General features: G+C 36.9%; 3 protein-coding genes and 3 long non-coding RNA genes across 6 annotated transcripts; 5 read left to right on the top strand and 1 right to left on the bottom strand.

The window, feature by feature from the left end:
* Window positions 1–1,413: 1,413 nt before the first annotated feature.
* Window positions 1,414–9,655, top strand: LOC126594354 (uncharacterized). The gene is made up of 2 exons (XR_007613221.1): window positions 1,414–2,216; window positions 9,317–9,655. It is a non-coding gene; the product is annotated as an uncharacterized LOC126594354 (long non-coding RNA).
* A 2,275-nt stretch (window positions 9,656–11,930) lies between these two features.
* On the top strand, window positions 11,931–12,992 carry LOC126594352 (NDR1/HIN1-like protein 26). The gene has a single exon (XM_050260645.1). It carries the CDS (start codon window positions 12,076–12,078, stop codon window positions 12,853–12,855), a length of 780 nt encoding a protein of 259 aa, XP_050116602.1. The 5' UTR covers window positions 11,931–12,075; the 3' UTR covers window positions 12,856–12,992.
* A 24,844-nt stretch (window positions 12,993–37,836) lies between these two features.
* LOC126593856 (NDR1/HIN1-like protein 1) lies at window positions 37,837–38,813 on the top strand. Its single transcript, XM_050260016.1, has one exon. It carries the CDS (start codon window positions 37,955–37,957, stop codon window positions 38,585–38,587), a length of 633 nt encoding a protein of 210 aa, XP_050115973.1. The 5' UTR covers window positions 37,837–37,954; the 3' UTR covers window positions 38,588–38,813.
* A 2,578-nt stretch (window positions 38,814–41,391) lies between these two features.
* LOC126592755 (uncharacterized) lies at window positions 41,392–45,007 on the top strand. The gene is made up of 3 exons (XR_007612770.1): window positions 41,392–42,370; window positions 43,528–43,593; window positions 43,687–45,007. It is a non-coding gene; the product is annotated as an uncharacterized LOC126592755 (long non-coding RNA).
* A 7,659-nt stretch (window positions 45,008–52,666) lies between these two features.
* Window positions 52,667–53,752, top strand: LOC126592751 (NDR1/HIN1-like protein 3). Its single transcript, XM_050258526.1, has one exon. It carries the CDS (start codon window positions 52,831–52,833, stop codon window positions 53,515–53,517), a length of 687 nt encoding a protein of 228 aa, XP_050114483.1. The 5' UTR covers window positions 52,667–52,830; the 3' UTR covers window positions 53,518–53,752.
* A 12,208-nt stretch (window positions 53,753–65,960) lies between these two features.
* Window positions 65,961–66,714, bottom strand: LOC126592756 (uncharacterized). Its single transcript, XR_007612771.1, has 3 exons — window positions 66,608–66,714; window positions 66,167–66,284; window positions 65,961–66,034 (listed from the first exon to the last, which is right to left on the bottom strand). It is a non-coding gene; the product is annotated as an uncharacterized LOC126592756 (long non-coding RNA).
* Between the last annotated feature and the right edge of the window lie 5,375 nt (window positions 66,715–72,089).

Here is a 72,089-nt window from a genome sequence, read left to right as displayed (position 1 = left end):
CAAATAAAGAAAAAAAAACTTCAAAAACTCTAACTTTAAAGTTTCACTTGAATATATAGCATTATTATATAATAAAATTCAAAAGAAAATTGTTTTTTATGGTGTTGTTATTGGCACTCCTACTATCTCATTGTACACTCCAAATTTTTATATTTAGAAAGAAAAAAATTTACACTTACAAAAAGTACACTATAAGATTTTAAAGTGCTAATAAAAGTATATTTTTAATATATAACATTATTACATATAAATATAAGATACCAAAATTTTTTTGAGGTCCTGTGCGATTGCACCTTTCGCTCCCCCTCAACGCCGCCTCTGCTTGCAGGTGAACTCAGTACGCCCTCTCTTCATCAAAGAATGGTTATTCCAAATGGCAAATGATCTACCTAAGGTCAGTTAACTCTAGTCGTGGTGGAAATCTAGGAACAATCTGTTTGGCAAGGGGAGATGGATCCGGTAGAAGGAGTTACCCGAGAATCAACATGGCTAGAGTAATATATATCTTCAAATAGCAAAGCAAGCAACAAGTGCGGCAGCGAAAATGGTGCACTTCCAGTCCATGTTGGCTTGAAGTTAATTTTGATGGTGCATTTTGTGAGTCTAGCGGGAAGGGTTGCATCGACATCGGCGTCCAAGATTGAGAAGGAATTTTCTTTTTTGTTGCGGCTGCATCGCCGGTTGTTTTGTCCACCTCATTTGGAAGCTATGGTGGCTCGTAGGGTCTGACAGGTGTAGTTTGAAGGTGATTCATTGCATGTGATGGCAACCATTTACTTCAAGAATCACAATCAGTCGTTGGCAGGCACCGTATTTCAAGTCCTAATATGTGTAGTATGGCTCACCCAATCACTTAGGGCATGAACTAAGTTTTCCTTGTTTCGTTGTGATCCTTTTTAATCAATATGTATTATTGTTTTCCCTCAAAATTTGGCGCATAAACAAAGTACTGATTGTAGTACGTAGCTCGCTCTCTGAGACTATGAAATATATAGGATTATCGTCTAATGAGAAATTCTTCATTGAGACTGTCGTGTGTAGTAGCTCGTTTACAAATTAAAAGTGTGATCGAGTGGAGGTCACTTCCATGTGAGTCAGCTGCCGCACAGCGGCACAGGACAGCCTCACCCAAAATTCTCTCCGTCCACCTAGGTATTAATGAAAGCTTTACTACATATTTGGAAATTGGAATACTTATCAACTCAAATGTCAACACAATATTCATTTTCCAATTCTGCTGGCCATATCAATCCATTTACACTCATCAATTATTTACTCAACATAGAACTTCTAATTAATTACCTCGTCCCACGCTATTTCCGCGCTTTTCACACCCGATGGACCTATTTTTACACTCTTAATTTCTTCAATAATTATTCTCCTTCATTTCCACATTCCTCTATCTCACCCCCCCCCCCCAAAATGCCTCTCTTTCTCGCTTTTCTTTGTCTCCGGGGAGATTCTTGAGGGGAGAGAAATAGCAATAGAGATAAATACAATAGAAATACATATATGGCTTCTACGGCCTAAAGTAATGAACCCCGGGCAGCAGATCAACCTCCGACTCAATTCTCAGAGACAGACCAATCTCGCTCCTCAACGGCCGACCGCCCCCAGCCTGGGGGTACCTACCCACCGTCCAATATGAGCTACCCTCAGCCTCACAATGGGTATCCCCCACCCCCACCCTACCAGGGCTATCCTCCCAACGCTGGTTACAACCCTTATTACGCACACTAGAACGCGTATTACACCACCACGTACTCTCAACATGATGCAGCCGCGACCAGCTTCGCACGCTGCTTCTGCATCATAATGTTGTCATACTCATTGCGACCCTCATCACGAGCATCATTGTGTTTGCGGTCGTCCGTCCCGAAAATGTCAAGTTCAAAGTCGAGTCCTTCGGCGTTTCCAACTTCAACATGGTCTCTGCAACCAAAGTAGTATCGGGCAAATGGGAGGCCACAATGTCCGTGGAAAACCCTAGCTTCGGCCTGAGGATGTTCGTGGACAAATGGGAAACTGCCTTGTACCACAAGGATGATTATTTGTCTTCGAGAGGGTCGTACCTGCAAGAGATGCAGTTGGGCTCCAAGTCCAAAGGCACCATACAGTTGAAGATGATGGCCTACAACTCGACGGTGGGTAGCATGGTGCTGGAGGACATGGAGAAAGAACAGAAGGAAGGAGGGGGTGTGAGCTTCAACTTAAAGGTGTCGGTCACGTACATGATGAAACATACGTGGTGGTACCGTAGCTATAGGGCTGGCACCCTTAGAGTGAAATGTACGGATTTGAAGATAAATCTTCTGGTGGGTGCAAGTAGTGGAAGTGTGCCCGGTGGGAGCTCAAGGAAATGCGACATTACCAACGGTTGGTAACTCAACTGCTACTTGAAATATATATATCATGTCATGATAGATGAGAAAACGGGTTGGATTTTTGTTTATGGTTTCATGATCTCATTGATGATGATCTTATTCCCATGTCTTCATTTGTGGGAGATTGTCTATTAATTGGTCGTATATTAGATGAAGTGGTGATATCTGTTACTTTGGTGTAGATACTTTAATTTTGTTAAATATTGGAAGAAATTCCCTAGTTCCCTCCAAAAGCAACGAAAGAAAGATATTGGGGCATCCTGTGACTGAAACTAGTACGAACCAAATGGCTATCATGATGAGTAGTGTTTTTGGTCGAAAAGGAAATTCATTACTTTATGCACTCAATGACTTGTTTGCAGTCACACTCTAAGATCACCTCTTGGAGATTATGACCTTTGCTACCTTTAAAGTTTAAACCCTTCAAAATTGCCTCAGCTTCTACTTCTTCAGGCGAAGAGCGATTGAGGTTCTTACATATATTGTAAGAGCAAACATGCCCAATAACTAGATCAAGTTTAGGCTAATAAATCACAAATTAATCAATAGCCAAGAACGGCTCTGCAAGGGCACTACAAAGAGGACACTATAAATTCTTTGTAACAACCCTAAGCACCAAGAATCATACCTGCAGAACTTCAAGAAGATGAAGCGTTAGCAAAACTCCAATGATAGTGCTTGTCCTGGAGAAATTTTTCAGTGTGACTGGTACACGGGGTATACACCACGTGTCATTATACAAATGGTGGGATATATGTGTTAAAAAGTTGATAACTTAAAAAAAAAAATTCACTACTTATATAAAAACACATGGTGTACCCTCCGTATTCTGATTACAATGAAAAATTTCTCCTTGTCCTGTGATGAGTGAAATCTCAGGTTTATTAAACACATTGCAATCCTTATATATTGATTTGGAACTAAACCATACCCTTTTCCTACAAGACTTCCTGCACTTAATTTGAACTAAACAACCGGCTATAATAATTCCCAAGGTAAAGATAAAATTACTAGGTATATTTGGTTACTTTTTTACTAGTGAAGAATGAAAGTTAAATAATGGCAAGATAAGTAGAGCTTTATGTCTATTGAAAGAAAATTTTATTCTTTGTAACGCAAGCGTTAGAGATCAGATACCAAATAAGGTACGTGGCAACTCACTTCTCAGACAATTTGCTTCAAGTTCAAAATTTGGCGCTTAAACAATTTGTTGCGCGACTGTCCACATGCTACTTGCTTTTGGTTTGTTAATCCTTTGCGCTTGCAAGCAGGCTGTCTCTAAGATTTCGGAGATCCTTTGCAAAATTTATTAAAATGTCATACTTTAAGATAATTTTTATTTTTAAAAAAAAGTAGGACAATATATGGTACAAGAAAATAATAACTTAAATCAAAACAACATTTAGGACTCACTGATTGTAAGTTTACAAATGTTGTTGATGCACAAAATCAGTGAGGACTTTGGTACAACAGAAAGTGTTAAGTTTGTGACCTTCGCTAGAATGCTCCGGTCACTAGTGTGAATAAGTATGTAAATGGATAGAGACAGGGAAGCAAACACAAGATGTACGTGATTCACCCAGATTGGCTACATCTACGGAGTAGAGAAGTTCTCATTAATTGTGAAGGGTTTACACAAGTACATAGATTCAAGCTCTCATTTAGTGAGTACTAGTGAATAATTTAGTACAAATGACATTAGGAAATATTGTGAGAGAATGATCTCTATTTATAGAAGAGAGTTTCTAGTTTCATTCTGACATTAACACGTGTCGTGTTGTGATTGGCTTCTGATGTTGACACATGTCGCACTATGATTGGCATCTGATGTTAACACGTGTCGCGCTGTGATTGGCCTCCTGGTTTGAGGGAAACTTTTCTGGGTCCTTGACGGTATAACGTTGACCGATGCTCAATAGTTTCGGGATTTGTCAAGTATGGTACAAACAATGCTCCCCTAAGTTCCCGAGTGAGGGAAGCTCCTCGGTTGGGGACTTGCAAGATTCAAGCCATTGAGTAATCACGAAACTTCTAAGTATCGAAGTGTGGTATCATTTTCACTTGCCTTATATGTCTCATATGTAGATGTGGCATCTTCTCTGGAAGTACTTTTCCTCCATCTAGGGGTGGTATCTTTAACCGATGAAGATGCACAAGGTAATGTATCAATTTCACTTGAAGCTTACTTGTAGTTTCGGGCTTGGTCAAGTGCGATACAAGCCCCATAGTAGGAGTCCCCCAAGTCGCCGAGCTAGGAGATTTGCTGAATGAGGTAACAGACAAGGTAAGCAATCAGACTTCCAAGCAAGCAACCTAGATTGGAGGTTCGACTTTGGCTTCCGGTTGATTGTTTCCTTCTCCTTGTGTCGTAAACAGCAACAAGGATAAGGAAAAGCAAATGGAGAATAGATGATATGAGATACTTTTGTTTTTGAAGAAGTAACTTTCCACAAGCTTATTCTTGAACTGGGCTGGAGGGTTTTCTGGTTTCCTCCTGAGTATAAGGCCGACTCAAGAATTTGAGGGTCAAAACAAGTCCATCAAATCAAGAGTGCGTTCGACCTTGATGATATGGGATACTTTTGCTATAACTGGTTATGGTCTTACTGGATCTTCCATGGCTCTATTTGGCATAATTGGTGGAGGCATATATACCAAAGCTGCTGATGCTAGAGCAGATCACGAAGGCTGAGCACTTGATCAATGAAGTTCTTGTTAAGGCTGGATTAGGAGGTCCGGCCATAACATCTGGAAAGTAAACAGTACAAGCTAGCGGTGAACAATATGTTACAAAGATTCCTAACGACAAGGTTGGGCTTGTAATTGGTAAAAGAGAAGGAATCAATCATGACGCTAGGAAAAGAACAAAAGCAAAAGTGGAATAAAGGAAAAAGAGGAAAGAGGAAAGCGCTTGGATAAGTATATTGACCTTTCATCATGCATATTCCCATTTTGAAAAACCCATCCGGAGAGCATGCAAAAATATCAAAGTATGAGAGACCATGCATGCTAACCAAACCTGCTTTCACGTGAAGTTTTCCTCCAACAGCTGCACATGTTATCCCACTATCCAACCATATATGCAGCAACTTTCTTTGAATGATGTAATTTATTTTTCTTATCATTCGGAGACATCTGTATAAACCCCTATCAAAAGGTAATTAAAAAAAACGGCAAAGCCCAAAATAAATGGGCAGGAATGTTGTGTAGATGGCGAAGGCCCATAAGCCCAAAATAGCTTCAACCAGGTGATCAAAAATACGTCCAGTACTCCACAATTATTCGGCAACCTGTCGCTATTACCACCAATCAGGTGATCAAAAGTACGCCCAGTACTTCATAATTATTCGGCAACCTTCCGCTATTACCACCAACCAAGTGATCAAAAGTACGCCCTGTACTCTAAAAAATTTCGACAACCTGCCGCTATTACCACCAACCAGGTGATGAAATGTACAACCCGTACTCTAAAATCATTTGGCAACTAGCCATTCATGCCACTAACCAGGTGATGAAATGTACAACCCGTACTCTAATATCATTTGGCAACTAGCCATTCATGCCACCAACCAGGTGATGAAATGTACAACCTGTACTCTCCTTCATACCACCAACCAGGTGATTAAAAGTATGCCCAATACTCCAAATTATACATAAGCATTACTCATTTCATTCATACATAAACATTCATGAGCATCATTCATGACAATCATACATAAACATTCATGACCATCATTCATGTCAACATTCATGAGCATCACTCATGACAACATTCATGAGTATCACTCCTAGCCCATCACTTATGTATTGAGGAGCGAGCCCTTATTCTATAAAAGGGACTCCCTCACCTTCATTAGAGAGCAACGCCGCCAGCTGAGCAATCGCCTCGCCTCGCCACGAGCATCACTCCTAACCCATCACTTATGTATTGATGAGCGAGCCCTTATTCTATAAAAGGGACTCCCTCACCACCATTAGAGAGCATTGCCGCCTACTGAGCAACCGCCTCGCCGTGAGCATCAACTCTAGCCCATCATTTATGTATTGAGGAGCGAGCTCTTATTCTATAAAAAGGACCCCTTCACCTTCAAGCGCCACAAGCCGAGCCAACCAAGGTAACATAAGCCACAAGCCGAGCAGCCTCGCAACATATGCTACTTATAGTTGAGCATCATTTCACTTTGAGCACCGCCTCATATCAAGTACCAGTTCAAGACGACATTTAGTTACTTCGGCCCACACATGGATTGAATTTCAAGTCTCCAACCAAAAGACTCTCTTGACTGAAGACTTGGGGGACTACTGTTTATACCATACTTGGGGGACTACTGTTTATACCATACTTAAGGCCTCCGTATTTAGATCTTGTATAAATACTTGGGGGACTCAAATGTAATTATGTAATAAAGGAAGGGGCAAATATGCAATAAGTGATGAGCCCTTATTCTATAAAATGACTTATCACCCTCACAATTAGAGGAGGCCATCTCCTAGGCCATCAGAGGCTCTAAATCTCTCTCCCTCACTTCTCAAATAAATACATAATCAGTGTGGGCGTAGCCCAAACCTTGGGGTGAACCACGATACATCTTGTGTTATTTACGTTGTTCCAAGACCTCCGGTTTTGTGCATCAACAAATGTCATTAAATAAATAAAAAGAGTTACAAACATAACTTTCACTAAATAATAAAAAAGCAGTTCAATTTTAAGCAACCAAATAAAGAAAAAAAAAGCTTCAAAAACTCTAACTTTAAAGTTTCACTTGAATATATAGCATTATTATATAATAAAATTGAAAAGAAAATCGTTTTTTACGGTGTTGTTATTCGCACTCCTACTATCTTATTGTGCACTCCAAATTTTTATATTTAGAAAGAAAAAAAATTACACTTATAATAAGTACACTATACGATTTTAAAGTGCTAATAAAAGTATATTTTTAATATATAACATTATTACATATAAATATAAGATACCAAAATTCTTTTGGGGCCCTGTACGATTGCACATTTCGCTTCCCCTCAACGCTGCCTCTGCTTGCAGGTGAATTCAGTACGCCCTCTCTTCATCAAAGAATGGTTATTCCAAATGGCAAATGATCTACCTAAGGTCAGTTAACTCTAGTCGTGGTGGAAATCTAGGAACAATCTGTTTGGCAAGGGGAGATGGATCCGGTAGAAGGAGTTACCCGAGAATCAACATGGCTAGAGTAATATATATCTTCAAATAGCAAAGCAAGCAACAAGTGCGGCAGCGAAAATGGTGCACTTCCAGTCCATGTTGGCTTGAAGTTAATTTTGATGGTGCATTTTGTAAGTCTAGCGGGAAGGGTTGCATCGACATCGGCGTCCAAGATTGAGAAGGAATTTTCTTTTTTGTTGCGGCTGCATCGCCGGTTGTTTTGTCCACCTCATTTGGAAGATATGGTGGCTCGTAGGGTCTGACAGGTGTAGTTTGAAGGTGATTCATTGCATGTGATGCCAACCATTTACTTCAAGAATCACAATCAGTCGTTGGCATGCACCGTATTTCAAGTCCTAATGTGTGTAGTATGGCTCACCCATTCACTTATGGCATGAGCTAAGTTTTCTTTGTTTCGTTGTGATCCTTTTTAATCAATATGTATTATCGTTTTCTCTCAAAATTTGGCGCATAAACAAAGTACTGATTGTAGTACGTAGCTCACTCTCTGAGACTATGAAATGTATAGGATTATCGTCGAATGAGAAATTATTCATTGAGACTGTCGTTTGTAGTAGCTCATTTACAAATTAAAAGTGTGATCGAGTGGTGGTCACTTCCATGTGAGTGAGCTGCCACACAGCGGCACAGGACAGCCTCACCCAAAATTCTCTCCGTCCACCTAGGTATTAATGAAAGCTTTACTACATATTTGGAAATTGGAATACTTATCAACTCAAATGTTAACACAATATTCATTTTCCAATTCTGTTGGCCATATCAATCCATTTACACTCATCAATTATTTACTCAACATAGAACTTCTAATTAATTACCTCGTCCCACGCTATTTTCGCGCTTTTCACACCCGACGAACCTATTTTTACACTCTTAATTTCTTCCATAATTATTCTCCTTCATTTCCACATTCATCTATCTCACCCCCCCCCCAAAAAATCCCTCTCTTTCTCGCTTTTCTTTCTCTCCGGGGAGATTCATGAAGGGAAAGAAATAGCAATAGAGATAAATACAATAGAAATACATATATGGCTTCTACGGCCCAAAGTAATGAACCCCGCGCAGCAGATCAATCTCGACTCAATTCTCAGAGACAGACCAATCTCGCTCCTCAACGGCCGACCGCCCCCAGCCTGGGGGTACCTACCCACCGTCCAATATGAGCTACCCTCAGCCTCAAAATGGGTATCCCGCACCCCCACCCTAACAGGGTTATCCTCCCAACGCTTGTTACAACCCTTATTACGCACACTAGAACGCGCATTACACCACCACGTACTCTCAACATGATGCAGCCGCGACCAGCTTCACACACTGCTTCTGCATCATAATGTTCGTCATACTCATTACGACCCTCTTCACGAGCATCATTGTGTTTGCGGTCGTCCGTCCCGAAAATGTCAAGTTCAAAGTCGAGTCATTCGGCGTTTCCAACTTCAACATGGTCCCCGCAACCAAAGTAGTATCGGGCAAATGGGAGGCCACAATGTCCGTGGAAAACCCTAGCTTCGGCCTGAGGATGTTCGTGGACAAATGGGAAACTACATTATACCACAAGGATGACTATTTTTCTTCGAGAGGGTCGTACCTGCAAAAGATGTAGTTGGGCTCCAAGTCCAAAGGCACCATGCAGTTCAAGATTGAGGCCTACAACTCGACGGTGGGTAGCAGGGTGGTGGAGGACATGGAGAAAGAACAGAAAGAAGGAGGGGGTGTGAGCTTCAACTTGAAGGTGTCGATCACGTACATGATGAAACATACATGATGGTACTGTAGCTATAGGGCTGGCACCCTCAGAGTGAAATGTACGGATTTGAAGGTAAATCTTCCGGTGGGTGCAAGTAGTGGAAGCGTGCCCGGTGGGAGCTCAAGGAAATGCGACATTACCAACAGTTGGTAACTCAACTGCTACTTGAAATATATATATCATGTCATGATAGACGAGAAAACGGGTTGGATTTTTGTTTATGGTTTCACGATCTCATTGATGATGATCTTCTTCCCATGTCTTCATTTGTGAGAGATTGTCTATTAATTGGTCGTATATTAGATGAAGTGGTGATATCTGTTACTTTGTTGTAGATACTTTAATTTTGTTAAATATTGGAAGACATTCCCTAGTTCCCTCCAAAACCAACGAAAGAAAGATATTGGGGCATCCTGTGACTGAAACTAGTACGAACCAAATGGCTATCATGATGAGTAGTGTTTTTGGTCGAAAAGGAAATTCATTACTTTATGCACTCAATGACTTGTTTGCAATCACACTCTAAGATCACCTCTTGGAGATTAGGACCTTTGCTATCTTTAAAGTTTAAACCCTTCAAAATTGCCTCAGCTTCTACTTCTTCAGGCGAATAGCGATGGAGGTTCTTACATATATTGTAAGAGCAAACATGCCCAATAACTAGATCAAGTTTAGGCTAATAAATCACAAATTAATCAAGAGCCAAGAACGGCTCTGCAAGGGCACTACAAAGAGGACACTATAAAGTCTCTGTAACAACCCTAAGCACCAAGAATCATACCTGCAGAACTTCAAGAAAATGAAGCGTTAGCAAAACTCCAATGATAGTCCTTGTTCTGGAGAATTTTTTCAGTGTGAGTGGTACACAGAGTATACACCACGTGTCATTATACAAATTGTGGGATATATGTGTTAAAAAGTTGATAACTTAAAAAATAAAATTTTTCACTACTTATATAAAAACACATGGTATACCCTCCGTATTCTGATCACAATGAAAATTTTCTCCTTGTCCTGTGATGAGTGAAATCTCAAGTTTATTAAACACATTCCAATCCTTATATATTGATTTGGAACTAAACCATACCCTTTTCCTACAAGACTTTCTACACTTAATTTGAACTAAACAGCCGGCTGTAATAATTCTCACTCCCGAATCCATAGAGAGAGGATTCTCGTCGGATCCTCTTTGTGAGGATTCCGGAGGTTCTCCAATCACATCCGTTTATCGTTTATCGTACATCGTGTGGTAAGTTTTTGTCAAGTACTATTTATATTCAATTTTAAATAAAAAAATTACAATAATTTTTAACTGCACGATATACGATGAACTGATGTGATCTCATAATCCTCACAAAAAGAAGGAATCCATAGAAGCAGCCCGCCAGGCGCCATCAATGTCCACCTTGATTTGAGATGGTTCCGGGGAATCCAATGAGCAAACTCTTGGTTGGTCCATTGTGTTTGGACTGAAATTGAGCATTGGGCATGTTCAAGGCCCAATCTATTTATTTCTCAACTGAAGTCATTAATGGATAGTTATTGTAAACAGAATGAACAACCTGCAGGCCCAAGAATCTTAAAAGAACTTTCCATGTGGTATTATGGGCGGAAAAACTCTTTTTCACACTGAAGAAAGTTAATAAAGTCAATTTTTACAGAAGGAAAGTGCTTATCATTTTGATAGCTTTTTAGATGATATAAGCTCAAATTGCAACGTAAATTCATATCATCTGACAGATTAATCTGAGAAGGAAATGCTTTAACTTGATAGGAAATCATGTTCTATAAAAAGCTTCAGAAAGGCAGGGGACAATGACACTCAATTCATCATACAAAAAGACGTTAAAACTCTACAACCTTCCTTTTTATAAATTTCTTTTGTAGTTCAACGCCCTTTCAATTGTATTCTTTTTTAAAGCTCTGCTACATTCTTGTAGTACCTATTTTTTGTGTTAAAAGTTAATTCAAAGAACTTCAATTACTAGAAAGAAATTGTCTAACTGGAAATAGAACTTACACGAATAGGTTTAATCTTTGCCCGATTCTTGTATATCGCATTTCCTTTCAAGTTATTACTTTGTTGTTGAGTATTTGATAAGTGTTTAACTTCATTTCCTTCCTGTCTTTTCATTATCTTATAACTTGTCATACATTGTATTCCTACATTTATATAAGAATTACAAACTGAGTAGAAACAAAATTAAATCAATTTGTAATTACTAATTATCATTTGGCATACACAAAGAAAGCATGCGGAAAATCCCTATTCCAAATCGAGATAGACAATGTGGGGACAATTGCCGACACGACAAGTGTCGCCGCCGTTGAGGGCGCGCAAAAATTCCTCAATATTGCATACAGTGCCTTCAACTCAAAGTTATCGTCGTGCCGGAGATGCCGGCTATTAGTCCGACTGATTAAATTTAATCATTTCCCTAATCAACTATTAATTTATGGCAGCTTCCAACTGTCTGTAAAAGATAATTGTTATTGGATCCTTGATTAATATTAATCATTAATCCAAAACAAAATCACGAGATATTTGTTATAAAAAAAAAACAAATTACATCGACAACAAAACGTTTGTTTAGTCCAACTTTGTTTTCTCAGAATCCGAAACTCCTCGGAAAATATATTAACCCTAGAAACTATCGAATTATTCTTTTTTATTCTTTTTTTTTTTATTTCTCTTGGAAACCAAAAACTCCGAAAAATCGAAGAAAAAAAATCTCCCATTTGAAATGGCTGCTACTTCATCCGCATCGCAAGACAAGACTGTCACCGGTTATCCAACTCCGCCCGGGCAATACGCCGCCGGATACCCGGCCGCCACAGCCTATCCCTATGTGGCTGCACCGCCGCACCTCAATCCCAATACTTACCAGCCCACGGGCCCGGCACCTCTCTACTACAATCCCCAGCCCAATGGGCCCTTCAGGCGCAAACCCACCATCCTCTGCCGCATCATGATCACCGCCGTCGCGGTCTTCACTATCATGTCCATCATCTTCTTCATCTCCTGGCTCGCCCTCCGCCCTCAACTCCCCAAGTTCCAGGTCGAATCGGCCACCGTCTCCCCGCTCAACGCGACAGGCTCCGAGCTCACCGCTACTTGGGACTTCACCCTCCTCGCCGCCAACCCCAACCACAAGCTCACCATCTTCTACGACAGACTCGAGGCCTCGCTTATATACAAGGATGAAGTTCTGCTCACCGCGGCGGCGCTGCCTCCCTTCGTCTTAGCCAAGAGGAACCAGACGCGCGTCAATATCAATCTCGCGACGGTGAGGGGGTACGTCGACGACGAGGTGGTGAGGGAAATCGCCGACGGGAAGGATCGGGGGTCGGTGAGGTTCGGAGTGGGGGTGGCGGCGTTGGTCCGGTTTAAGTCAGGGGTGTTTCAAACGAGACGTCGGTTATTGCGGGTCTTCTGCGATGGGGTCGAATTCACCGGGTTTGCCCGGAATAATGGGACCGGGACTTTGACGGGTCAGGCAAGTCCGTGCCAAGTTGATTTGTGAGGCTGTGGGTACAATGATATACAAATACGTTTTTCATATTTTATTTTTCTTTCGTTGTTAACCTAAAAATTGGTGAACTTTATAAATTACTCCTTGTTTATGATTTTGGGCTATGAAATACAATTGTCTTGTGAATCTTTTTTTTCTTTTTTCTTTTTTTGTTCTTTTATGTTAATCATAGCATCATTTTTATTATTAATTAGATTTCTTGGGCCGTTTTTCAATCTCAATTGCTGAAATAATTAGTTTTTCAGTATGTCGTCGGTATTTGATTACTATGTTTTGTGTGTTTGATCGCTATGTGTTCAATATATCATTTTGATCAGTACAACAATTGCGATTGGATTTCTGATCAATTTTTCAATTACCCATATTTCTTACAGAATAGGTCTCTGTACTATCCTTTCTAGCTCCGGGACTTGCGGTGTATGAGGTCAAAAGGGGAGTAGAGAAATTACTCTCCATTGCAAAAACCATGCTTCTGGTGTGTCATATGCCAATGTGGTTGATGTGGTGAAAACCAGTTAGCATTCTCAATCCTTCAACCCAATTTTGCCAATACGGATTACGGGGGTCATGTGCAATGTTAACGAGTCCTTTTAAACCGTTGAAGCCTATTTGACTCCTAAGTCAGGCTTAAAACAGCCCTTTTACTCCTAGCAGTGATGCACATGTCAGTCCAAATGGGAGGGAATTTGGATTGAAAGTTCGATTTGGATTGAGATTGGTAATTAACCACAATAGTATTGAGAGCTATATGTTTTTCACCACACGGATGATTTGTGCAACTTAGCCTTTACAGTAAAGGTTGGGAGCAGCCTCTCCATAAATGGGGGTAAGGCTAGCCGACATTCACCTCTCCCAGACCCTGCGTAAAGCGGGAGCCTTGTGCACTGGGTACGACGAGCCTTTACAGTAAAGGGCAATGTGTTTCTTTGGTGTTTTTGGGGCTAGACAAAAGTGTAGTAAAGGCAGCATGAGTTTTACAAGCCTTGTCATTGACCTACTGTAATTAAAACTTCAGGCTATCAAGTATATTGAATGTTGCTCGGTGAAGTTTTTCTTTACACTGACTCTGTTTGTAGGGATGCATAATTTCATTACTGAATTGTTGACAGTGGATTTCCTTGAATGACACTAAAATACCATTGCACGCAGTTCACGCCAACCATAGTTATCTCCAAGCATTAGTTTTAGAAAAGTCATGTCTTTCTTCTAAAGGCATCCCTGTGGCTTGAATTTGTTCAAATGTTATTGGACTAGTGGTTACCAGGCTTCTATGTTAGGATGTCTTGTTTTAATAGTGCTTGAAATGCTGGTTGCAATGTTAGGGTTGTGGTTCAAGCTGTTGTGTTGGTTACAAAGTTGTAGTCCATGTTATCGGGAACAATACAAGGTTCTTCCTAGGGGAGGGAAGGTTGTCCTACAAGGTTCTTCTTAGGGAAGGGAATGTCGATGCTAGGGTTTATTTTCCGTTTCAAACTCTTTAGTCACTTCATAGTTGTAGAATTCTTTTGTATACGAGTTTATTGGTATTCATTCTCACTCTCTACTAGACACTGTATATATGCTCGTGGTGTAAATGTGTGCTTCTAATGGTCAAACTGTACTATAAACACTACTGTTGATAGGATTAACAATTCAGAGGAGTGGCTGGGTGAAAAATGTAGTTGCAATTAATTTGACTCATCCAAAGCATTTATAGGTTTGTGTTTAGACATCGTATTTATTATTTACTTATTTCCTAGCTTTTTGGTGTTCAAGATGATGTCTTTTGGGTTCGAGGCTTTTTGCAATTATATTTGGGACATCTCAAGCTTTAATTCAAGTTGTTTTGGGCCTGTTTGGAGCCCTGAAAGTCCAAAAACGAGGCTGATTTGTATTATGCTTCCTAGTTTCTTTTAATTTATTATGTTTCCTACTTTTTAGAAGACCTTCATTTGATGGCTTGGCTAATAACTTAAAGTTATTTAAGTTATTAGCTTTCGCACCTTCACCATAAGAACTTTATCTGATGGCTGCTTTTGTAATAGTGGTAGTTTTGATTTCCAAAAGATCAGTGTTCTGGACACAGGGAATGATAAGAGATTGATCATTAGGTAAGGGAAATATGTCATCTGGCCATGTCTTTGATGTTACTTGGTTTTAATGCTTCGTGAATTTTGGTACTGGTTTTATATTTTAAATGCAGTCCTCCAAGAACTCTACTTTTGTTCTTGATGCTGAAGTGGTTTGCTGATGACTTTAATGATTTTGTTTGTGATATTTACTGCTAGGCCTGTTAACGGGTTTGGATCGGGTTGACCACAAATCGTATTTTTTATCGAATCACCTAAACCCGACCCATTAAATCAACTAAATCAGGCATAAATTATGACCGTGGGAGGTTATTGTCTGTTAAGATTTAAAATAATACTGAACTACTCTATTTTTGTGGATGAAACTACACTGAACTACTCTCTATTTTTCTTTTTCTTTTTTCAACACACTTTTGTCGTAAAAAAAACACGTTCATTTAACAATCACAACTATTTCATAACATTTTGTACATGAATATTTTGTGCATTTCAACTCATTATCAAAATGACAAACTAACAATGGATATATGTAAAAGGTGAGATGAACCAATTTTTTCATGTTTGCTGTCAAACCGTTTGTCCACCAAAGAACGCAAAGACCTTAAACGATTCATGACTAATTTTCTGAATGTAGTTTACAAGCTACTTTTTTGTTATCACTTGAAGTTCACATCTCCAGTTATTGCCGAAAGTCGACCGGCACCAAACTAAATGATCGGTGGACGGGCGTAGACAGTTTAACAGGGTGGTGGTTCAATTTTGGTTTTGGAAATGAGCATACCTACCAGGTCGATTCTATTGGCATTTGTCCCATAACTGAACCAAACCAATCCACATATAGATTTGGCATTTTTGTCGTGTTTTCCGTGTTCAGGTCGTTTTGTGACATACGCGATATTTTAACGGGTCATATCGTGTAACACTTGTTAAAGAAAACGGATAATATGATCCAATCTAAAATCGACCCGTTAATATTATCAGTAATATGATCCGACCCATTACTCTTTAAAAAATATATATTTTAAATCAATAAATAATGAAAATGAAAAACATAATTTGACCCAAAAAAATGGAAAACATAATACTAAATTAGTATATGCATACAATATTTTCACATTTTTTCATACTTGTCCATTAATGATTATGAATTTTATTTATTTTGAACTCCCTTAAAAATATTATTTATAAGGGTTTGTATGGTTTTAAAAGTTTAAACGACGATGTACCCATCCTCAAAGTGTAGAGGATGCGATCACGAGCATCTGCATATTTTTTTACATTTTTTCGCATTTGTAAATTAATTATTATAATTTTTTAATGTGTTTGGTATTTTTAAATTACTTGATATTTTTATTTTTAATATGTTTTATAATTTTTTTAATCTCACTCTTTGCCTATAGTATACTATAAAATAAGTAAATAAAACTTACATTTTTTAAAAATTTTATAGAATAATAATACTATAATACATATATAATATACAATATATATATATATATATATCCACTATAGTTATTGTATTTTATAACAAGTTTAGTAGTGTAAAGGATTAAAATCATCAAAATAACTTTTTTCTTAACATGTCGAAACAGGTTACCTGCCTGTCATCCTCGTGTAAACCTGTTAAGGGACCATTAACGGGTTCTTATCGTGTGACCAGATAACGTCCCGATTAGTTATCGTGTTGACCTGAAACTCGTTATTTTCTTGTTGTTTATGTGTCGTGTAAGAAATTGCCATGTCTACCCACATACACCCTGCATTGCGTTTAGATGAGAAAATTTAAGATTACTAAAATATTTCAAAATGATGAATTTTTTTCTAGAATTTGTGAATTTTCTTGTTTGGTTAACCTAATAGAACAATGAAACTTAAATATATAATTTAATGTGTGTCTAGAGTAATTAATATTGTATATAAATGAGAGTTAGGATGTGCTTATAGTGATGGTGGCAACGCGATGATAATGGTAGGGGTTGTTGATAGCAGTGATGATGGTGAGTAGTGGTGGTGGCAGCCGTTATGGTGATGAAGATGGTGGGTGGTGGAGGTGGTAATGTTAGGTGTTGTTGTTGGGGGTGGTGATGGTGATGATGATGGTGGGCGGTGGTGACAAGGAAGGGTATTTGGCGGTGACATGTGGTAGTTTTCATGTACATTCTTTCTTATAAACTCCCACTTAAACTTGAGAATTGAAGGTCTCAAATTCTTTTTTTCTTTTCACACCAAAATTCTTTTTTTTTTTTTATTGTGAATCCAAACAAGAGAATTGGTGCATATTCATTTATAAATTCCGACTTTTGTTCAAATTCTAACTTTATTTCTCTTATCTAAACATTGTGTAAAGGATCAGAAACTTAAAAATGCTGAAAATGAAGAGCTCGTTTTCGAAAGCATTTATCGTCCAACTACTCATTCTTCTTTTAACAAATTTCATGGTTTTTTAAGTTAAACAATGTCAGCAAAATCTTCCTACTTGTTCAGAACTAGACAATAATGCAGCAAAAAAATTAATTTCACTACCGAGTTCTTCGCAAAACCTACCCAATGTAGATGTGTTCATCGTCACTGTATAGGAATTATCTCCATTTTTAATGGACCTGTATAGCCAGTGGACTGATTAGGTTTCCATGCTCACTTGTGTTCACCACAACTCGTACAAATCCATGTGTGCGATAAACCTAACCTTGTGTTGCTGAGATTCATGTAGCAGGTTGCGAGAGTGAGATACATTTAGGTAGGTGAAAACAGGTTAATGATGAAGAAATAAAGCCTTATATTTTGCAAGCCATGAGACGTCAGTTTGGTGAAATTAGATTTACGATGAATAAATAAGTGGTTGAATAAGTTAATGATTTAGATTTGGTTGAGTGAATTAATGATTTAGATTTGGTTGATTAAACTTTTGCTATAAGTTTCAGTATCTGACCGGGTGCTCCATTTCTTTAGTTTTGAGGTTATTTCACAATTGATGATGATGATGAGTTTAGCTAAGGTTGAAGATGATTTTTTGTTGAACACAGTAGGATCTTGACCTTTCCTGGATTGACACATAGAGAATTCAGTCACAACCAAGGTTGTTACTGAGTACAAAATGTTGTGACTAGAACATTTAGTCACTAAAAAACAGTAGTGTAATTCAATTATGACTGAAAACTCCGTGACTAATTGATTTAGTCACCAAAAATACACATTGACTTAATAAAAATGTTAGTCACAGACTCACAACATATATTAAAAATGAAACCAAATCCTAATTTTTTGTCACAATATCCTATTTTTACAACTACTCTTCATGACTAAAAAAATTAGTATAATGGCTAATAATTATTTAGTCACAACGAATCTTCATGACTAAAATTTTTAGTAACAACAACCCTCTATACAAAATCTCTATTAGTCTCAACATCACTTATGACTAAAAAGCAAATAGAAACAAATAACGATTATGACTGAAAGTCTACTTGAAACGATTTCATGTCACTAATAAATATAGAAATATCATCAATAAAAGAGAGAAATAGCATCAAGCTAATTAAAACAATTGAAATCAATAGGAACTTTATATTCAGTTCTAAAGCTGGGTGCTGCTATACATCAGACAGATTGAAAGCTCAATGACCAGTTCAATGACCGATTTCTTGTAATGTGTGATTAGAACTTGAAGTGTGTTATTAGATGGATCATTACATGTTTGTTACTGATGGATTCTGCTATTTTTCACCTTCATTTTAGAGGCTTTATCCACATAATAATGCATCATCAACCTTCCAAAATCAAAACCCAGCAGATGGCTTACGTCTTTAACTGCCCCATGCTTTGTTGTGTTTGGTCATCTTGTCGTGTCATATTACTACTAAGTAAATCGAGAAAAACATAGGCGAAATAGTCATGCCACATCATCTTCTTCCTCTTTTCTCTTTTATTTATTTTTTTTATTTATTTTTTATTTTTTATTTATCAAGAAGACATTCTAAACCACGATAGCTAAATCTGCATGATGGACTTCGAACTTGACTCCAAGGGGTGAGCACAGCGTTGTCCAATTGGTCTAACCCACATACGCTTTTTTTTAATACAATATATGAACTATAAAATGACAGTTTTTCTTTCATGTCAATTGTCTAATGATTTCTTTGGTGCTTAGGATTGGAATGAATTGGGTAACTCACTAGACTCAACATTCAAGCATGTTGAAGGAAGAAATGAAAGAAATTTTGTTCAGGTTGAAGGTAAAAGACGAATTAGTCACAAATGAAAGGTATCATTCCAATCCTCACAAAATGTAGAATATCAACACCCCATATCATTTCTTTTCCCTAAAAAAAAAAAGAAAGCAAATTCATTTCTTACTTCAACATACCTTGAATCTTAAGAGTCATCTAATTCAATCCAATCTTAGACATCAAACCAGCCTTATATGGAAAATCCATACATTTATCTCTATGCCTACATACAAAAATGCATGATAACTTAGAGTTTGTGTGCCTATTGATTAAGGAATTAATTTGCTTTATCACTGATTGTATAAAATCATGAGTCTCTATTCTCATGTGGTAAGAAATAACTATAGGGTGGTGCTATTTGCATACCCATTTTTATCTCTCACACACTCTCAATTTTCGGTCGTCAGATTGAATAAATTGAAGAAGATCAAAGAATAGAAATTAACAAAGAATGTATGACAAGTAAAAATGGGTGTATGAATATCTAACTGTATTGATCTTGGACTAGCAAGAGCCTAATCCCTTCCTCCTATATAGTTATTAACATTTTAATAGGCATCTTGGGTCCGCCTATTGTTTTAGTAAGGAGCCCACCAGTGGATGAAGCAATTGTGGACAAACCTATTTGGCCCTGGCCTAAATAACTTTATGAAACCTTATTTGAATATACAAATGAAAATGGAATTATAATATATATATATATATATATATATATATATATAGTAGTTAATCTTTTGATATGATATTATAAACATGATAAGATTCCTTGACACGTACGATAAGTGTATTCATATTTGTATATCTCCCAGTTGGACATGATTCAGACGCTGGTGGTTGTTGTGGTTGAGATTGAAGGAGATTGACATTGATTTTTAGTGCATGTTAAAAGTAAATCGTGTTCTCTGGGATTTCTTTCACTTTGTTTTTCTGGGATGGTTACAAATTCACACTGTCCCTGTGAAGAAATAACTTGGAATCTTCTTGGAAAAAACAGAAGAAAAAAGACTTGGCACTGATGATTTGTTTACATGCATGTTAAGAAACGTTTGACGGATGAGACGCGTACTCGTCCATTTTCAATTTTTACAGTTACCATGTTCCTCTACTGCTGAAAATTCTGAGCTTAAGAAACTATCTGTTGGGAACTTTTGGATCGTGGTTTCCCATTCACAAAATCAAACCGCAACTTGTAGGATAAAACAAATAAAGGAGAATAAACAAAAAATAAGCATACATAAAGAAAATCCAAGTTTCATGAGATTGATCTCGAATTGAGTTGTGTTATGTTTAATGAAATTTTTTATTTTATATATTACACGAGAATGGACTAGTTATAAATTCATATCAAATTTGTCATTCAAAAAAGTCAATTTAAAAATCTTTCACTTACAAATAAAAAGTAATCTATCTAAGTGTAATATTAATGCCCACTTATTGACAATTATTAAAACAATCATTTCCTCATTTTCTCCATTTCTCATTGGGGAATTACCTAGGACTTTCTAAAAGATGCTTTTCCACAAGTCTCACTTACGAAAATTTATGTACTAAATTATATAGTAAGAATCTTGGAATATTATCAAGCAAATAAAGTTTACACAATCAGGAGACTAGTAAAATGTGAAAACTAGTAATAAGATAAGATATATGTGTAGTGTTTCATTACCTAGAACAACAAAGTACAAAAGGTTTCAGAAAGGTACATAATTTTCAGTGATCAATCTCTTGATCCGGAGAGAATTTACATACCGCAAATGATTTAAAACCCTTATATGGCACCACTAGTACAGAACCAAGGAGTCTCAAAGTAAATTTGTCACAAATACTATAGACATGATAGACCTAACACTAATATCCTCACAAAAGCCATCACAAATAGAGGACACGCCAATCGCCGAGGCGACAAAATTATTTACTAATTTAAGTTGTTCTAGCGGTACAAACATAAAACATAAAACTAGATCTGACAATTTCGTACATGACACGAAAATAACATGTTTCGGGTTGACACGATAACTAATCGGGTCGTTATCGGATCACACAATAAGAACCCGTTAATAACGGGTCCTTAACATGTTTACACATACGAGGGTGACATGTGGGTAACCCGTTTTGACACGTTAAGGAAAATGTTATTTTGATGCTTTTAATTTTTTAAACTAATAAAAAAAACTTACTATAAAATACAATAGCCATATTGTATATGTATAAAGTGTATATCAAATATGTATTATTGTATTATTATTCTATATAAACTTAAAAAAAATCAAATTTTATTTATTTATTTTTATAGTATACTATAGGCAAAGAGTGAGAGAGATTAAAAAATTATAAAACACATTAAAAGTAAAAATATTAAGTAATTTAAAAATACCAAACACATTAAAAAATTATAATAATTAATTTACAAGTACGAAAAATGTGAAAAAATAGGCAAACATTTGTGATCGCATTCTCTACACTTTGAGGATGAGTATATCACCGTTGAATTTTTAAAACCATACGAACTCTCATGAATAGTATTTTTAAAGGAGTTCAAAATAAATAAAATTCATAATTATTAATGTACAAGTCTAAAAAATATGAAAACATATATAAACGCTCGTGATTGCATACTCAACCTTGAATCATTTTGCATATGTTAGAACCAATCAAATATCAATTATAGAATTATATAATAATTGCACAGTTTATTTCGAATGATAACTTCACTATATACAATATACCAAAATATGAACAATTAATAAAATTGCACATAAAATCACAACAATAGTCATTGACTTGTTTATGGAAGATAGAGGCTTGCAATAGCAATCTCCTAAGACATAAATTTGCCCAACACCAGTACAGTAGTTCACGGATGTCTATCTTGCAGGATACAACTATCTAACTCAAGTTCTTGCACTCGAACTTGGATTCTTGGCGAATTTACTATGTGTTTCTCTGTGGAGGATCAAAGAGAGAGAGAGAGAGAGATGGAAATTGTATATACATTTCTAATATCACAGCCATATATATAATGGCGTTTTTGAACAGTTATGGCTGTTCATTCTTATCCTTTCAGAAATGATGTAATTGTTTTGTAAACAGTCTTATCCTTTTGGAAAAAACTAAATCCTAAAATAAAAAAAGTAAAAATCGTACTTGTGTTTTTCATACATCAATAGTGAAATCGGTTTACATTGATTATTTTCTTGGTTTCATTTGGTTGTACCTTCATTTTTCCAAAGGAAAGAAAACAGTTTGATTTCAATGAAAAGAGGTACAATTAACAAAATTTTCTCAAGATTTATTTGGCCAAAAACCCAAAATAAAAATGATTTCACTTAGCAAAACTACTACAAATGTTACAAATATTGTGCAACTTAAATTGAATGTGTCATCACATAGTTGTAACAAATGCACTTTCATCTGTTTGGTAAAAAAAAAAATCAAATACCATTTCGTAGTTACAAAAGAGATAAAAATGGCCAGAATTCAAGCACATACCTCGGGTGCGAGGATGAAGCTCACTACTACTGAAATTACGAAACACTACTAACTAGACTTTAGATTGAAATCAAATTTTGTAAAATATGTACATGGAGAATATTAAATTAAACTTTTGAGGTGGGTACGTAGGATGTCTTTTGTGCTTTGTGGACGAAATAGTACAAGAGGGTTCAAAGGATGAGAAGCTTCTGGGCATGTGATGCCATGTGGAAAATACGTTTCAAAGGGCTCTACGTGGTGTCGTTTACGTATTATTATGCAACATCTGTAGTCAAGACTCAAACAAAATTTGAACAAATGCACCTAATATCTGCCTGTTTCGTGGACTTGAAGGGACATATATATATAATAGGAAGTAGGAACTACTACCCAAAAAGAAAAAGGAAAACCACAAAACTTGAGTGCATCAAAATATTGGTTAAATTGGCATGTCAGTTTGATCTTTACGCTTTTTCATAATTCATTTATGATGTTAGGAAACATAATTTAAGGTGGTTGCTTGCATCCATACTTATGATTTTGATCTCCAATTCAAGGAAAGGGCATGCCTAAAAATCCAATTTTTTTAGCATGGTTCCTTTTTGTGCTTATATGCAAAATTACATCTTTTAGGCTTTTATTGATTTTTTTTTTAAATATAGATCTCAAAGATTAATCCTAAATGGCTAGTTCTAAATTTTATAAAGACGTTATTCTTTTGGAGACAAAAATATATTCGCACGATGTCTAAATTGTTTTACTAATCCGTTCACATTCAAAGAAATCGATAATATCATGGATTTCATTTAACGTTAGGGAGGGAGTATGAAAAAATTGGATTCTAAAACATTTTTCATCATCATAGATGACGCTTCTTAATCTTTCTTTCTCTAGAGTAAGAAATGTTCATGATCTTCCCGACATGGTTTGCATCCCCCTTTTCTCTTCTCAAAAATTGCTTTGAAGTTCATTTTCCATCATATTCCTACACCTTTTTTAAGGATATTTCTCCCATCATATATATAAAATGGTAGATGCATCCAAATGATTCTAAAGACTAATTGGCTCACTAGCCCACTAATAGTTCACATTTTATTATTAAATAGGGTCAATAAGCACTCAAATCCACTTTTAATCAACCCAATTAACTAAAGTCGTCATTTTATAGTTGTAAATTGTAATAAGAATACTATCCCTTTCTCTCACCTCCATGTCTTCTCCTCCCCACTTTTCTCTCTCTCTTTTCTTTTCTTTTTTTTTTTTTTTTTTTTTTTTTTTTTTTTTTTTTTTTGAACTTTCCCGTTATTTAGAATGACCCACCAACCAAGGGTTCTCCCTTTCTCTCCCCCAATGCTTTATTCTACGACTTTTCATTTTTGTCTCTTTCATTAACCTTGGTTACCAAGGAGAACCAGAACCACTGCTTCCAGTCACCCTTTAACAGCAAAGCGCAGGAAAACAACAAACCAATCCTTGGGTGCAAGTCGTCATGAATGGGCCACTTGTTGCTTTCTTATTGGAAGTGTTGCACACTTGCTCTCAATTAGTGTCACAAGGGTGAAAATATTATAAAACAGACGCAGAATTATATATAATCAGTGATTGATAGAAAAAGATTTTCTCCACAATCACAGTTACTGTTTTAGCTTTGGACCTTTACATCAGTTACAAGGGAGGTTACATATGATTTACAAAACAATAATTCTAATGAACAATTGGGATTTGGTGGTTCAAGGAAGATCTTGTAGGGACATGGTAGTTGCCAAAGTAGGGGATAAGAATCAGCATGAATGTCAGTGCAAAGAGCAGAAGAGAATACCCTTGAGTATAGAATCTAGAAGTAGCCATAGCTAGGCCACAAACCACCCCCACCCTTTGGGATATCCTTGCCTTCTTTTTGCTCCCTTCACTTTCTGTAAAAGTCTTATCCAATGCATTTTCTTCCGTAATGATAAACTGAGAATCAGCTACAGAATTTGGCAAAGACTCCAGAGTCTCTGCAACAAAATGTACTTGGATTCTTTGGCCACCTAGTACGTAAGAGACGTATCATTTAAGTAAAACAATCAAAACTGTGACACAAGGGAACTGTCGGAGGCAAACACCATTGTATCAAATAATTAGAGTTTGGGGTTTCCCACAATATCCTTGACTAAGGCTGCAATATTACTGCTCATTTCTTTGGTAGAAAATTCATGACTTAAAAATGCGGTTGTCAATCCGGAGATTATTTGGCGGACAACGTATATTACTATGCATGGTTCATACAATGTTTGTTTGTTAGATAATTTTCATTCATGTTGATAATTCATAAGTAATTTAGGAGAAGAATACAATTGTTACGAAGTGGATGTCATTTTAAATGTCTAACAAAAGCAAAAGGAAAGAGAAGTCATGCGCTGTTAGGTGTGCCAACTGATCTCTTCCATGGTTGATCTTGAGTCTCATATGGATGGTGGTGTCGTCTCTTTTGATTTATATATTACCGATCTTATAGGATATCAATTTCCCTAGTCAATCATTGTACTGCATCTATTTTATTCATATTATAATATTTATATTAAATTCATCTAATTTATGCAAAGAAAAATTTAAACTAAATTTGTAGTGGCTTTTATTATTTGGTTTTTATCATGGTTGATTCTTGAAATTGAACCTCCCAATTAAAATGGTTCCCCAAATAGAAAATTCATCAATTTGGTACTTCAAAATAGGTTTTGCAAATCATTTTGGTTCTCTCATCGCCTTTCCCTTAATTTTTCTGTTAGTGTGTTGTTGTGACACACAAATAAATCCCACCTTTTTAATTATGTGGTGCCACGCAAATCAACCATAAAAAAATTAAAGAAGATTTGAATTTCTAAAAGTGATAGAACAAATAAAAATGAAAAACCATTAAACAACTTGAAAAATGAAAAATAAAGAAACTGATGATCGTCATCTTCAAGGAGCAATTTCCCGCACCTCCGCCCAACCTACGCCACATCCAGAACTATCTCCTTTCGCCCTCTCTCTCTCTGGTAGAGTTCCAAACTTCCAATCCAGCTGGAACATTCAATCCTACTATCTTAGTGGGTGAAGCCTACCGCGAACACAGGATTTGACTCTTCCAACAACCAATTTCTCACCCATGTGACCCTCCAAGAAATAAAACAAATTAGGACCTTCTAAAAATATTCAACGTTTGTTAATGCAACTTTTATTAATTCTTTAATTTGTACAAATTGATGGTGCATGCATAGTTTGAAATTTGATTCTCTTTTTTATATTTTTCACTTGGTCTCGACAATAACATTATTAACAAAAAATATGTCCTAGGAAAACATCCAAATAGCTTGGTAAGGTGATGTTTCGTAATATTACCAAATTTGGTTCTAATTTCCATATGCTAGAACGAGTATATGCAAACATTTCTTTATACACAAGCAATAAAAACTTGAGATCTCATGCTTTAGACAATGAAATGAAGATAAAAATACAACGTAGAAGAATGCTACAATCGTTGATGAATATCGATCTTCTAATGAGACTCATCTTAATCAACAACTCATACAGTCGAAGATGAACGACTGCGCGACTATATCTAGAATGTTTTTATACAACCTAACTTAATACTTCACCAAGTTAACAAACATATCAATCTCAGGGCAAAAGGAAAGATTTTCATCCTCACCAGTCTCATTTTAGTAAAAGGAGTAAGGGACACTATCACAATAACCAAGGGTATCGCCACAATAATGTCCGCCCCCAGGCAGTCAACACAGTGGGCCAAGCACGTGTCAGGACAGGCCCTACACCGAGGTATGAGACATACACACCTTTGAACGCCACATGCGTGGCCATTTACCCCAGCATAGCACACCTGATGCCGAAGCCAATGCCGAGGCAGTCGGGTTACAAGCCCACGAAGAACACGGGTGCGTTTTGCTACTACCACGAGCATAACGGCCATGACGGCGAAAAGTGTATCACCCTTCGTGATCATATTGAAGCTTTGGCGCGTGAAGGAAAAATTGATCAATTCCTCCTTCACCCTTCAAGGGATAACCGTAATCAACGCCAAGTGAATGTGATATATTCCATAAGTGGCGGCACACCCATATCTGAATCTTCCAACAGGGCCATGAAAAATAGTGAACGAACTTTAAGGCCTGGCCACCAAGTGTTTCACGTGGAAGACATCAGGGGAGGCAAGTATCAAAAGCCTAACTGGGATCCAATATGTTTCTACCCTGAGGAAGAAAGAGGTATCATCTACCCTTACAACAACCCACTGATCATGGAAGCTCACATAGCCAACTTTGAAGTACGACGAATCTTGGTAGACACGGGGGCTTCAGTCAATATCATGTTTGCTGAAGCTTTCAAGGCACTTAATGTAACTGAACACTTGCTCGATCGCTCGGTTTCTCATCTGATAAGCTTCTCCGGTGATATCATGCAACCTTTAGGGAGCATACACTGTCCTTTGACCATTGGTACAGGCCCTTACACAGTTACCATTACCACTAACTTCCTGGTGGTTGATTGCCCAATGGCATACAATGTTATCTTTGGACGCACAGGCATCAATGATTTCAAGGCCATGGTATCCATACATATGTTGTTGATGAAATTTCCAACCCCCTATGGAAATGGTTACATCAGAGGAGATCAACTTAGTGTACGGTCATATTACAACACTTCGGTCAAGCAACAGCACCTGCCTATGCCCAAAGAAACCATTTATATACATGACCAAGTCATAAAGATTAGCCCGGACGAAGCCAACTTGGATCTTCACGGTGGCAACCATCAAACCGACGATCCTCGAGACAACTCTTTCACCCAGCAAGCACAACCCATTGAAGAGTTGGAGAAGGTTTCTATCTCAAAAGATTATCCAGATCGCATGATGAAGATTGACACCACCTTTTCACCACCCATTCGGTTGGCATTGATCTGTTTTTTGCAAGAGAACACTGAGGTCTTCACTTGTTTATACCAGGACATGCCAAGCATCTCTCCCGATATCATCTGTCATCGCTTGAGTATTGACCCCAAGTCCAAGCCGGTGAGACAGAAACGAAGATCTTATGACGCTGAACGATACGAAACAATGAAGGTAGAAGTTAAAAAACTCAAAGGCATAGGCTTCGTCCGTGAAGTCAATTACCCAACATGGGTAGCAAATGTGGCCCTTGTTAAGAAAAATCCGACCAAAGAAAATTTCCTGCTCTAAAAGGTCTTGTGGAGAATGTGTGTCGACTACACCGACTTAAACAAAGGATGCCCGAATGATAGCTTTCCTCTTCCTCTCATTGACAGACTTATAGACTCTACAGCAGGGTGTGAACTCCTGAGCTTCATGGATGCTTACAACCAAATCCCCATGAACCCTACGGACCAAGAACACACAGCCTTCGCTACTAACAGAGGACTATATTGCTATAAAGTCATGCCCTTCAGCCTAAAGAATGCAGGGGTGACTTAACAGAGACTAGTCAATTCAATGTTCGCTGAACAGATTGGGAAGATCACGGAAGTTTATGTTGATGATATGCTAGTCAAGAGCAAACATGATGACCAACACATCACCAACCTATCTAAAACTTTCACCATTCTGAAGAGGTATCGAATGAGGTTGAACCCCAACAAATGTGCCTTCGGCGTAGGCTCTGGTAAATTCTTGGGTTTCATGATTAGCCAACGAGGCATTGAAGCTAATCCCAATAAGATCCAAATAATCCTCGACATGAAGGAACCAGTAACTTTAAAAGACATCCAGGCTCACTTGAGGAATGCCGCTTAAAAGCAGCGCATCTCCAACTACTATGACCCAAGGGTCAAACCTCGTTCTTTCAAAGTAGGGGACTAGGTATTGAAGAAAAGATTACTCTGCGACAGAGTCCCGAGTGAATGAACATTTAGTCCAAACTAGGATGGACCATTTGAAGTTGTTGGCATCAGTTGTCCTGGCTCCTACAAGTTTAAAAACTCCAATTGCAAGACCATTGGCCATCCATGGAACGCTGATCACTTGAAGTACTATTACAAGTAAACTCACATTGTACAAGTGTTGAGCTTTAGCCGTTCGGCATCCTATGTAACGAAGACTATTTGGCATGAATTCAATAAAGAGGTGATTTAGATAACTCGGTCCTAATCCTCTAACATTCCTAGCAATGAAACACTCGGGTTCAAAGCTTCAACATGAATGCTTCCAACATGAAACAAAGTCTAAGTATATGTCAACAAGACTATACAAATAAACAAACAGCTTCACAGTATATTCGTTCAATCATACATTCCAACACATTCATACATAAGCCAACTGTGCTTTGAAAGGGTTCCACATACTTTGTGTCATTCGACACTTGCTACAATGTGCCTCGACACCTTGCTCTTATTCACACCAACCAGGTGATGAAATGTGAAAAAAGAACTCATCTTCATGCCACCAACCAGGTGATGAAATGTACAACCCGTACGCTCATTCATGCCACCAACCAAGTGATGAAATGTACAACCCGTACTCTAATATCATTTGACAACTTGACACTCATGCCACCAACCAGGTGAAGAAGGAACTCATCTTCATGCCACCAACCAGGTAATGAAATGTACAACTTGTACTTTCATTCATGCCACCAACCAGGTGATGAAATGTACAACTCATACTTTAATATCATTTGGCAACTTGCCATTCATGCCACCAACCAGGTGAAGAAGGAACTCATCTTCGTGCCACCAACCAAGTGATGAAATGTGATGAAAGGTGATGAAGGAACTCACATTCGTACCACTAACCAAGTGATGAAAGCAACTCACCATTCATTCCACCTACCAGAAGACGAGTGGTACAACTTATACATGTTAACTCCTAACATTCACAAATAATCAAAACCCTCAAGCTTGACAACTCAAGTAGGGGAGCACTTATGCTCAATAAGAGTTATAGTCACCAACAAAGTCTTATTGCAAGCCAACAACAACTTCAGTACATGGCATACGAGGATCAAGCTATTCAGCCATCTTGCATCTGCTTCAGACATTTCTTCTCTATAACAATGCAAACACTACAACTCGTAGAAAACTTCACACATTCTTGATCAAGACAGTGTGAAGCAAAACCAATTTATGGTGCCAACAAGAGCTTCATGAAAGGAGTTCAACCACAATTCTCAAAAGCTTCACACACTTTTGATCAAGACAGTGTGAATCAAAACCAATTTATGGTGCCAACAAGAGCTTCATCAAAGGAGTTCAACCACAATTCTCAAAAGCTTCACACACTCTTGATCAAGACAGTGTGAAGCAAAACCAATTTATGGTGCCAACAAGAGCTTCATCAAAGGAGTTCAACCACAATTCTCAAAAGCTTCACACACTCTTGATCAAGACAGTGTGAAGCAAAACCAATTTATGGTGCCAACAAGAGCTTCATGAAAGGAGTTCAACCACAATTCTCAAAAGCTTCACACACTCTTGATTAAGACAATGTGAAGCAAAACCAATTTATGGTACCAACAAGAGCTTCATCAATGGAGGGCAACCACAATTCTCAAAAGCTTCACACACTCTTGATCAAGATATTGTTAAGCAAAATCAATTCATGGTACCCAACAAAACTTCACCTACAAAGCTTCAACACAAAAACTTCACCTACAAAGCTTTAAAATATATATATATATATATATATATATATTTTTTTTTTCTTTCGAAAATTCGAAAATTCGAAGAAAAAAAATCGAAAAAAAAACAATTGCCTAGACCTCCTCTTCTTTGGGCCTAACAACTTTCATAACAAATATATATGAATGAGGAGTTTTGGGCTACCACTTAGAAAGGAAAATGGTGAAGTTTTGTTACTTCAGAAACTTGGCTAATAGCAAGACACCTCATTCGTCAACTCCCTCGACCGGAGACTTGGGGGACTCCTACCATATGCTACTGCACCTTGATACTCAGAAGACTCACGACCACTCAGTGACTTGGATTTTCAAGTCTCCAACCGACAAGTTTTCCTCACTCGGGAAATTAAGGGAACACTACCTCAACCTACATGCTTCACTCACAAAGCTTCAACATACAAGTTTCAACAAAAGAAAAAATTCAAAGAACTTAGTGAAGAAGGCTTTGGTGTATTTAACACAATACGTTGAAATGAAGCAAAGCTTATTTATTGATATCTCCTATAAGTTACAAATATGTACATATACATGAATCAAAATAAACAAATAAAAGGGAGCATTCACAAAGGTTGCTTAGGAGAAGTCTCAGCAGTCGGCAGAGCCCCAGAAAGATAAGGCACCAGAGGGTGATCATTCGGAGCCTTAGTACTGGATAGAACCCCAGAATGATGAGGCATCGGAGGTTGATCATTTGGAGCTTCATTACGTGGTACAACCCCAGAAGACGAAGGCAATAAATGCCTTTGGAAGAAACCTACAAACCTCTGATGATCAAGTAAAATCTGACCATCAGATTCCTACATCTGGTTAAGCTTCATCTCCATGTTTGTAGCATAGTCACGTGCGAGCCTGTGCAACTGTTTATTCTCATGCTTGAGCCCTCTAATCTCCTGTTTGAGACTTATCACTTCAGCCGCCAATTATTCAACTTGGCGGGTTCGAGCAAATAGGCGTTGGGCCATATTAGACACAGAACTTGCACACTGAACATTGAAAGCCAGAGAATCCTTAACAGCCAACTCATCAGATCGTTTGGAAAGTAGTCTGTTATCTTTGGGAGTGAGAAGGTTCCTGGCCACCACCGCAGCGGTTATATCATTCTTCATCACAGAGTCTCCAACGGTAAGAAGACCAGTAGAGGATAAGAAGGATAGGCGCCATATGTTGTCTTGAAGAGACATAGTTGCCTCTTCACCAAAGTTCAAGTTAAAATGACGGTCGGATAGGGCAGACATTTTTCAGAAATGATGAAGGAGAAATGAGGTCCAATAAATCTCTGAAGTACAAAAATAAGGAGAAAATACTTACAAGCAATAAATCTCTGAATGTACTTCTTGCACAAAATTGGTGCCCTTATAAAAGAAAGGGCAACATAGCCGTTGGTTCAACAATCGAAGAGGCACCACTCTCCGGATTTCGAAAAGTCACCACTTTCCACACGCAACATCAGCTCTTCGGGTACCACAGATAACTTTGCCAAAGATCTCTGACAAAGTTTAGACACATAAATTTTGAAGATCCAGCTACCCTACTATTACCCACAAGGGTAAAGGAACAGCACCACTGCTTGATAACTGGAAAGTCCCTACGTGTGTCAACCTCCGTGCTCCGTGGCAAGGCAGATTGGCAAAAATGCCCAATCTTTACTCACATTCGAGAAAACACTCCCAACAAGATTACTTGCTCAAAAATTGAAGAGGTACCGCTCTCCGAATCTTGAGAGCCATATTCCCAACATGATTACTTGCTCAAAATCGAAGAGGCACCGCCCTCCGAATCTTGAGAGCCAGACTTCCAACAAGATTACTTTCTCAAAAATCGAAGAGACACCGCTCTTCGAATCTCAAGAGCCAGACTCCCAACAGGATTGTTTTCTCAAAAATCGAAGAGGCACTGTTCTCCGAATCTCGAGAGCCAGATCCCCGACAAGATTGATTGTTTGAAAACCAAAGAAGCACCGCTCTTCGGACTTCGATAGCCATATTTCATTGGATAAAGCTTGTCTGCAATCTTCACACGCAACATCAGCTTTCTAGATACCACAGACCACTTTATCAAAATGCTCTGACAAAGTTAAAATACGTGAAGCTTGCAGCTCCCACTACATTGCTATGACCAAGAAGGGTAAAGGAATAACATTACTACTTGTTAAAAAGACTCCTATATATGTCGACCTTCATCCTCCACGGACAAGGCGACCTGCAAAAATGCTAAACCCTTCCTCATATCTGAGAGGGCACTCCCAACAAAGCATATCGAAATACTCAGCTTTCTCCCCCCCTAATAATACCTATGCAAACCAGTTACACCAGAGCAATAATATCTCATATCATCAGGATCAAAAGCAAGAGTATCACATATCATGCTTTTTCCTTGTCTTTTCCTTTGCCCTTATTCTTACCTGCAAGACAATGAGAAAGAGAGCAATCAGTCAGCACTTGGAATCAAGTTTCCAGTCAGGAACTGACTACTTGGAACCCCTTTCCTGATTACTTACCTGGCATTGCTCTCGAGTACTCATCTTCAACATCTTATGCTTCAGAGAAGATACCACATATGCCTGAGGAACAAATAGGGCAAGTGAGAAGGATACAATGAAGCATGTGGAGACAAGCGTAACAGAACACGTGCTGATACATCCACTACTTTGTCAACAGCAAAAGTATCTCATATCATCAGGGTTGAATGTACTCTAGATTTGATGGACTTGTTTTGACCTTCAAATTCTTGAGTTGGCCTTATACTCTAGAGGAAACCAGAAAACCCTCATGCCCAGTTCAAGAATAAGTCTGTGGAAAGTTACTTCTTCAAAAGCAAAAGTATCTCATATCATCTCTTCTCCTTTTTCTTCTCTTTATCCTTCCTGCTGCCTGCAAGATAGGGAGAATGAGAACAATCAGTCGGAACTTGAAATCAAACTTCTGATCTGGGACTGATTGCTGAGAGCTCTGATTGCTTACCTTTTATGTCACCTCTTTCAGCAGATCTCCTAGCTCGGCGACTTGGGAGACTCCTACTACATGGTTTGTATCGTGCTTGACCAAGCCTAAAACTACAAGTAAGCTTCAAGTGAAATTGATACATTACCTTGTGCATCTCCACTAGTTAAAGATACCACCCCTGGATGGAGGAAAAGTACTTCTAGAGAAGATGCCACATCTACCTATGAGACAGATAAGGCAAGTGAAAACGATACCACACTTCGGTACTTAGAAGTTTCGTGATTACTCAGCGGCTTGGATCTTGCAAGTCCCCAACCGAGGAGCTTCCCTCACTCGGGAACTTAGGGGAGCATACCATGCAAAACTACTGAGCACCAGTCAACGTTATACCGTCAAGGATCCAGAAGAGTTTCCCTCCAACCAGGAGGCCAATCACAGCACGACACGTGTCGACATAAGAAGCCAATCATAGCGCGGCACGTGTCAACATCAGAAGCCAATCACAACACGACACGTGTCAATGTCAAAACAAAGCTAGAAACTCTCTTCTATAAAAGGAGATCATTCTCCCACAATATTTCCTAATGTCATTTGTACTAAATCATTCACTTGTACTCACTAAAGGAGAGCTTGAACCTATGTACTTGTGTAAACCCTTCACAATTAATGAGAACTCATCTACTCTGTGGAAGTAGCCAATCTGGGTGAACCACGTACATCTTGTGTTTGTTTCCCTATCTCTATCTATTTACATACTTATCCACACTAGTGACCGGAGCAATCTAGCGAAGGTTACAAACTTAACATTTTCTGTTGTACTAAAGTCCCCACTGATTTTGTGCATCAACAGCTTTCATCACAATTTGACAGGGAGAGTGTGTGTGTGCGTAATTAGAAAAGTTGGATATAAATTGTCATGGGTCATATTGGTGGTTGAGAGGAAGACCAAGACTTGGATGTGGATAGGAAGACCAAGACTTGGATGTGGATAGTAAATGTGTGAAAGAGCACATCATCAGTCTTATAGTTCATAATTCATACTGTGCCATACGACATGATCAATTTATAGTTTCTACCCTCAATAATGCATACTGATGGATTGAAATTTCTTCCTCTCACCGTTCTCCGTTTACTGATGGATTCAAATTTGTTCTTCTCACCATTCTCCGTTGTTGTTTTCTAAGTCACATTTTTGGAAATTTTTAAAACAGAATTAATAATTAAGGAAAGGGACTGATGGAAGAAAGCCTAAAATTTTCTTTTTAGGAAGGCAATGGGTTCTTTCTTAAAAAGGGTTTAGGCTTTTAATTAACGCCGAACTAGAAAACTATAAAAACTAAATATATAATTATTATGATATGTTGAAATATCCAAATTTATGAGAAAATAAGAGTTTATATATTCTAAACTTCACTTCAACTAATACCGAAGTCTTTTATGATAAGATCTCACACCTGATAGACTGTGCATGTGGTATTAATAAGTTGAGGATAATATCGATATTGTACAAAGTGGGTATTTGACATGATATATACTGATATTCAAGTGTCATTGAATCCGCTGCTATCTTAGCCTCTCGAAAAATACATAATAAGATAAAAATATTTTCGTGAAATTAATGACAAAATCATGCATATTCTGTTTTTGCATCTATTTTCGTTTTTTGTATTTGCATCATTGTTAGGCTTTAGCAGGTGGCAAGTAGTATTCCGGAATCCAAAAAACATGTTGTTGGCTGATTGAGCTGGAGGTTTCCTCGGTCATGATAAGTGGGGCCAAGTTGTTGCAGGAGACGTGTCGCTTGGACTTTTCCTATTTATCCATATTTAATCGAACGGTGGCGAAGGCTGTTTGCTTTTTGAAAGTATTAGCCCACGAATAAAGTCATTCTTCTTTTCTCACTTATTGAAGTCACAATTGACTCATTTGCTTTACCCATTAAAAATAAATAAATTAAAAAAAAAAAAACACTCATTTTCAATTTATATATAATACACATGTTATTGTATTGGAAATGATTACATTATATTTCTTTTTAGATTTTTATATTAGCATTCTACAAAATGTTGAATGTACCTTAAATTAAAATTTAATATTAAATGACTTATTTACCCCACTATGCAATGACAATTTTGACCTTATTAGGTTTTTTTTTAATTCTAAATACACCCTAAATCACTTTTAGCGTATTATTTATTTTCTCAACTATCAAAACCCTCCCACCCTCCATTGTTAAACAAAATCCTAACCAATGAAACTACAAACATGTTGATTGAGAAAAATTGTTTTTGACGAATGGAACACGAAATCAATGTTTCGGAAGCTTCAAATGTGGTAAGACTTCATATTTTTCATTGTTTTAGTGTTTTTGATGAATGGAACACGAAATCGATGTTTTCTAGCAATCTTGCAGGAGAATCATACTCCTCAATAAGACCTGCAACACGATCAAAATCAAATTACAGTAAATAACTATGAAGATCATTAGGAAAGTTGAATGGATTCATATGGCAATACTAACCGTGACTTAGAAGCAGAACCATGTCAAAGTCAAGAACAGATGTTATGTGATGTGCAATAGTAATGATTGTACAGTCAGTAAAGTGTTGTTGAAGGGTCTGCTAGATTAGATGTGGGGTGTATGTACAAAATATAACGTGTATATTGAGAATGTGGGGTATGAGGGTATTATGAGAAAGTACGTGAGGGTGTATTAAGATAATTTTTAAGTGAAAAGGCAAATGTGGGGTGTATTAAGTATGTAGAGTTTATTCAACAATTTGTGGGGTGTTAATATAATAAGCGTTCTTTTTTAGCGCATTTACGCTTGTTTTTATACATTAATTTTTTATACAACGTCAATAAGGTCAACCTAAGTTACATAATATTCTTTAGAATCTTTCATAGAAGTCGATTTTAAGAACTATATTTACGAGTGAATACTAGTAAGTTACATAATAATTTTAGAGTCTTTCACAGAAGTCGATTTTAAGAACTATATTTACAAGTGAATACTAGACCGTAATGGTGTCGGCTACATTAATCTATTATATTATTTAATTAATTTTCTTAGGGCTTTAAGTTTGATTACAGGAAAAGTAGTTAGCTTCACTTTTTGACTAAGCGAGCACAACAAAACTTATAAGGTGATACTTACAATCATAGTCATTATATCATTTATATTAACAATGCAGATCCAAGGCAAAAAGAATTAATGAAAGTATCGAATTGTATATATCTCGAAGCCAATGCCAATAGCGTATTACTTGGATCGAGTTTAGGGCTCTGAATTAATGATAAGATATTGCTTAGTGACTTGAGCCTCTAGTTTAATTAAATAAAGCTTTAATATGAATTAACTGAAGCATTAAGAAGATTAATTAATTGAACACGTGAAAATTTGAAGAAGATGGAGGGATATGACCAAGCGATCGAAATGCTACATGTGGGTGAGCGTGACAAAACATTTTCAGCTCCAATTTGTTGAATAAATCCAAATAAAGAAAACGATTGCTCTAATTCTATTTCACTATACGGGCATCTTAGCTAGGGCATACCATGAAGTAAATGGAAACCCACATCCAACTAGTCCAAGTTATTTAGATGGAATCATATGATATTAAACCAAATTAATAGTTATAACTAGTAATTAGTCTTGTTAGAGCATCTCTACAGGAGATGTCAAATTTTAACCATCAAAATGATATTTGATGGCTTATGTGACAATTTGACATTTTTTGCTCTACCCAATATGTTAAACAATAATGTATTTTATAATTTTTTTTCCATCTCTCTGTGAGGTCCAATTATTGAGACAATCAATCAAACACTTAGAACAAACCACCAATTATTATATATTGCATCACATCCATTAATAAAGTTATTAAATGAATTTGATAGTTGTTGTCAAATTTGACAGCAAAAGGTTTTGCCTTAAATTAATCAGTGCCACGTAAGAAATTGAAAGCTCAATTGGAAAAATGTTGCTGCCATATTTTACTGTTGTAGGTTTATGTGGCAGTTTTGACATCTCCTTTAAAGATGCTATCAAAAGTCACATGATGACATTGGGTATTTGTGTATTAATATATATACATGTTGATATGGTTGAGTAATAAGGAAATACTAGTCGATAAATAATGCCTTTGTGCTGAAAATAGATGGGTCACCCATAGCCACTACCTTGGCATACTATAGCACCAAACAATTTAATAGACCAAACACCGTTACCTACACTAGTAGACCCCCTTCCCCTTCCAATTGTCTCCTTACAGCAAGGTTAATTAAATCTTTGTATATGCTATCAATCTATTAATCTACAGTATATGTTAAAGTTTAAAAATTATTGATGATTATCAGTCAGTTTTACCAAATACCATAGATTGATACATGATATCGAATAATCTTTTCATTCAATTAAAATATTCATTTTCCTCATAGTTAGTGAAACCATCAAATGTCGCTAATTAAACACATTACAACTTACACCTACTTACTTTTATACATTTGCTTTCCACCATACATACATGATCCACCACATACTATCATCATCATCCTTGAAACAAACCATCTATATATTACAATATATATACCCACACGCCGATAAGAGGGTGAAGTCATCTCAACTCCCAAGAAAAGCAGAGAGCGAGAGCGACTAGAAACTCAACCTTCCTCTCCTCTCCTCTCCTCTCTCCGCCACAACAACCTCTATGTCATCGAAGGACTGCGGCCACCATGGCCACAGCAAGCGACGGAAGATAATCCGCCGCTGCTGTGCCGGCCTCCTAATCTTCAACTTCATCCTCCTCGTCACAATTCTCATCGTGTGGGCTATCCTCCAGCCTTCCAAGCCCCGCTTCGTCCTCCAAGACGTCACTGTCTTCAACTTCAACACCTCCGTCCCCAACGTCTTCTCCTCCAGCTTCCAGGTCACCATCTCCTCCCGAAACCCTAACGACAAGCTCGGCATCTACTACGACAAGCTTGACGTCTACGCCACGTACCGTTCGCAGCAGATCACGTTCTCGACGCTCATCCCGCCGGTGTACCAAGGCCACAAGGACGTCAACATCTGGTCGCCGTTTATCTACGGCACCGAGGTCCCCATCGCACCGTACAACTCCATCGCTCTCGGGCAGGACCAGAATGCCGGGTCGGTTCTTATGCTCATCAAGATAGACGGCCGGGTCAGGTTTAAAGTCGGCACCTTCATAACCAGTCGGTACCATTTGTACGTCCGGTGCCCTGCTTTTATCCCTCTGGGTTCCCAGACCACCGGAGTTGTGGTCGGTAATAACGCCGTCAAGTACCAGCTGGTGCAGCGCTGCAGTGTGAGCGTATGAAGAAATTGGAGGCAAAAATTGATGTTGCCCTTAATTGTTGGTCCAACACCGTTAGTTGAGTTCCTTTTTCTCATATTTTTATTTTATTTTAGCTTTTTTTAAATTCTGTCTTTTCTATTTGGATAATTACATATATACGTTGGGTTTGGAATTGTACATTTTGCTATAGAATAAGTATGGAGGATTTTATGAAATAGACGTATAGCAAAATTGCAGTCGGTGGTAATTGAATTTTAAGTTTTATAATTTTTATAGTTGTATTAATATAATATGAAATCAATAATCCTGCATTTTTTTTTTCCCAATCCTGCATTTTATTTTGGGCACATAGCAACTTGGGAGCAAGTGGAGGTTGGGGTGTCAATGTCATTTTATTTCATTTTCAATTGCCCATTTAAAATTTTCTTTAAAATTTTCTATTGTTGCTTGTTGTTCACTCATTTTCTAATTTCTATTTTATTGTTTCTCTCTCACTTTCTCACTTTTGTTATATATATATATATATATATATATATTTTTTTTTTTTTTAATTAATTAGCCTTCCTTTTACTGATTTAGTTATAGTACTTAGCTGGAGAAGTCTTCTTCGCCAACTTTTCCTCAACATTTTTTCTGATTCTCTCACATGGGAGTGGTCTTATTATATATAGTCCATCTCATTTTCTTGTGAGAAGTTGGAGAAAACAGTTTTTTTGGGAAAATAATTGAACTCTAGAGCATGATTTTCTTATTAAAAAAGGTGATAGTACAAAGAAAGGCCTAAAAATGGCCACAAGCCAAGGAGAGGAATATTGAGTGCATAATTGTATACAGTTTATGTTGAATGTGAAGAAATGTTTGCTTCTACATATGACTATATGAGTGGCCCTCTACAAAGTGTGTGGTGATGGGCATGGCATGGGCTTCATGAGTTTATATAAAGATAAAAGGTTACTTTTATAAATTTATATTTTACTGTAGATCTAAACTTGGTCAAGTTAACTAAAGTAGTGTGTTTCCACTACTGTAACCAAGTTTAAAATTAAGTTAAATACTATTATTTTAATCAAGTTATCTAAAGTAGTATTCTCTAGGTATTTAACTAGCTAAGGTGGGGAGGATTATTAGGAAACTTGGATGGGTTTGGGGGTGGTTTTATATCCTCCACATGGTAGTAGGAGTGGTGGTCCTTTTCATAAACCCCTAATAATGGAGGGAGGGGGATGGAAAGGGACTTTCGTTTATGTTAAAAATAATCCGAAAGAAAAGCTTAATGAAGCTTCCAAGAAGGGAGGTGCCTTAATGCACGCAATGCATGTTAGGCTGTTCTGGAAATTTGACATTGTTGAAGCGTGGGGGTACTAACGAGTGTCTCATACACGTCAAACCAATCACATGATTGCATGTTCTCTCAAGCTCTTCACGATTACTCAAGATACAATGAATATATTGCATCCTTAAGATTTTGGCCTATGTTGATTTTGTGTAATTTAATTAAAAAGCATAAACAAATTTTGTTTTCCAATTTTGATATACAACCATTGATTTAATCGGCAACTCACAAATAAGTTTCTCAAAACTCAGGTTCATAGTAAAAAAAAAAAAATTCAGTAAAATTTCGAATAAAAAAGCCTCTTCACTCAACGGCTCTTCCACCATATATATAATGATAGATGAGAAGAAGCAAAATTATTACCCTAAAGGGTAGGGCGTTTTGAAGCCAGAACGTAATAGGTAGAAGTGTGCATTATAATAATTCACTATTTACATAGTGCTACCCTAATTAACTATATGTATTTGTGAAAATATGATGCTTGGGATTTCATATATATAGGGCCTGAAAAGGAGGATCTGGGCTGCTTCGATTTCCAGTTGAACTACATAAGGCTTCCTGGTGTAGGACTAAAACGTGTTTAAATCAAATAAACACGATGACATGACATGCCAACAGAAACAGAATTAGTGGCAATTAAATCTCATTAATTACGTAAGAAAAGACTAAGGCAACCAAAAATCACATTTTATTTCAATCATCTCCAAAAGATCTTAGGGTTGGTTTGCTATGAAAAACATTTAGGCTACACCAGCTTGCTGAGTTGTTTGATCTGTACGTTTCTAGTTGGGTGGTTTCGGGCCCAATAAACGTATTAGGACCCAATTGCAGCTTCAAAGACGAGGAATTTTTCTCTTTTTTACAACAATATTTGGGATGGGAGATTTGGATTCTTCATTCATAAAAGTCAAACTTCTTACTCATAAGTAGAGATAATAATATCATTTTTTTTAGTTCAAATAACGATATTCATTTTAAAAAATTGGAGTTTCTACCGTACATGCAGGATATGGTGCAAATTACTAGGCCTCAATAAAAACATTGTTCAGGATTTTAATCCGGTCGAAGAAAAAAAGAGCGTCCCGTACCTAAATTACAAAGATAAATTATCCTCCATAATGAGATCTATAATAATATCAGGGATTCTTCAAACCACAATCTTCCTTGATTACTGGAAAGTCCCAACCATGCTCTAAGAAAGCGTCGTTGTGAATGGTAAGTGCTCGGGGATGCTTTCTATCAGAGAATGCAAATAGAATAACCAACCCACTTTTGCTGATAAAGATTCACAAGAAAGTCAAGTTATTCCTCCTCTTCCCCAATCACCATCCGAGTAAACTCTTCGGGAGACCAGTTTGATGGCAAGCCCGCCCCTATTTTCTTCATCTTATCCTGAAAGAAACTCCGACATAATCATGACAAACCGGGAAGTGTCATAATCTGGTACACCTCTCCTCTATCTATGTTATTCTTTGTGTGCTAGTGGATCGAACTAGAACCTTTTCTTTAAAGAGCTATCCACGAATAAGTAAGTCTCAATCTTTCCCATCGAAGATGTATCCTCTGCATCGAGATTGTTAAGAGCCGAGAGGACCACCGTGGCATCCCCCTTCGAGTTCCACTGCTGCGGCATTGACTTCCCGTGCCAACATAACCCCAGCGCGAGCAGCTTCCAACTCCGTGGTGAAATTCCATCAATCTTCTTCACCACCGCAGCCACAAACTGACCTGTATCATCCCGCAGCACCACACCAACTCCTCCTATACTTCACGCTGCTCGTCCCAAGCTCCATCAAAGTTGCACTTCATCCATCCTTGCGCTGGTGTCTTCCACTTCACCATACCCGCAGATTTTCTGCCCGAGTTTTCCTTCCCATGCCAACTTTTAAATTCTTGCAGCCATGAAATATTTTTGCAGTGAATATTCTGAGGGTTCTCCGCAAGACCGTGCCAGATAAAAGTCATTCCTCCCCTTCCAAATACTCCAAATCATCATATACACTAAACGTGAGTTTCCCCGGCACTGTAGATCACCAGTGTCCGGACGGAACTGCCCTCGCTTCTCTGTTTTCTTTCCGTTTGTGTCCCTGTTTTCCACGCGTCGCTCATCTTATTCCGTTTGTTCCTTCGTTGCTTTTCCTGATTTCGGCTTTTGCTCTTTTCGTTTGGCCGTTCTTTCTTCCAATCCTTTGTTTCCCTGTGATGTATGTGCTTTCTTTCGCGGAAAGGGTTGCTGATTTTCGTGGTTTAAGGGATTTTGTGGTTGCCGGGCCGTTGTGCGTCTATTTAGATTTGGGATTTTTTGCGTTCCGAGGGTTTCGACATCTCTAATTGGGGTAAAGAATTCCTGTTGTTTCCCCTTTTTTCCGTTTAGGATTTCTGGGTTGTGGCTGGGTTTTTGGCCGATTTACACCTCTTTTCAAGGGTGGCGTCTTTGTTGCCCGCTGTGGAACAAGTGTGATCCAACTAAGGTATATTTTATAATCATTTTCTTTTGGTTTTTCTTTTGTTTTGATGAAACCTTAATCGTTTTCCTTTATTGTCAATTGTGGTGCTCTCTTGGGTTTTCCCTGTTAAAGGAGAATTTTACGTTTTTGTTCTTCAGTTGGCAAATCTCTGATTTGCTGGTATTTGCAACGTTGCTGTAATTTTTTGGGTATTTTTTTGCGCTTCTGCATTTTTTCCTATTCGGACATGGATTGGTAATTATTGGATTTAAATGGATTCGTAGTTTTTGATGAGAGGAGTTGTTGAGGTTGTGTGAAGGTTTGTTTTTCTGGGTTTTATGTTGCAGGGGGTTACAAACACGGAGAGGAGGAGAGGAAACATTAGTTTAGATTGTGATTTAAATTTTTTTTTTATATGTTCTTGGTGATATAAACTGTGTGAGTGCAGTTGTTTTAAAATTATTTGCGTGTGCTTTTTTATGGTTTTGCTTTTTTCCCGTTTGGATTAAAATGGATTTTGAATTTTTGAGAAGAAATTAAAAGGGTCGTTGGAATTTTGGAAGCCTTTGTGTTTTTGGTGAACACACAGACAATCTTGAAAATTTGTGTTAAAAGACTAATGTTTGTATATAAAAATTGCAGCCATGTGGTAAAGAACAATGGTTCATTAAGCTAAATGTCAATGGACTAATCCATGTGTTGACTGTGTTGAAAGGCACAAATTTTTTTGACATGTTTGGCTTTCATCTCATGTGGATTAGTGGAAAAACAAAATGGTATTGCTCTGACAGATTGTTGGTCGCTTACATGTCTGAAGACTAATATTATGAATCGTGATTCTAAATCAGCTTATCCTTAGTTCACAAATACCAAGATCTTATTTATCTGTGAGTACATGTCATTTATGAATTGACATTGTCCCTGGGTTTTTTGTACTAATTAAATTTCTATAATTAGTTTGGTGTTTTCATGTCGTTTGCTTATGTGATTTTTTGTTGGACCGCATGGATTAAATTGCAGCCAGAGATAGTAAACTCTGTTTCATGCTCTTTTTGGGTTTTGGCTACTTTAGGTTTGATTTGAAAGAAACTCAGAATGTGTGCGCTGCAAAGTGAGTTGGGTAAAGAAGTCCTTTGGACGTTTTTTGTTAATATCTCATGGGTGTTGCTCTTTGATTTCAGAAATTTTGTGCCCATCGTGGGTTCGCTTCGAATTTGGTTGAGACCGATCTAATCCGGCATTTCCAGGTGAGTTTTGCATGTTTATCAGCTTATATGGTTTCGATCTTTTGTTTTTTGTTGGAATGTTATTGTACGCGTCTGATGCATTTTGTTTTTCAGATTCGGGAAACCGTCCCTTTCAGATTTTTGGATTTTCGATTCTCATTATTGGCACTCTCTGTGCTAAAAGTATATAATTGTATTATTTGTTTTTTCCTTTGTTTCCTTTGCGGCTGAATTTTATTTTATTTTGGTTTTGTTTTGGTGATTTGGGACCTTTTTTGTGCATGTATGGGTTGTTAATTGGTAATGCATATTTTCTTGCTGATTTTTGTGCTAGCAATTTTATTTAAATCCACAGCTGCTTTTTTTCATTTGACTTGCTGTGATGGTTATGCTTGATTCATAAGATTTGAGGCAGTCGTGATAAAATTTGAAGAGTGATATCTACGTTATTTTGGATTTGTGAGAGTGATTTGTGAGAGCAATGAGTAAATTTTCATATGTAGTGTAGGGTCAAGTTTAATAATCATTAATGCTATTTGGTATATGTCTGGTAGAAACGCTATCAAATTGTAGATACACGGTTTGTTGGTGCAGCAGGGGGCTGAAAAATTTTTTCGGTATGTTTTTTATGGTTTGGCTTTTTTCTGTTGGGCCTTTCCCGGCTAAAACAGTATTTTTCATTTTGGTTGCTCGGTTAATAAATTTGAGATCTGCTGGCACCTGTGACGCTCTTCTTATAATTTTTGCGAAGAAATGAGAGGATTCGTTGGAATTTTGGAAAGCTTTGTCTTCATGTTTTACGAACGTGGAGAGGAAGAAAGAAAACATTAGTTTAGATTGCAATTTTGAAACTTTTTATGTTGTTAATGCTGGAACCAATGTGTTTTGTTGCGAAATTGATAATATGTAAAGTTATTAGAATTTTGGAAAACTTTGTCTTTCTCACTTTTATTTGGCAGAGGGAACACAACTCTTATGTATATGATTTCAAGTTTTTCCTTTAGAAATTCAAGCTCTATTGGATACATGAGGTATAAGAGTCTGTTTGGGATATTTTCAAGTTTTACTGATTCCTGAAAAAAAGCATGCTTAAGAGTAATCATATTTCAGTTTTTATTGAATTCAGGTAACCATCTTCAGTTTTTTGCTTTGATCTGAAGGCTTTGTTTTGTTCAGATATCAAAGTTGGGCATGAGTTCATATGTTTTTCAGTGTTTTTATTCCGATTTAATAATGTGAGTTAATGGTGCGATGCTGATTTAGGCTATAAATTCAGAGGCTTTTCAATAGGCAAGTTTGCAACATGGAATTCAGAGGCAGTTGTATCATTAGCTGAAATATACTAGATCTAATCCTTAGACATCATTTTTCACTTTGATTAAGATGTGTGCCTGCCTTCTCAGTACAAAACTGGCTTACATATCATTTTACACCACATTCTCATGTTTTTTTTTATGCATTTTTACATCTAATAGTTCCAACACCCACAACAAGGCGCGGGCACTATTGCTAATCATAACTAAAAGAAGATTAAAACTCTCCCTTGCCAGTGATGAGGTCAGACGCACTAACCAATCCACCCATCCCAAATTTCTTTCTTCATGCACTCGAAAATCCAATGGACTAGAAAACCAAATATTAATTTGCCTATCTTGGACAATCCCTCAAAGCATATGTTCTATTGTTTCTATGCCGCCATTACAAAAAGCACAAGAAGCGTCGGTGAGAATCTTCTGTTGTTGTAAACTTGCCCTCGTTTGGTAAAGCCTTCGAACAACTTCGCCAGACACAAAGCTTCACCTTCCCAGGAACACACGCCCTCCAAAGAGCTTTCCATAACAATTTGATGTCGCTGCCAATTTCAGACGCTCCAGGACTATTACCATTTCCCACTCCATTCGTACGAGCAATATGGTACGCACTTTTCGTAGTGAACTTCCCGCTTGGTTCTGCATTCCACATAATTATATCCGGTGGTTTCAACAAACTCAATGGTATGCTCCTAACCAACCTTGCCAACTCCTCCCAAAATAGGGCAGTGATTAGCTCCTCATTCCACAAAGTTCCATCTTCCAAAATTAGGTTACTGACCTTAAAGGGAGCATCCATACCAGCTGGAATTGGGCTGATAACCTAGAAAAAAAATTTGTCTTGGCAGCCAATTATCTCCCCAAACATTGATACTCCTCCCATCACCCACACGCCACCTCGCACCCGACTGAATTACACGTGCTTCAGCAATACTCCTCCAAATATAGGAAGCATTCGGCTTTACTGGAGCATGCGTAAAGCCAACCTGAGAAAAGTACCGAGCCCTGAAAATCTGAGCAACTGGGGGACTCGGGATGTTGTAGTATGCGCCATCCCTGCTTTGCCAACAATGGCAAGTTGAACGTATACAAATCCTTGAACCCCAAACCTCCTTCACTTTAAGGTTTTGCACATTTTCCTCCAACTAACCCAATATATTTTCTGTAGCCCTTGATTTCTCCCCCGCCAAAATTGTGCCACCATTTGACTCAACTCATCACACAACGTCTTCGGTATCAGGAAAGTTTGCATAAATTAGACTGGCATTTATGAAAGTTAGTATAAATTAACATATATAAACTACATATAAAATTAATTAACTTATTGAAGGAAAATTGTGTTTAAAGTTTCAGAGAGACTGGTATTAATGAAAGTTAGTATACCATTAATCGCATCAGTATTGTCCCCACTTAATCACTCATGCAATCAATAAGTGAAATTTTTATGCAAAAGGACTTGATACGCTTAAGTGGAACTATTGATATAAGTTGTGATCTATTTTGTAAAATGTCTTATGTGAGACTTTTTATTCAACACATCGTCTCATGCGGGACCACTCTCGAGTGTACCGCTCGTGGAGTCAATTATGTGGTAACAAATTTCTACCGTATTCAATCTTGATGAAATTGTACCTACAAAACAAATAAACACATTTGATCAAGGCCAAAGCCTCATGCACCCACAAGGTAGGGGGTGTTTGGCCAATGGATCTCTAATGCCTAAGTCAATTTCTTTGAAAAGATAGAGATTTTAGGGCTTAAGTACGTAGCAAAAGCGTACCAAAAATTGGTGGAGATGAGGCATTTATAGGGAGGTGGCTGGAGCTAATTATAAGAGAATAAGAGACTACAACGGTGACTGAAGCTAGATCGTGGGATGAATATAATATAACGGTATTTGAAGTGCTTGCTTTAAGAGATGCACTCAAGTTTCCAAAACAAAAGGGTTTCTCAAGAATTTCCATGGAAGGAGATTCTAAGTTCATTATTGATGCTATGGAGTGCAGGTGTGGTGTTCCTTGGAGAATTCAAGACACGGTTGATGACATCCGTTGGTTACCTTCCTCCTTTCATTGTGTGACTTGGAAGCACATATATCCTGAAGCAAACTTCGTGGTTGACGCTATAAATAATGTGGGTTTATCTCTCTCCAATATGGATATTTGAGATAGGACCCTTCCATTACGAGTTTTTACTGCTTTTATGTTTGATTGTAATAGTATTGGTTGTTCAGGATTTCTTCCTTTAATTGATTTCCTTTTCGAGTAAACAAACTACAAGATTGTAGGAACCCTAATTACAAAAGTCAAGTAAGCCCACATGCAGTGGCGGATCCAGGAAAAAATGTTTATGGGGTCATAGCGCGCGCAGCGCGAAATTTTTTTTTAGCCTCGTTTGGTACTTCGGACTGTATTGACTATTTCAGTCGGATAAGATAAATAGTCGTCGGATAGTACTAACTCCATTAGTCGGGCGTTTGGTGCAGTGTCAAATTAATCTGTGCATGGAACAATAATAAAGTATAGGGACTGACCCAAGATTCTGGCATAAATCACATCATAATTCGTTTATGTGGATTCATGCAAGTAAGTTTCACTTAAACTTCCTCTTTTATTGTCTTGTTACTGGCGTATCCAAATTTTTGTTTTCCCTGACAGCTTGATGTTTCAAATTAATTTCCGTATCTTCTTAATGTTCTCGTTCTCATATAGCACTCCTCCAACCCCTATCATTTCTTTATCAGAAAGACCAATTAAACTGGATAGAGTTATAAAAAGTAGCATGTATAAATATCATTCACTTGACAAAAACAGGCATGCAACCAAGCACACAACCAAGCTCATTTGAGTGGGCTGCTTCTTCTTCCTCTTCCTGCCCAGTTTTCGTTCAGGGCTTTTGTCGAACAGTTGGCGTGCCTCCGACCCCGACGACCCCAGCTCCAAGAGGTCGCATATGGGAGCTTCAAGGTTGTTTCCATGGTTTCCAAGGGGTCGTGCGACCCCGACGACCCCACTGTGGATCCGCCACTGCCCACATGTGTTGGGCTCGCGTTAACAAATTCTGATGGATTCATATAAGAGTTGTTTTCTGTTTTACACAATCTAAATTAGAAAGTCCAAAAGTTAAGCATGCTCAGATTTGAGTATGCAATCACCTTTTTTTTTATGTTCTCCAATTCAATTTGCTCTTAAAATTCTCCTTGTAATTTTTCTCATTTTGTTAAAATCTTAGCCACCCAATTTCTGAAGGATATTCCTTCTATCTTTATTCAGTTGTTTGTGGACATGGTTGTCAGATAAGGACCTTTTGTTCGTTTTGAATTTTGTTTGTGTGGATTTGGTCCAGTGTGAAAGTTTTGCCATTTTGAGTTTCTTGTTTTTATTTGAACTTGATGTGATTCTGCCTTGTAAACCACTTTTGATGCAACATTGACTACTTTTTAGTTTTATTTTTTTGGAAAATATATACCAAGTTCATGAATCGTAACGGACGTTGAAATTCCAAATTTTTTCGAAACCGAACTAGAAGAAAATAGTCGAACTAGAGTTGGAATTCCCTAATACTGAGCTAATCGGTCTGAAAATTAGGTCAAATGCACCGTTCTAATAATCTTGTGAAAGAAAAGAAAGAAAGAAAGGCATGGATCGATACACGCCACATGTCATGATTTCAATTGGTCGGACTTGGCCGCAAATACCTGTGAACAAGTTATCTTCGAAAAGTGAAGATGGACTTGGCAATGCATAATTTACTTAATTGTCAATTCTATAGTATTCTGCCATAAAATTCAACACCCGTGGAGAATGGAGATAGACTTTGTGTCTAGTTTGTGCTTCATACATGCGTCTCCACCTAAATTCACATTACCAAATGTCAGAAAATAAAATTCCAAGCTAATATTCTAAACGACACGTCCTGAATTTAATTTATGATGCTAGTAAATCATACGATAATGATTAACAGGAGACTAAAATGTCTTGTGAGTCTTTCCAGCTCCAAAATTAATATAAAATTTAGCTCACATGTGACCTAATTCTCACATGGCTTAAAAAAATTAAAATAATTAAAATAAAATAAAAAAATAAAAAAATAAAAAAACTAATAAAAAAAACTTAAAAACTTTGAGTTTTAACCAAAATGACAAAAATGTGTTGTAAGTGAATAATACTAAGAGCGACTTTTTAAAATAAAAATGTCTTTAAAGTTAAAAGTTAACCGTATACTAGAAATGTTTCATTAAAACTTCTTAAAAAAAATTGGTTCTTTTTATGTTGTTTTCAAGGCAGCCGCCACATATCTCCGTTTGAGCACTTTTATCTTTCATTTGAATTGAGTGTATCAGTGTTTATACTGTTTCTTTTTCTTTATGCTTCGTTTATCTAATTAGCTTAATAAAAATTCTTACATGGTTACTGTAATTTGCGGGTTGGTCCACTAAACTTGATCATTTTCTAAAACAAGCTGCTGTGAAAAAACCATTTGCTTTGCTCTCTTTGTTTAAAAGGGAAAAAGTTAAGGTTCCACAATAAAATTAGGGTAAATCTCAGTTTACTACTCTCAAGTTTCGTGGTTTTTAACATTTGGTATATGAAGTTTTTTTCATCCCAGAATCATACCTAAAGTGTTAATTTTGGAACAGTCTCATACATCCATTAGTCTGGCTATTAAATCTCCCGTTAATTGATGACGTGGTGCCCATGTAGACAATAACTGGACGTCACGTGTCATTAAAAATACTAAAATAATTAATTAAAAAAAAAACCCGGAATCTCCTTCGTCTTCCCCACCTCTCCACCCCTCCATCTCCTCCATCTTCTCCACCCCTCACCCACCGACACCCTTCCTCTTCCCTGATACCCACCCCTACCACCAAGCCTTTCTCCTCCCCCAAAAACCCAGCCCCTTCCCTTCCCCCAAAATTCCCTCCCTCCCTCTTCCCTACTCGACAGTAATCTACTTTTTCTCACCCTCCATTGTTGTACAATCCTAATGAATTCTGATCCAAATACAATCAGGCCTACAAACAAAGGATCTGGATATGGATCGGACAACACAAACGAATCCAACCCAGATAACCCTTTTGAATCTGGGTTCTAGGTTTTGATACAAACATAAAAGCAAATCAAAATCCTACAGTTTTAATCCAAAAAAAAAAATGACAGCAGAAATGTAGAGAAAATAAGGAGAAAGATTGAAGCTTTCTTCCAAATTCAATCACAAACTAACAGTTACAACAAAATACTGCAAGTTATAAAGCAAAATGCAGAACAAAGTATACTTAATATAGACAAAAAAGGAGAAAGATTGAACCTTTCCTCAAGCGTTTAGTCAAAACCCACGCTCTTCCCAGCAAAATATTCCCCCACTTTCCAAGCAATTAGATTAAAGGGGTGTGATATCCACACATCCCATTTTACTTCTCACATACCTTTTTAATTTTCAACCGTCGAATTGGATGAATTGAAAAAGATCAATGGACAAAATTATCAAGGGGTGTGTAAGAAGTAAAATGGGGTGTGTGGATAGCACGCCCCAAATTAAAATGTTGAGCGGGTACACACCCACTTTCCAAATTTTCTCCAACTGCCCCCAAAGTCTTCTAGGTTTTTAGAAGAAATTTCAAAACTGTCTCAAAGATATTTTCGAGCCCTTTGCTGCTGCGTTTTACAGCGCTAGTGTGAGAGAGAATATATCCAAAGAGAGAGGGAGAAGGAGAGATAGAGACCCACTAATGGACAAAGCCACAAAACAGGTTGAGTAAATTGGCGAGATCTGAGGTCACCTCAGGCGAGAAAGCACTGACCGGAGCTTCTTCTTCGCCTCCAGGAACCGCGTCATTTCGAGGTTCTGTAGCACACGAATAAATTTGCACTTCATTTTTTGAATTAAGTTTGAAATTAGAATTTGTGAATTTGCAGAGAGTTTGCGTGAGGGCTGTTTTGTTGTTTTGATTTGCAGAGAAAAGAATGGAGGGAGGGAATTTTGGGGGAAGGGAAGGGCTGGTTTTTGGGGAAGGAGAAAAGGCTTGGTGGTAGGGGTGGGTATCAAGGAAGAGGAAGGGTGTCGGTGGGTGAGGGGTGGAGGGGTGGAGAGATGGGGAAGACGAAGGGGGTTCTGTTTTTTTTTTTTATATATAATTATTTTAATATTTTTTTAATGACACGTGGCGCACAATCATTGTCCACGTGGTGCGCCACGTCATCAGTTAACAGAAGACTTAACAGTTTGACTAACAGATGTATGAGACTGTTCAAAAAATTACACTTTAGGTATGACTCTGGGACGAAAAAAACTTGATGTACTAAATGTTGAAAACCACGAAACATAAGAGTAGTAAACTGATATTTACCCATAAAATTAATAGGTAATATGAGGAGTAGCACAACTCCTTATAAGCTCTTGCGTGGTCTTGTCCCTCACCGATGTGCAACTTTGCCATCACATTCTCACATGCTCCTTCACGTGTGGCGGATTTTCAAGCTTAACACGTGAACAACACAAATTGGATGATGTGGAGCATGGGTGGTCATTCGGCCCATTGAATGTCGTGGAACATGTGTGGCCGTTGGGCTTTACACGTGGGCCGACCTGCTTTGATAGCATGAAGAAAGTTTAGCTCTATATTGCTCAACTCCTTATAAGCTTTTGCATGGGCTAGTCTTTCACCGATGTGGGACTTTATCTTCACATTCTCACAGATATATTAAATGGGCAAAACGATTAATATTGTTTTCTTGGTATAAAAAAAAAATATTCATTTTAGCATTTAAGTGACCAAACAGAAACAAAAACGTCAAGCATGAGTTTTATCTACCCAACAACTTAAGCAGAAGTTCAAAGATTTTCTATACAAGTTCCACTTATTACTTATTTTTTCGGTTACAAAATGCAATTAATTAATATATTATATACCAAAAGATTATATAGAGAGACAAGTTGTAGAATGGTTAGATCTATGGACATGGTACTCTCTATTTCAATGCGATTTGAGAGTTTAATTTTTTCACATATTCTTAGTGTAACATGATATTTAGTCGATATATTAATCCTTGTAATCTTGCAGTTTTAGTGAGCTCGACTGTCAACAAAGTGTTTAAAATATTTTTATTGTTTTGCAATTAATTATATTGTATTGCAATATTTTTAAACCTAGTTTGAATAGTCTATAAATATGTCTATATAAGGGCCTTTATTCAATAAATGAAAATATCATACTTTTCTATTATAATAAAAATCCAATCTTCAATGGAAAATATCATTGATTAAACAATAATGAATGAATTCGTAACAAGGCACCAGTAAGAAGTGGTCAAAAAAGTGATATTTTATTTATTCATTATATATATATATATATTTTTTTTTTTTGATAGATCGGTCATAATTAGATATCGAACTCTTTGTGTTTATAGTAATTGATTTTATAACTCAAACACTCAAACGTTTGTCATTGCACATACTGATCAAATGTTAAAAGTTAAAATTCAAGTTCGGAGAAAGCAATGGTGTCAAAACTTCGGCTTGTTGGTAAACTAAAAAAAGGTATTTAGCTAGAGGTTTCATTGATAAATATTCCTTGGCCCCTTGGGCCCTGATAATCATTATCAAATTGAAGTTGGGTAGAAGCAGATAACAGCAAAAGTCAAGTCAAGCAATGGCAACGGAAGCTAGGTCGAACCACCTCAATTCCTACTGCTAACAAACCACCATCCCTCCACACGCTGATAGTCTCTTAAACAAAGAATTCCCGCACACACAAAGCGTACCACTTCTACCTTCTAAAGCAACCGCGTTGTGTTGCCACCTCCCCACGCGGCCTCGCCGCATTCCTCCCTTATATATATACCCACACCACACTTCACCGTCTCATCTCTCATTCTTCTCAGCTACACCCATTTCACTACTTTCTATTCCCTACAAATTGTTTGCTGTTCCTCCGACGTCCTCCGCCATGTCAGAGAAACAAGCCCATTTGAACGGGGCCTACTACGGCCCCTCAATCCCTCCCAAATCCCAGTCCTACCACCGCCCTGGCCGCGGCGGCAGCGGATGCCTCGGCTGCTGCTGCAGCTGCATCTTCGGCCTTGTTTTCAAGCTCATCATGACCGCCGTTGTCATCCTGGGCTTGGCGTTTTTCATCTTTTGGCTCATCGTCCGCCCTAACCGTGTCAAGTTCCACGTCACGGACGCCACCCTCACGCAGTTCAACTTCTCCAACGATAACACCCTCCACTACGACCTCGCCCTCAACCTCACCATCCGAAACCCTAACAAGAAGATCGGTATTTACTACGATCGCATCGAGACCCGGGCCTTTTACGAGGATCAAAGGTTCAGCACGGTTACCTTGACGCCCTTTTACCAAGGGCATAAGAAAACGAACGTGTTGAACCCCGTGTTCCAAGGCCAGCAAGTGCTTGTAGACTCGAAGGCGCTTTCAGAGTACAATCAGCAGAAGAGTACTGGGATTTACGAGATCGATTTGAAGATTTATCTTCGGATTCGGTTCAAACTCGGATTGATCAAGACTGGCAAGTTCAAGCCCAAGATTGAATGCGACTTGAAGGTTCCCTTGACTCAGAACGGAAATTCAGTTGGCACTTTCCAGACTACCAAGTGCAAAGTTGATTACTTCTAATCAATCTTCACAGCCTACGATTGATCGATCGATCATTTATCTTGTTGTTCATTCAGTTTTTGATTTTTTTTTTTTTATTTTTGCTACTATTCTTTTGTTTTTTTTGTTTTTGGCATTATTATTACGTTACTAGGTAGCTCTCATATATACGGAGATGATTATATGATTACTTTTGATACCTACTTTGGTTACGCATGTTCATAAATAAATATTGATGGATTATTTTTAGTGGTTAGACTTTTGCTTTCCGTGATGGTTTTGAAATTGATGTTTTAGTTACACTTGTTCAACGTTCATGTTCATAAATAAATATTGATGGATTATTTTTGGTAATTAGACTTTTGCTTTCCGTGATGGTTTTCAAATTGATGTTTTAGTTACACTTGTTCAACGTTTCATTTCTTTCAAAAAAGATAATCCGCCACTAAAATCTCATGTCATTTCTAATTCTTAACGGTTGAATATTGTCCTTTGGAATAAAACTTAAAAAAAATAAATGAATTGCGAACACATGCAATCTAATTAGAATTGTGAACCGTTGATTGGTGAGTTATATAATATGTAATGTTTACTTCAATCAACAGTTATCAATACTTACCATCACGATGGAGAAACTTACTTATTCTGATTTCAATGTTTTTAAAGAAACTCTCTAAATGTGAATAGTTACACAAACAGAGAGATAACAGAAACACACTAAAATGGATATATAGGGAAGTACTTTCTTGAGCATTGGGATCTCATGTTGGCTGTCTCGTCTCTTCAGCCACTTATTCTATGTCACATGGGCTAATTTTGCTGAAAGAGGAGACAGCACATTGTAAGTCGAAGTCGAATATAGCAGTACTCCTTGCTGCTTGTACCAAAACAGATGCTCCTTGCTGTGTTTATTAAATCAACCTTTTTGCCTGATTCTAACTAACCACAATTACATATCAGATTTATCACATGGGCCTTTCTTGCGTTTTTAAGCCTAAAATATCTAATTAATGAACGAACTTGTAAATTTAAACAAAACAAATAGTTGATTCGGTCATAACTTAATCAAAGATTGAATGTTAAAAAATTATAACTTTCTAGAGCAGTGTATTTCCTTCTATGTACTTAAATTCGAATCTTTAACTTTCTAGTTTAGATTAATTTAATGTAAAATATCATATGTATCGAAAAAGATAAGCTTTCTAAAACTTTTGCGAACTCTTACCGACTGCAGATTTGACTTAACATACTTATAAACTATAATCGCCTTCTCATGTTTTCATATTAATTAAAAACAACTTGGTAAACATAGTTTGGTGGCTAGCTTTCCGTTGTTTCATGGAACAGGAGGGAAGAATTCGTGAATGCTTATCCATTAAGGTAATACATGCTTATTATATATATATATATATATAGGGGGAGCTTAAGGGGAGGGATCTGCATTTTTTCAAAAAAATGGGGAGCCTTCTCTTAACTATTGGATGAAATGGGTGGTTGAGATTAAATAGCTGATATAATCTTTCTTTTTCCTATTTCTTTTCTGGTTCCCGCCTCTTCCGTGCGACACAGGCGCACATCATCTCCCACGAACAGAGCGCAATACCAGCCAAATCACAGGCCATCGCGAATAACCTTTGAGATTTCAGAGATTTCAGGTATGGGTCTCCTCCTCATTCACTATTTTAGATGATTAATTTGGATTTGGATTGAACAATTGGGGTTTTTTCTGGTTCTCTCCTCTCCCTTGCGACACAAATATCTCCCACGAACAGAGAAGCAGTTGTGTTTCGGGTTATCCTTTTTAGTAATCGAATACCCTCTAATTGAAAAGGAACTCTTCATTAACAACTAAGGAGCCAAGTTTATCCTTTTTAGTAATCATGTGGGTTTTTCTAGTTAAAGTAAATAGAAATTGTGAGAAGAATGGGCAAACATGGAGGCTGGAAGAGTTGACCTTGCAGGTGGGCAGCCTATGAGAGCAGCTAAGAAGACAAATTGAAATAAATTGAAAAGGAACTCTTCATTAACGATATACGCCGCTGTAATAATTGGGATTGTCTTGGAAACCCACTAAAGAAAACTGACCTTGAAGAGGTTTATCGCCTTGGAAAAGCATGTTACTCACATAGACAGTTCACTGAAAATCGAGAGGCAGTGGACGAGATAGAAAATAGAAATTTGGGATGGTTTTTGAGTTCTAATTCAAATTGGTTACAGATTTTTCTTGAATAATTTGAGTTTTGTTCTTCTTTTCAAGTTTTGTTGATGCTTTTTATTATTCTTTTTGGTGTGGATGTTTGATTGTGCTAATGTTCATGTTCAAGTTATGGAAGCTAATGAGATGGCTATTGAAGTTACGGGAACTAATGAAATGCCTATTCAAGTTATGGAAGCTATGGACTTAAATTCGTATCTTTATCTTTATAGTTTAGATTAATTTAATGTACTTAAATTCGAATCTTTATCTTTATAGTTTAGATTAAAGAATCTTTATCTTTATAGTTAGATTAATTTAATGTACTTAAATTTGAATCTTTATCTTTATAGTGTAGATTAATTTAATGTAAAATATCGTATGTATCGAAAAAGATAAGCTTTCTAACACTTTTGCGAACTCTTACCGACTGCAGATTTGACTTAACATACTTATAAACTATAATCGCCTGCTCATGTTTTCATATTAATTAAAAACAACTTGGTAAACATAGTTTGGCGTCTAGCTTTTTGTTTCATGGAACAGGAGGGAAGAATTCGTGAATGCTTATTCATTAAGGTAATACTTGCTTATTATATATATATATATATATATATATATCCAATCCTAATCACAATTAATTTTTTTTTTTTTTAAAACCCCTTTATTGGTTGTGTGACTCCTTCAACGAAAATTACATATAATAGAATATTTTGCCAAACTACTCCTACCCTAGTAACTGGAAAATAATGTGAAATGACGCTTAAAATCTTACCTCCTCATTGAATATTGAGGAACAAATTTCTGCTGATACCACGTTCATATTGGTCAATTTGGTCATTTGCCTCTCAGGTTGACATGCATATTTGCTGTAGTATATTTACCTTGTTTTAAGTTTTAATATTATTGCATAAACAAAAAATTAATCAGCAAATGGGAAGATAGAGAAACTACTCAGAAAGGGTCAAAATCCAGCTGCCGGAAATCATAATAAAGAGACAAAAGAAAAAATAGCCCTTTGATTTTATAGTCTGTACCATTATTGTTCAAGTACTGACATTCACACTCACATTTACCTTTTACATACCTTTTTAATTTTCGACCATTAGATCAAATGATTTGAAGAAGATAAATGACTAAATATTAACAAGAGTGTGTGAAAAGTAAAAATAAGTGTGAATAACACTATCCTTATTATTCTAGATAATTGTTATTGGCATTCCAAAAAATCTCATTGTGCACTCTAACCTTTCTATTATTAGAAATAAAAATACATTTGGGAGGAATATAGAATGATATTTTTAGAGTGCTATTAACAATTCTCTTATTCTATTCCCATAAACAATTGATCCCAAAAAAAAACAAATATATATATATATATATTCCTTCCCTTACTTGCCCGTATCTTTAACCTTGACATGGTATCATAGTTTTTTTGTATTTTGTATTTTTTTTTTTGAACAAATAATATTATCTGCTCGAGTAATGCTGGCGAGACTCAATTTGTAAACTAAAGGACATTAAAGTTGGTGATTGGATTATTACTTAATGTGGATGCAAATTTATTCCTCCTTGATCTTAGACAACTTTGCACCTACAAAACAATTAACATCTTAGGTTAAAGCCAAGAGCCTCACGCGCCCACAATGAATTGGGGGGGGGGCTTTGGCCGAAGAACCTCCGATGCCAAAGTTAGAATTTAGAGAGAAATAGTGTTTAGAGAATTTTGGGATTTTTGCCAAAGTGTTGGAATTAGTGTTTGGTGAAAATGGGAACCAATATATAGGAGAGGAAGGGTGTGGCCTGCCATTAGGCCAAGGATGATTTATTTTGGAGGGTTATGGAGATAATAGGCTAGTTATTTTGGGGAGTTATGGAAATAATTGGCTAGTTAATTAGCAAATAATAATAACCTAATTAACTAGCTATTTGAATGTCATAAAAGGGAAATAAAATGGTAGCAAAAAGCAAAAAAATAAAAGGCATGGCCGGCCCTAGTGGGTAACCGGCCTTTGGTGTTTTTTGGTTATAATTTGGTGGTTTAATTGATAATTAAGGGATTGATTAGGTAATTAATCCCTTAATTAGTCAATTTTAGGAAATATGGAAGGAATATATTATTTAGCTAATTTATTAGCTAAATAATGGAATATAAAACATATTAAATAAATAAATTAGGTTTTGGGAATTACCTTATAGAAAGGATTTGATGAAATAGGCTTTAAATTGTTACCTATTTTGAGCACTTTTGACTTTGTTGAAAGATGATTGCCCACTGCTTGCACGTAGGAATCCCGGTATGCCTCAAGGGTATTTTTGTCCTCTTTTGTCTAAAAATCCACGTGGCGCCTAGTGAATATTATTGGCTCCACACTTAATATAAACATGCTCATTTTTTTATTGTGACACCTCATTTGGTTTACCAATTTAGTCTACAAATTTAGTCTCTTACTCTTATCTACACTAAGGGGGAGAGGGATGGGCTAGCAATAATTGAACCAAAGATCTCTCATTATAAGTGAAAATGAATATCATTAAACCGTAATACTAAGTAGCAACATAGTATCATAGTTTGTTTATTTACTGCGACCGAATACTTGGTCTACACAACATTGGTGTTTCACTCATAATTACATTGTGCCCCTTAGGATAAAATCACACTTTGCTTTTGACCCACTTCTCTGAATCTTACAAGGTGACTAGATTTTTGGCTAATGTCTGTATTATATAAAGAGAGTTTTAATGAAAATGGCCTTGCAATATAAATTTACTTAATCAATATTTATTTAATCACAAGATCGGATTGAAATCTCAATCACACTACTACGAAATAACCCCTTAAGTACCCTTTTAAAAAATGACAAGAGAAGCTAATTTACGGTGGATATTAGGTAAAATCCAATAGAAAATGACTGTAATGGCGGATAAGCGACAAAAATACTAGCGTCAGGAAAATGCTTTTTCTCTCGAATAGCACTCTTAATCCACCAAAAAAAAGGAAAGCATTTTAATTTTTTTTTTAAAAAAGGTCAATGATGTCGGATAGAAGATTATTAGCGTCGGATACACATGACATTAAGGCCTCGTTTGGCAGCCCGTATAAAGAATCGGATAGGATAAGTAATACGGATCCGGATGTTTGGTGCAACTATGTACTAAATAGTACCCGTATTACTTAAACTGGGCCCACATCTTTTATCCGGTGTCTGCCCAGTTATTTATCCTTCCAGAAATCTCCGTATTATTTAGTCGGGTCTGCGTCATCGCTCCATCGGTCTGGCGCATCGTTCTCTTCTCACTTCCGTTGCCATCGTTCTTCTTCCTTCTTCTCCTTTCTTCTTCTCTCTCTCCTTAAACCCACTCACCAAATCGCTCAGTCGTCAATCTCAGGTTCTTCTTCCTCCTCCTTTCTTCTTCCCTTTCTCCTTTCTTCTTCTCTGCCTCTCTCCCTCCTCTTCAGTTCCTCGTCACGGGACCCGCACGGGTTCACGTGCCATCGATCCTGGATTTGAACTAGATCCGACTGAAACCCACGTCGTCGGAGCACAAGAATTGCCTGCATTCACCTACTGCCCAACATCGCTGCAACACCGTTCAACAATATCGACAATCCAATGCAACCTCTCGATAAATTGAAAATCAAATTATGGATTAAATTTGGGAAATCAGGTATCATATAGTCACTGGGAATCTCCAGTTCATATCATTACTTCAGGTAAATGTCGTTCTCACTGGGAATCTCCAGTACGTTAAATTTGGGAGGTGTTGATAATCTGCAGTTTGCTATGGGTAACTGCCGTTCTCACTGGCCATTGATGCCAGCACCGACAATCCGCTTCTTCTGTATAGAGGGGGAAGATTTGCTTGAACTGGTAAGGAGAACTGGAGAAGGGAGTGAGGGTGTCTGGTGTCTAGGGGCTATGCGGTGGAGAAGATCTGGGGAGATTTTTTATTTTTATTTGTTAAAATTTGGTTTAAATAAAGGACAAATAGAAAATAGAAAATACTATCAAAGTTCAAAATCACAAACAAGATATTTTTATTTTATTTTTTATTTTGATGCATTCGGTTGTTGTGATTTTTTTTTTTCATTAGTCATCAATTTTTTTTAGTAAAAATAATATAATCCGATCTCTTATCCAGTACAGTACCAAACACATTATAAATAATACGGTTATTAATACGATACTACACCAAACGTCCGACTAATTTAGTCAGTACAGTCCGATGACAGATTATCCTATCCGACTGAAATAGTCAGTACAGTCCGAGCTGCTAAACGAAGCCTAATACTCTCGTTGGATACAGGTGACATTAATTATTGAGCCATCCCTTCAATTACAAACGCATTTAGGTCCTTCACAACCTTATAATTTTGGAGTACTGCTAGGAAAATCAAATTTTTTAACCAACTTTGTAAACTAAATGATGCGGTTGTAGATAATTAAATTTGTTATTAAATGTCGATTAACGTGTTTGTTTCTTATTGGGGACATATTATTTGGTTTACGAATTTAATATCCCTAGCATTATCCATAATTTTGTAGCTTGGCTACTGAAAGATGCAACGCCTTTGCACATGGGGCCACAAGTTTCAATGTATGTATAATGTAATGTATAGGCAGAGGATCCCATTGGGATGTCCTAATGAAGGCTGCCGCTGATTCATTATGTTTATGTGGTTGCGAGAAGTTGATCGAATATTACAATTTGTTCTTATAATTTTAAAAAAAAATTATTATTAAGCGTTTGGATAAAAAAAATAAGTTTGTGAGACCCTTTCGTTAGTTTTCTATTACACATGTCTTGTTCCTTAAAGAAATATAATACTTTCTTTTAACAAATGATAGTATACTACACTAAACTACGGAGAAGGGATTCGAAATAGAACCTCGACTGCAAATACGACTACTCTTAATCAACTGTACTACAAACCACTTGAAGAGAAATATAATACTTGAGTTACCTAAATGTTTTTCCAAATTCTAGTGAGTGGGTTGTGAGATGGCATTAAGTTGTTAAAAATTTGAGATAACCCATCAAAATTTAGGTCATCTTTCTTCTTTTGAATTTCTTTTTATCAAACCCACAGGGAAAATTAGAACTAATTTGGTTAAAGTTGTATGTGAAGGTTCATTCTTTTTGTTCGTTATATTCATTGGTTTAGCAGCCAAACCCAACGCTGAGGCCCAAAGCCCTGGTATATCCTTCGACAGTAGGAGTCCAAAAGATTTATGGGGTTGAACCCCAAAAAGAAGGAGAAAAGGCCAAATCATTTAAATTCTATATCAAAAAATAGAAGTAGGATTATCTTCCCTTTTTTTTTTCCCTTCCCTCCCCTCCTATTTGAACGATTACGGTTAAACCACGTCAACATATTATATGAATTTTTTATGAATAGAGAATGTGAGAAAAGTGAATGAAAATGGATGGAAATAGGAGGGGAGAGAATCCTATCCCTAAAAAATAAATTTTCAAACCCGGCCCAAATTTAGTTGAAACTTTGGTCACCCAAAATAAGCACACTAGCATGAGATGAGAGCATCTCTAAGTGGCTCCTTAAAATCTTATAATCAAATATTATACAACCCTTACACTAAAATAAAAATTGATAATTAGGTAGTATTTTATTAGTTCTTGATCATTATAAATTTACCAGTTTAATCTTTCGTTAAGCAAGATTACAATTGTGTGATCCTATTATTAGCGGAGCAAACTGAACCTAAAACAAGTTTGTTCTCTAATTTAATGTTTTGTCTGGAGGCTCTCATCTCGACAACACATGGAATTATTTATTTTAAACCTTAAGTATTTTTGCAACAAAATAATTTGTTGCCTTCGCCAAGTTCTTTCGTCCAGACCTATTATAGAAGTGAACTCTTTTAAAACAGTAGTTCAATCCGTCCACGATTATTTTATTTATCACGAACTACGTCAAGGTCTAATGTGATGTAATAGTTTAGCCGCTTAGGTTATTTATAATGGAACTTTAACGAAAAGCTCCCGGTACTGTTTACTTTAACGAAAAATCACATTTTAACACTAAAAAGTCAATATTGGTACTATTCACTTTACCCTTTATTTTGTCCTTATCGTTAAAACTCAAAGTTTTCAGCCATTTTCATTAGTTTTCCTTATTTATAACGCAAATTGAGTTGTTACCACAAGTGTTATCTAACGACAAAATTTAAATTGTTTCTAAAATCTTCCACCGATGGGATTTTTGCAAAAACACTCCAACAAAAAGTTTCATAGCGCACATTTTCCAACGGACTAGGATTCTTTTCCCTCATTTTTCTATCATTTCTTATCCCATTCTCTCACATTCTCTATTTTGTCATTCTCTTTCTATAAAAAAATTAATATAATAAGTTGACATGACTTAACTATAACCGTTCAAATAAGAAGGAAGGAAAAGAAAAAAAAAAAAGAGAGAATCCTACCCCTTTCCCAAGGACCTGGATTGTCTGCCCTCTTAGTTACCATGCCCTTCCATACCCTCTTACTTTTCTAGTCATTGATTTCATTTAATGCTTCAGATTTTGCCACCTCAGAAACAGCTCCAAAACATCTTTAAAGCCTCCCGCCTCTTCCACTTTTCCTAATCTTCACTCTCCTGCCTTTTCCACTTTTCTGCTGCCTTTCCGATTGATGCCTTTCTCGTTACCTCCTTCTGATTTGCCTAATTTTTCTAATCTTCCCAGGTCAGTTTATGTTAATTTTCTTTGCTTGGCCGATTTGTCTAATTGGGTGGATCGAGTGCAGTTAGTAATCTAATGGCTTTGAAGATTTCTTGGAAAAGTGGGTGCGGTGAGTAATCCAATTGCACGGCATAAAAAATGAAGGATTTTCAACTGTCTTACCTTGAAAATATCTCAACAAGCTTCATGCTTCACCATACACCATTTTTCTTTGCCTTTTAGACAAAAGATAGTTCTTTTGATCAATCTTTGTATAACCAAAAGATTCCCTTCCTCCAACATGCTTAGCCATCAACTCATAAGATTCCCGAAGTGGGATTCCAGATTCTTTTGCCAAGTCTAACTCAGCAGCTTGAGAGTCTGATATTTTTCGCTGAGATGGTAGCATATGTGCACACTCTGGTTTCTGAAGAGCATGATTGTGTTGTTCCTCAAATTCATGCACAAAAAACCTTCCATTGGATCCATTCAACTTAATAACCATTTTAGCATGACAACCTATCCCTGTTGTTGCCCTTGGCTTCTTTGTCTTATAATCTTGCTTATCTTGGAGCCGAAAACCCTCCTTACTATAAGCAAAAAATCTTGAAGTGACTTCATTAGTTTTCTTATTCTTGTAGTGACGATCTTTTCTAATACTAAATCCCACTTTTCGTCTGTAGGCATTGTATAAATTATAGGCTGTTTCTTGCGAATCAAACTCCATACCACAGCTCGGTGTACAATCGAATTCGTTCGAGTCATCATTGTTGATATTATTTGTTTCTTCAGAATCAATCATTTTCAATCGGATCTGCAGTATAGAAAAAGGTATGGTACAAAAAAAAATCAACATTTCAAAGTTGTTTCTTTTACAGAGGTTGTGGGCAATCTAGAACAAACCCTCTCCAGATTTTCAAAAATCAACATTTCAACATTAAACAGATCCCACGAATCTCTCTTGTTCTCAATTAATCTAGAAGAACAAATAATGGGACACATTAAATCGGAAAAAGAGGACCCCAACATGTTATAAAAAAGAAATACAAATCCAATAGCAAAAACAAGCAAAGAAAATTAACATAAACTGACCTGGGAAGACTAGAGAAATTAGGTGAATCGGAAAGAGGTGACGGGAAAGGCAGCAATCGGAAAGGCACTACGGGAAAGGTAGCAGAAAAGTGGAAGAGGCGGGAGAATGAAAATTATGGAAAGTGGAAGAGGTGGGAGGCTTTAAAGATGTTTTGGAGTTGTTGGTGAGATGGCAAAATCTAGAGCATTAAATGAAATCAATGGCTAGAAAAGTAGGAGGGTATGGAAGGGCATGGTAACTAGGAGGGCAGACAATCCACCATCCTACTTTTCTAGCCATTGATTTCATTTAATACTCCAGATTTTACCACCTCACCAACAACTCCAAAACATCTTTAAAGCCTTCTGCCTCTTCCACTTTTCATAATCTTCACTCTCCCGCCTCTTCCACTTTTCTGCTGCCTTTCCCGTAGTGCCTTTCATATTGCTGCCTTTCCCGTCACCTCCTTCCGATTCGCCTAATTTCTCTAATCTTCCCAGGTCAGTTTATGTTAATTTTCTTTGCTTGTTTTTGCTATTGGATTTGTATTTTCTGTTTTATAGCATGTTGGGTCCTCTTTTTCCGATTTAATGTGTCCCATTATTTGTTCTTCTAGAGTAATTGAGAACAAGAAAGATTCATGGGATCTGTTTAATGTTGAAATGTTGATTTTTGAAAATCTGGAGAGGGATTTGTTCTAGATTGCCCACAACCTCTGTAAAGAAACAACTTTGAAATGTTGATTTTTTTCTGTACCATACCTTTTTCTATACTGCAAATCCGATTGAAAATGATTGATTCTGAAGAAGCAAATAATATCAAGAATGATGACTCAAACAAATTCGATTGTACATCGAGGTGTGGTATGGAGTTTGATTCGCAAGAAGCAGCCTATAATTTATACAATGCCTACGGACAAAAAGTGGGATTTAGTATTAGAAAAGATCGTCACTATAAGAATAAGAAAACTAATGAAGTCACTTCAAGAATTTTTGCTTGTAGTAAAGAGGGTTTTCAACTCCAAGATAAGCGGGATTACAAGATAAAGAAGCCAAGGGCAGGGACACGGACATGTTGTCATGCTAAAATGGTTATTAAGTTGAATAGATCTAATGGAAGGTTTTTTGTGTATGAATTTGAGGAACGACACAATCATGCTCTTCAGAAACCAGAGTGTGCACATATGCTACAATCTCAGCGAAAAATATCAGACTCTCAGGCTGCTGAGTTAGACTTGGCAAAAGAATATGGTATCCTACTTCGGGAATCTTATGTTAATGGCTAAGCATATTGGAGGAATGGAATCTCTTGGTTATACAAAGGTTGATCAGAAGAACTATCTTTCGTCTAAAAGGCAAAGAAAAATGGTGTATGGTGAAGCAGGAAGCTTGTTGAGATATTTTCAAGGTAAGACAGTTGAAAATCCTTCATTTTTTTAAGTTGTACAATTGGATTATTCATCGCACCCACTTTTCCAGAAATTCTTCAAAACCATTAGATTACTCACCGCACCGATCCACCCAATTAGGCGAATCGGCCAAGCAAAGAAAATTAACATAAATTGACATGGGAAGATTAGAGAAATTAGGCGAATCGGAAAGAGGTGATGGGAAAGGTAGCAATCGGAAAGGCACTACGGGAAAGGCAGCAGAAAAATGGAAGAGGCGGGAGAGTGTAGATTAGGAAATGTGGAAAAGGTGGGAGGCTTTAAAGATGTTTTGGAGCGGTTGGTGAGGTGGCAAAATCTGAAGCATTAAATGAAATCAATGGCTAAAAAAGTAGGAGGGTATGGAAGAGCATGGTAACTAGGAGGGCAGACAATCCAGGTCCTTTCCCAACCACATACTTTCGTTGCCGCATTCCTATTTTTAGTGGTCCAACCTTTCTTCCATATAAATCTCCACCCTCCTCTTTCAATTCCCCAACACACAACACAACAGAGTCACAGAGTCTGTAGCTGTACAACCCCAAACCGACTTTCGTCCCTCGAACTAAGAGAGTCACTTCTCGATTTCTCTCTCCCTAGCTGACTCCCCTCCCTTTTAACTCACATCCCTATCAGTCCGTTCGTCGTTGTCTCATCCCCGTTTCTGTCTGTTCTTCGTCGATTAAGTTTCATTCCCGTCTCCGTCGATCGAGGTCCGTCCCACCCACATGACCATCTTCATCGATCGAGGCCTCCGTTGATCCTAGTTTGCTTTTTTGTAGTTTGAGATCCTTCAAGATAACCTCTAAGGAGATCTGTCAAGTTTTACTTGATTTGGGTTTTTTTTTTTTTTTTTTTTTTTTGTTCTTTGTCTGATTTGGGGTTTTCTGCATGCGGTTCTAGTCAGGAATTAAGTGGATAAAAATTCTAGATTTGGGATTTTCTGCGTCTTGGTTCTAGTTAGGACTAGCAAGAGAGTCCGCGATGCTGCGGATTTTGAAACTATACAAAATACGTAGAAAGTTTTTAAATCTATATATGATAAGATATTCTATTTATATACATGTGGAAAATCTATTTACAACCCTATCCACAATAAGGATAATGAGTAGCGTTGAACTTCCTTAATCTAATGGGTCTGTTTTCATTTTGCCTAGCGTGGTTGACTGAAATTAGGAGAGAAATAGAAAAAGAAATTCAAAAATTGTCTATGAAGCAAAGGAATCAAATTCAAATTATATATGTGCAAGTCATTGGAATCAAATCGAATCTAATAACAATAATGGGTGATCTATTACCTATTAGGAAGAAGACTTGGTAAAACTAATTTACCAAAGAAGGAAACCTCTGCCCATATGATTTGTAATTGATTGCAACAAATTTATTTCCATCACCAATGCCTCGAACTTGCAGGATCTAAATTAAAAAAAAAAAAAAAAAAAAAGATCCTATAGCTATATGCACATTCGTAACCAAAAATGAAAGCATAGACCCTAAAACTAAAACTTCCATCATGGAGAAAAATATAAACATTGTGAACAGGAAAAGAAAAAAAATTCTAAAAAGGAAACTGAGAGGAGGGATTACATCAAATGGAAACTGCAAACACAAACTGAAACAAAATTGAAGAACAACAATTGAAAAGGAAAATAACAATCAAATCACGGTCGAAAAAGCCATCGGGTTTTGAATATTACAATTATGAAGCAATTTTTATAAGAAAAGTAAGTCAAACTTACAACACAGTGAGGAGTGTGCAATCTTGCTGCCAATTTGCTAAACCAAGATCATCTACACCAAATGAGAACATTTTAATCCTTCAAACTGCTCCCAAAAATAAAAAAAACTGAATTAAATGAAGGGATCTATACCTTAAGACAACGGAAAAACAAAAAGGAACTCTGTCGATCAGTCTAGATCTCCCCGTCTCCCTTGTCCTCGTTCTTCTTGATTTGTGCAAGACATTTTTTAGAAGAAATCAGCAATGACATAGAAAATGACAGTTACTTTCAACACTTACTTTTCCTACAACGGTTACCAAGTGCAAAAAGAAACTTCAACATGTTTGAATTATAATAATGAATTGAATTCCTACTATCTTGTTCCCATTTATGAGCTTCAATTATACATAGGGTATGATTTATAATTGAATTTGAGTGTCATTATTTCTGAGCTACTATCTTGATCCCATTTCTGAGCTGCAATCACACAAAATTTTCTTTGTGGTTGTCTAAATTTCGAGTGCAAGATAACTATTGTGGAGTGCCAATAATAGCTTCCTTAAATTTATATTTTTCTCCTTAATTTTATATCTCAAATCATGAATTTACATACACTTACACATATATATTACATTTATAATATTTGACTTAGGGATTTCCATATATTGTCAACAGCCATCAAGAATTTTGTGAACTTCATGGTCAAGATAAAGACTCCTCTCAAAAATTGACAACTGGAGGCACCATAAGTACTCGATCTTGTAGTTCACTTTTTGCTTGCAATTTTTATGTTTCTTCACATTTCACGCTCATAATGTAACAGTAATCTATCTTAACTTTATATATCCGAAGTTATGAATGAGTAGATTAAAGCTAGAAAGTATCAAATTTTACAACTTTCTCCAAAAGCATATATCACTACAAAAGTACCAATTTTTCACATTAATCATAAACCATGCAATATTCTTTCATAATTTCCAATGAATCTAAACCCATAAATTGTCACATTTAGGCCCTTTTTTATTTACATCCCACTTGTTACCCTCGTATGTAACATCTTATATTGACTAACGGAGAGGGGGTGATATGCCTTATATGTACATGCCCACCTCCTATAGCATGAGGCCTTTTGGGAATTCACTAACTTCGGATTCCATCGGAACTTCGAAGTTAAGCGAGTTCGGACGAGAGCATTCCCAAGATGGGTGACCTATTGGAAAGTTCTCATGTGAGTTCCCAAAAACAAAACTGTGAGGGCGTGACCGGGTCCTAAAGTGAACAATATCATGCTACGGCGGAGTCGAGACTGGGTTGTGACAGAATGGTATCAGAGTCACTCTGTGTGTGGTGCAATTGTGCCGACAAGGACGTCGGGCCCCTAAGGGGGGTGGATTGTAACATCTCACATCGACCAACGGAGAGGAAGTGATGTGCCTTATATGTACATGCCCACCTCCTATAGCATGAGGCATTTTGGGAACTCACTGGCTTAGGATTCCATCGGAACTCCGAAGTTAATCAAGTTCGGGTGAGAGCATTCCCAGGATGGGTGACCCACTAAGAAGTTCTCGTGTAAGTTCCCAGAAACAAAACCATGAGAACGTGGCTGGAACCTAAAGTGGATAATATCGTGTTACGACGGAATCAAGACTGGAATGTGACATTGTATATATTAATCCAAATTCATTCAAGAACCACTCTCAAATCTTTGACAAAATTTGGCAATTCAAACAAAATCCACACAATGCAGTCATCACAATCCCAAGACCAACATTAGAAAAATGCAGATAAATTCAGTGATAAGGCACATCATAAAAACCCATTAAGATTGAGATTCCACTAAATTCAAAACATTCTCATTAAAACATCCCAACTCACAAAATGCACATTCAAAACAACAACATACCTTACTCTAAACTTGCAGAGACTCCGAAGGAATTCCAAATTCATTCGGCAATATAAATATTTAAAAAAAAAAAAAAAAAACTGTCGGTCAAAAAATTCTCGCCTGAGATTTTACTAACAGATAAAATTCTTAACATACCCAATTAGACCAAGCAAGAAGAACCAGTTGATAATCGAGAAAGTGAGGGGAGGGCACTCAGATCTACCAAGAACACATAAGAGCAAAGAATGAAATTAAATTTGTGATTGCAGTAACAAACCACAGTGAAAAATCAAATATTTGGCTTTGGGGTGGTTGAGAAGAAGTGAGATTTAATTAATGGAAGCAACAGCCACAAACCGAAACAAAAATGAAGAACAACAATTGGAAAGGAAAATAACAATTGAATCACAATCGAAAAAACCATCTGGTTTTGAATATTACAATTATGAAGCAATTCTTATAGGATGAGTAATTGAACTTACAACTGATGTGGTATAAATTAACACACAAATTAAATCCTCTTTTTTGACAATTGTAGTATGGATAAGTAAGGATTGTTTTAGGCCGGGGATTAGGAGGGACTACTAATCTACTCAAATTAGACTCAACTAGACTTAAAAACACTAAACTAGACTCTTATGACTCAAAACTGACTCAAACTACTCAAAACAGGACAAAACAAGCAAACTGATTCAAAACTAACACTAAGGATGACTTTGGACGAATTCTAAACTAAAAAGACTTAAAACAATGAAAAGAAACCAATTTGGATAGATTCTAACCTAAAGACACGAAATATAAAGGGGAGATTGGTTTTTGACGAATTTAAGACTAAAACTAAACAGATTTAAGACTCTAATTAACTTTGAACGAAATTGGGTGATTTAATGGGTGAATGGCTAGCTAGAGGGTCCTTCTCCACACATGACACATATGCATACGAACCGATTTCCAGTTACTCTTTCTATAAACCATGAATGGCAACACCCTAGATTAACCGTGAACAACACTAATTAACCCTCAAATTTTCCTACGTTCATTGAATTGGACTCAGCATTGCAACCAAATTATTCTTATCAAGTTCCCTACACGAATAACATGATAGAGATACATATCAAAGATCATTAAGTTCTATGAAAATCATAAGCATTGACAAGACATTCGTAACTATGAACAACATGATACTCCTGTCAGGAATTTACTTAACACGATCATGACTAGTGACCTCCACTACTTTTAAATATAAGTTCATAACTATTAGGTAAAACTCCCTTATATTTTAGCATCAAATTCATACATGCAAACTAAGTATGCATCCTTAATCAATATACAAGAACAAATTCTGAATTAAACAGTTAAGCAAATTGCATTCATGATTCATGAAATTATAACTGGATGTAATCAATTCATATGCAATATATGTTCATGGCTTTAAATTCATCTCTAGCTAAATCGAGTTTAGTTCCTCATGTTCGCACTTAAACAAAGATAACTTAAATTAAACATTGAAATTAAAAGATAGAATACACCTAAGAATGCTTCAGCAATCCAAGCTTGAATGGCAGGGCACGGCAAAAGGTCTCCTCTCATTTCTCCTTGCAAAGCTGCGGCACAAAGAGGTTTCTGTGTAGGATGGGTGTGTGGTGCAATTTTATGATGAGAAATAGGGTGGTTTATGACTTATGCGGCACTATGTATTTATAGGAAGATGGAAGGCATGGCAAAAAGGCTGAATTAGGACTCCAAATCAGCAAAGAACAAGGACAATTCTCATCAAATTTCAGGGAGGAAAAGAAGTAGTCCTTGCATCAGGAAATATAGCTTCTAGAAGGGCTAGGTGCGGCACCAAATTAGGGATAGGATCTTGGCTTCTAGAAACCTGATTTGTAGGTATCCTAATCTGAAAATAAGTCCCCCTTGCAGCTGGAATTAAGGTAGAATATGATTAGGATAATGTTAGGATAAGATAAGATAAGATAAGTTGGATAATGTTTTGGATAACGTTCATTCTTTTTAGTTGATTCCTTATCTTCTTTATCTTGACTTTATTTTCTTCATCTCTTCAGCATATTCCTAACCTCTTGAACTTTAAAAACGTCCATCCACCTTGCTCCATGCATGTGCTATCTATTTCTGGCCCACAACAGCTCTAAAATGCTCCAAATTACATTTTTTTGGCAACTTTGTCATTTGGACCTACAAACACACGAAAATAGCTTAAAACACTCTAATAAGTAGAAACTAACTATGAAAATGCAAGAAAACAAGCTAAGTCGCATAAATATACTCCTATCAACAACGCAATGAGGAGTGTGCAATCTCGCTGATTTGTAATTCGTATATGCAACCAAAAAGAACACCAGCAAAGATCATTCTAAAAAAGTATAACACTCAAATATACAAAACCCCCATAACCTTCTATTTGGCTATCGAAATTTGACACCACACTTGCAGACGTACGACCAATAAATTACTGATTGATAATGTAACAAATTATATAAGGCTTATTATTTACCTTAATCATTTTTTTCTAATCTTGTCCGAATTATTTTCCCTGGATTAGCATTGGGGTTGGTGACCTCGAGCATTGTGGCAACTCTTCTACTCTCATCATAAAAAATGGCTCCTTTTTATAAACAGATTATCATCAATGCATCGCTGCTCAATACCCAAATCATCAAATGTGAGACAAAGCAAATTCTAATGTTTAAAAGGAATTCCACGAAATAAATAATGTCTTTATCAAATCTTTAATTAATTACAGCAAAACCCAAAAATTTAAAAAGTTTTAATAACCTTACATGACCACTCATCAGCAAGGTCAGGGCAGCAAAACCCAACAAACCCAAAATATTCCAATAAATCCCACACAAAAAAATCCATTTCAAAAAACCTACAAACAACAAATAATTCACTACTTTTTCATACGAATTCGAACAGAGCTATAGAACATACTGATTTGAAGCGAGAAACCTCAGTGAAAATAGTCCAGGAAGCCACGTCGATCTCAAGAAGCAGAGAAAATTAGGAATTTTTTCCTGGCTCCAAATCATCCTTAGACGCCGTTACTCTTAAAAAAAAAAAAACAACCAAATTAGGGATTTTTGCCAAAAAAGAAATAGAACAGAAACACAAGCTTTACTCACACATTGTCTTCAAAAATTTACATTAGGTTTTTCTGTTTGGAATTGGATCAGGAAATGGACCCGTTGGGACTGACCCTTTTGGCCCATTTCAAACGGATCGAGTTAAGTCCGGTTACATTTTTGAAAATGCAATGATCCACCCCGTCCCATCCTGTTTCACTCTAATTGGATAGGGTCCGGTTTCATTAAATTTGGGCCCGACCAGGCCGTGCCCACCCCTATATTTGATGGTATTGTTGATGCAAAGAAAAATCAATGAGATAAGATCGTAAAATTATATAAAGACAAAAATGCAAAAGATATGTCGCAGTACATCAAAACTAAATAACTTTTCGATTTCGTTGATTATATTTACATTGTACGAGAGGGATGTAAGGGAGAGATTGAGATCGAGGAATATTTGGAAAAAAAAAATATTTGCCGATTAATCCTATAAACTTGTAATGCGTAATTTTTCTACTAAATT

The sequence above is a fragment of the Malus sylvestris genome, chromosome 12, assembly GCF_916048215.2.
Source record: "Malus sylvestris chromosome 12, drMalSylv7.2, whole genome shotgun sequence".
Lineage (NCBI taxonomy): Eukaryota > Viridiplantae > Streptophyta > Magnoliopsida > Rosales > Rosaceae > Malus > Malus sylvestris.
Note: the sequence above shows the minus strand (reverse complement) of the source record. Positions and strands in the feature narration are given on the sequence as shown.

Coding starts and splice junctions, on each gene's coding strand:
- LOC126594352 (XM_050260645.1), top strand. CDS start 12,076: ATGGCTGCTACTTCATCCGCATCGCAAGACAAGACTGTCACCGGTTAT.
- LOC126593856 (XM_050260016.1), top strand. CDS start 37,955: ATGTCATCGAAGGACTGCGGCCACCATGGCCACAGCAAGCGACGGAAG.
- LOC126592751 (XM_050258526.1), top strand. CDS start 52,831: ATGTCAGAGAAACAAGCCCATTTGAACGGGGCCTACTACGGCCCCTCA.